Source organism: Gymnodraco acuticeps, unplaced genomic scaffold (assembly GCF_902827175.1).
Source record: "Gymnodraco acuticeps unplaced genomic scaffold, fGymAcu1.1, whole genome shotgun sequence".
Classification (NCBI taxonomy): domain Eukaryota; kingdom Metazoa; phylum Chordata; class Actinopteri; order Perciformes; family Bathydraconidae; genus Gymnodraco; species Gymnodraco acuticeps.
Genome location: NW_022989983.1, coordinates 2986131 through 3044738, shown reverse-complemented (window position 1 = coordinate 3044738; position 58608 = coordinate 2986131). Strand labels below are relative to the sequence as shown.

The following is a 58608-nucleotide window of genomic DNA, read 5'->3' as shown; positions in this document are numbered from 1 at the left end:
GCCATTTCGTGTAATGCCATTAGACTAATGGCACTGCGTATTTCCCTGCCTAAAAAAACAAAAACTAGTAATATAAATGAGAGCCTTCTAAATGGATGAGAGCCCCAGCACTGAGGCGCACGGTTTCAGACTGCTGGAGAGACGCTGCAGAGAAATGTGCTGTTATAGAGCGACCCCTGGCGAGGAGGAGGAGAACTGCAAGAGCCCTGAGAGTTTGTGTTCTACTATGGTTCTACCAGAGATGGAAGAAGTATACTCAGATCTTGTACTTAAGAAAAAGTAGAAGTCCTGCAATCAAAATGTTAGTAAGTATTAGCAGCAAAATTAAAGTACCAAAAGTAAAAGTACTCATTCTGCAAATTGGCCCATTCCAGAATAATCTATTTATATACTTGTATTAGGATTATTGATGATGTGTTTATTGTATGGTAAAGGTGTAGATAATTGTAATTACTTTGTATACTGCAGGGTAGCTTGCGAATGTTACTCCAGGTGTAACTAAAGTCTTATTTAAGTGTTGATTATATCTCATTAATCCAAATCTGCAAAGTAACTAAAGTTATAAAAGACATGTAGTGGAGTAAAGGTACACCATTTACCTCTGAATTGAAGTGGAGTAAAAGTACAATGTAGCAAACATTTGAAATACTCAAGTTAAGTCCCTCAAAATGGTACTTAAGTACAGTACTTGAGTAAATGTACTTAGTAACTTTACACCACTGTGTGCTACTTACCTTTGCATAACTATATGGGATAGAGCATTTAAGTAATAATGAAGCAGTCCAGAAATTCCAGCTATTGCACAGCTGGAATGTTCCAGCTGGGATTCCCGGTGGCTGGACAGGAAGTTAGAGGAGCTCCGACAGGAAGTGTGTTCTCAGGGAGGGCCACAGAGAGAGGGAGATGTTTCCTGTTGGCTCTCTCGACATGTTTAGACGCCTCGCTCATTCTGTCCGCCCGCCTCACCCTTGGTTCACTTCACACCCTGTAGTAGGATAAAAACGTATCAGTGTATTAGCAGCACATATCAAAGGTATTGAGCAATGTAACACACACTGCCCAACAACAACAACAACTGTTGAATCAAAATAAACTGTAAGAGGATATTAGTAACATGTCACTGTGACTATGATGTCATTAGACACCATATTAAGAATTAGGACAGGAGTAGAAGCTAATCTGAAGGCTATAAAAGACGACCAGAACACATAGAGTCAGGGTTTGTATTATTGACCTGTACATATATTGAATACTCTAGTTTGGTTTAACCTGATTCCACCTGTCCGGTTTCTATTTGATTTGAAAGTTGTGTTTGCCTCCACAAAATCCCAACCTGAGCCCATACCAAATGTTTTTAGCAGCATCCGCCATTTGCTCACGGTATCAAACTATGGGAACGCTATCAGAGGACAGTGGTAAGCCAACACAGTACATCATGTGCACAGGGTAGGATTGTGTCACAGGAAGCAGATGTCACCACATGAAGTGACGCTTCCTGCCCATCAAAGCAGTCAGTGCCAGTTTAATGGACTCACATTCAGCAGCCCACAACAGTGGTGATCTTGGAAATATTGGGCAAGAAAGGAAATTTCAAGAGGGAGAGATGGCAGAGGAGAGAGCAAGCGGTGGAGATTGTAGGTAGAGATGTGATGGAGCGATATGTGGATTGCAAGAGGAAAAAATCTCTTTGTCTCTCCTGAGCTCAGTGCACAATCAAAGTTTCCTATCAGCTCTGGAGTAGGGGAAATTGGCTGCCCTGGGAAGGAGAGGGCCACTCTCACAGCCAATGGGAAGTGCCCCTGTCACTCTAATCAGCGCTGATAGAGAAAGTAGGATACGTGCGCGTGTGTCCGTACACGCTCAGACGGGAGTGCTTTTTTTTTTTAAACAGACCAGCTTTGTTTCACTCTTGTGATCCAAGATGATACAAAGTCTAAAGTAGACCTTCAGCTGCCGCTCATCCTCTGCACCCAGGGACATGTATGAGCCACACGGGTGCTTTTTTTTCCTGGCAAAACTTGCCCTGAGAGGCATGACCATCAGTGCTTTGATGGAGCGCCATGTGGCAGAGATCAGTGGGTCTTAGTGGGAGCTGTGGACAGTTGCACACAAGGGCGGCAAGGGAAGAGGATTACTGTCTCATCGATACAAATCCATACAGAGAGGGAGGTTGACATCAATATGTGCACAGATATGGGCAGAGCACAGGGGCTTTGAGCAAAAAGTGTGCAATGTAAGGCAAGGCAAGTTTATTTATATAGCACTTTTCAACCAAAGGCAATTGAATGTGCTTTACAAAAATGAAACACATTAAGAAATAGGGAAGTTGTTAAAAAGCAAAGAGAATAAAATAAACATAAAACAAGCTAATAGAGAATAACACAAGTATAAAATACATGAATACAAGTTACAGTGCAGTGGGAAAAAGAAAAGTCTTGAGCCATAAAAGAGGTAAGAGTTGCAGCGAACCTGCAGGTTTCTGGGAGTTTGTTCCAGATGTTTGGAGCATAATAACCGAACTCCATGTAAATTCTGACTCTGGGGATAGAAAGCAGACCCTCCCAGAAGACCTCAGAGTTCTGGATGGATAGCAGGAGATCAGAAATGTATTTTGGGCCAAAACCATTCAATGCTTTATAAACCAGCAGCAGCATTTTTTAAATCAATTCTCTGACAGACAGGAAGCCAGTGTAAAGACCTCAGAACTGGAGTGATGTGATCCACTTAGTGTTAGTGAAGACTCGGGCAGCAGCGTTCTGATGTAAACATCTGCATTAGAGGAGTGAAGCTGTGGACCTTTTTTTGTGGCATCCATCTTTCCCGTCCCCACCTCCTCCATGCCAGACAAGAATGCGTCTCTCCGCACCCAGGGCCCAATCCCCCGTTTGAAGTCCCATCTCCATCTTACCGCCCTGTCCTTCCCTTCCTCCATCTTTCCGTCCGTCCGACCGTCTTATCTGTCAGCCCCGCTCCTCCCCGCCCGCTGCAGCTGCGACGAGGGGCCACAGACGCCTTCATTGTCCTCCTCTTCCTCGCCCTCACGCTTCTGCAGCCGGCCTGATCACACCTGCCACCTGCACAGGACGCAGGGCCCCGGGACCTTCGCCGCTATGGGGCTTTCATCCATCCCTCACCTCGCCCTTCAGAGCCTCTCATCCCCTCATCCCGGCCCCCTGTCACTGAGGAATGGCCGGTGCAGAGGGCAGAGCGGGACACAGGAGCTGCTGTTGTTGTGAGGAAGTGTGTTTCAAGCAGAGCCAGAGGGAATCAGCGCAGGTGAGGCGTGTTCCAGGGCACGTTCAGATTTCTGCCTTTTCGACGACATGGCTGGGATTGACTGAACTGAAATTGTGTGTGTGTGTGTGTGTGTGTGTGTGTGTGTGTGTGTGTGTGTGTGTGTGTGTGTGTGTGTGTGTGTGTGTGTGTGTGTGTGTGTGTGTGTGTGTGTGTGTGTAACTGGCTGACAGTGAGGGTGGTGGCTCTGTCTCAGTGATTTATGAGAGTGTGCTGTAAAGGGTCTTCTGAGCAGGATATTGTTCCCTGACTGGTGACTTCTGCCTCTCTCTTTGTGTGTCTGTGTGTGTGTGTGTGTGTGTGTGTATGTGTGTGTGTGTGTGTGTGTGTGTGTGTGTGTGTGTGTGTGTGTGTGTGTGTGTGTGTGTGTGTGTGTGTGTGTTTTCACAGCGAGAAAGATTAAGAGGGAGAGTACTGCAGGTGAGCCCTCAATGTAATCAATCACCACCACGTCACGGGGCCCGGGGGCTGCAGGATTACCCCCTTCAACTGATACCTAGTTTGACTCCACTTTTTTTCCTTTTTTTTTGCATATTCATTATTTTTTGCTGGCAGATAAAGAAAGAACACACTCTGCATCTTTTACTTCAGGAAAGGAAGATCATAATCTGAAGGGGGGGACCGTGACAGCTCAACCACATGGCAACCCAGGCAGTCCAACACCCTACATAAAACCCCCTGAAACACACCCTCACACACACGGTTTGCCACATCAGGATACAGTGCTGCACATGAATTCCGGTTTAAAACAGTATTCTGCTCGGCTCAGGCTAACAGATCAACCGCAGCTCCTATGCGACCGGTAATCACATCCTGGGCCCGAGGACAGGCCTGGAACTGAAAAGACTGAAAGGCCAATCATCCAAACACCACCCGATGATATAACAGTCAAATAGGAGAGCAAATGCTTCAAGAAACCAATGTGTGATGACAAAAGCCGTGTTCAGTGAGACCCTTCATGAAGCAGCCAATAGCCTAACAGTATCATTCTTACAGCAAATTCAAAAATGTGATTTTTTATGAAATGGAGGGGCTCAAATGCAGCCTATTTAAGGTAAAGTTATGACATCATTCTAAAAGGCCTTACTTCTTACTTAAAATCTGTGCCCGTATGAATAAAACTCTAAAGAGACACTTAGGAATCGAAAATATGCCCTTTGTTAAAAGTGAAGAAGACATTTAAGACATATTCGTATTTAAGGAGGGTAACATGGTTAATCACGTGTGTGCTCTGTGAATAAAGGGCCAATCAAAGAGGCAGAGGCCTACTCTGCCCTACAACGCCAAAACAGTAACAACTTCACTGCCTACGTTTGCGTTAAGACCATAATGCATTATGGTTTTACCAAAATAAATCAAATATCATGCCACAGAAGTACATGATTTAAAACAAAAAGGAAAAAAACGAGTGTAGACGTTGTAAGAACAAAGATAAAAACTAACTGCAGGGACTATATTTGGTCTCACATAAATAAGACAGTAACACCATCTAATCGTAATGGAGTAAAATGTAACACCTGATAAACCAGTGTTTTTCTAATCAGCTCATTAACTCTAATGGTCCAAACAGCCGAGGAAACAACAAGAATGTATGCTTCATGGTTTTTACGACTTCCAGATTAGGAGCATATGAATAGTTTTTTTGAATTTATACAGGAAATATTTCACATTACTTACTTAGTTTATAATACTGTTTCCCTCTGACGAGCAGTATTACCATTTTAAAACAACAAACCCAACTTATCGGCAAGTTACTTTATATATTGATTGATTCATCTTTTGGTCTATAAAATGTTTGAAAATATGGAAAAATAATCATCCCAGTGACTCAAAGTCCAAGGTGATGTCTTTAAATGTTTTATACAAAATGGAGAAAAAACTGAGTCTGCATATTTGAATTAGTCAACGACTTGTGGTCAAATCGTTAAAATATGTTGTCATTCAAAAATAGCAGAACTTATTAATTAAGACAATTAAAGAAAATGATTGATTTATAGTTTTGAACTATTTACAATTAAAATGTGTTTAACGATTTGATCAATAGAGGCTCTGGTACCAGAATCCTTGCTGCTGGGGTGTTACAACATCTAAGATGAATTCACAGTCCTCTATTTGAAAGAAAGTATTTTTAAGGCCAGAGTTTCAGTCTATAAACCCTCTGAAATCCACAAATCAAAAACAACCTCCAAAGGAATCCTTCAATCACATCACTGAAACTCACAGACCTGATAGCATCGAGGCCGAGCAGACGTGAGCTCAGCGTTTGTCCTCGGTCTCGGTGCTGATGTGGACGTGAATGAGACTCGGCGACTCTACGAACTCTCAGCGTTCCAAATCTGCACTCACAGAACAAACACACAAACAAAAATGCTATTGTGTGGCCTTTCAGCGGCACCGAGCATCAGCGCTAACAGACATTGTCTTTGCTTCCCCCCTGCTGTGTATTTTCAGAATGATTATTGTATGGCACATACAATATGTTAACATTATCATTGTGAGGGGAACCACAACTGTTATTATGGAGCAGGAAGTGACCTGCCGGGACCCCTGGTGACCTCATAGGGAAAGCGATGACCTCAGACTGACCTATGGGATGGAGGCAGGTCGGCTGCTCCGCTCACTGGTGAGGAGAGGGTGATAGGTGCGGTTTCTCTGAAATGAGAAATGCAACAATGTGCTGGAAATCCCCAGTTTTAAAAAAAAGGGGCAAAAGGAAAAACTCATGTGTAGCTTATTTTGGATGATATCTTCATGTCTGCAAAATATTCAATGGGAGAATCAAAGCTTTGAGAAAAAGCCTGCTGTTGGTTCTTGACACAAGTGCGCCCTCTTTTGATTTACCAAGGGACTGCATCCCTAGATGATCTATCCAACAGCTGTTAACTCCATTTTCCATCTTCATTCCCCAGTGTGTCGTCTTAAAAACATGCTAAATGCTGAGTTTCTCAAAACTTTATTTCAAATTTGACAGCTTTTCATGTCATCGGCCATTCCACAAACATCCGTGTCCCATCTCTCGTGTCTCTTCTCGCATAAACCTAATCTCATGTATTCACTAATGTCATGGTCGAAAGAAAAAAAAACATCACTTACAAAAAGAAAATAATAAAAAATGTAGAAAATGTGACTGAGGGACATCAACAACAAGCATGTGGGATGAGACAAATTTAGAGCTTCGGCTTTGTTCAAATATAAATGTCAGTCAGGGGGCGAGTAGAAAACAGTTGCAAGTGCAAAAGAGATACGATTGGAAAAAAAATTCACTTTCATACTTCAGAGCGAGAGATGGTTCAATCTTTGAATACGGCTTATGCGAGTAAAGACATGAGGACGAAAATACTTGGGCCCTTCTGCAATCAGTTTCCAAAAAAAAAAAGTCCCATAACCATACATACAGAAAAAAAAGACAAAGTCCAGATCCGAACATGAAAATGAAGTGTCTAGTCTGAAAACAGAAATACAGGCAAACAAAAAAAGCCACATTTTGTGACGCAGAGCTGACCTCAAGTTTATCACAAGGCACACATTTTTGGATAAACCCGTCACTGCCAAAAGATCAGATTTTAAATTGTCCATGTCTCAAGAATGGTACAAAAAATGTGTAAGCAAATGTGTCACATTTCATTTAATTCTCATTCATACAAATAGTCGGTCTTGTGTTGTCACATGGATGGTGTGTGTGTGTGTCTGTTTGTGTGTGTGTGTGGCAGGAGTAGTTTAGAGGGCGTCCAGCAGACTGTCGATGCGGCCGACCAGCTCTTGTCTCTTGCCGCTCAGCGTCTTCTCGCTCTCGATGTAAGCCTCCTTCTTCACCTTCCCGGCCACCAGACGCTCCGCCTCCTGGCTGGAGCGGCACACCAGCTCCTTCACCTGGCCGTCCAGCTTCTGCACCTCCCCGACCTGAGGGGGGGGGACAGAGTGGGGAACATTACCGTCTTTGTAATGACTTTCAGATTATTTCACTTATCTGTGCTTTCATTACACGTCACCCACCTTATCGGCCAAGTCAGATCCCTCGGCTTTGAGGCGGGCCTGCAGGGAGCTGATCTCATTGGTCAGGTTGCGGTGGTCCGCCTCCAGGGTTTTCCGCCCGCTATTTAGCGCCCCCGTGTCTCGAGATTGCTTATAGCGGTTCACCACCTCGTCCATGTGGCGGTACAGACCCAGACGCTTGTTGACCAGAGTCAGAACCTGCTCTGTGATGGAGGCCACCTTCATACGCACCTCAGCCGCAGGGTCCTGGACAAACAAGCAACACACATTTAAAACTATGATGCCAATAAGTGTAGACAGAATTATGCAGGATATCTGCCAAAAGGAGGAGGGTATCAGGGTTCAAATGAGGCCAGCAGAAACCAGGCTTCCTTTCTAAAAGAGACGTAAACGCTGCTGTACCTTTGTGATGGCGAAGTCCAGGCGGACATATATGATGACAGTGAAGAAGAGGATGTAGAAGGCTCCTACAACCAGGAGAGGCTCCTGCAGCATCAGGATCCTGTTGAAGTTATAATGAACCTGAAATCACAAGAGACAGTTTTTAAACTAGGTTAGAGTACAATTTCACAGAGTACATCAAAATGTATTTTGCTAGATAGTTATAGTAGTGAGATAATGTAAAATGAGGGTCAATGGTCGGTGTATTAACCTGTAAATCATGGGGCTGCCCTGAAAGGAGAGAGCTATAACCCAATATCTAATGCTTAAATCATTATTTTGATTAGCTAGTAGACAAAAGACAGCACTAAAGACTGTGATAATCATTAGAACCCACAAACAAGTCATACTGGTCCTTTGCCTTTTCTTAGAAGCTGTCCCAAGTCTTGTTTCACAAAGCAACCTGACTGGTTTATCTTCATCATTTTGCTGAGAGATTCACCAACCTCCTCAAATCTGGAAGGACTGATGTAGAAACATTTGTTCTTGTATTAACTCACCCAAGTTTATACTACTCATACACGTGAACTCGGCTGATAAGATATTTCTTGCCAGGAAGTGGCAGAGGAGGGAAGTGTCTCGAGTTGTGAAATCATTTAAATTTGAAGTATTTCACAATTACCTTAAAACATTTAGTGTGTCAGTTTTGTATTCCTTTGTTTACATTTGTAAAACTAAAAAGACCTACAGTTCTGCATGTCATCTTGTAAATAATGATATAGTAGCTAACTCAAAGTAATGTTCTGCAAATCTGCCGATAAATGATGAATATGCATACAATATAGAATGCACAATTCCCATCATTTCCTACGGTTCTTCTTACCATAACGTCCTGGATGTGATGCTCCACCAGGTTGCTCTTGCTGGCCACCAGCACTGGTCGGCCAAAGGTATCCAGATATGTATAATGCAGCTGGTTTGGCTTGCGATCAATTTTGTAGGGTGTATCCATTTGGATGTTTCTGTAAGGAAAATACCAGAAATCAGCATCACATGCTGCAGAGATTTGTACTAAACATGCTGTGGATTTGCTTTCAAACACTAACCTGGCCCCCTCTGGGAGGATGATTTTCACAGTGAGGAAGTCAATCACCTGGTCATCATACACATGGTCAACTAGTCTCATCTTCAGAGAATACTGGTCACCTGAAACAGAAAAGCATTCGAGACATAAGCAGCACACCCTGGGATATTCCCCTTTTCAGTGTTAAACTCCTCTTGCGGTTATCATAAGTCAACCGACCCAGGGTGTAGAGGTACTCGTAGCTGGGCAGATTGTAGCCAATCATGTAGTGGGTCTTCCAGCCGCCGAACAAGGGGAAGCGAGGCCGGACCTCCACCTCCACAGAGTCATCCAGAACCTGCAGATGGGAGGTAGAGATGTTTCCAATCTCGTCTCTGTAGTAGACGTCCTGGGCCGATGCAGGGAGGATAGTCTGTCGAGGAGAAAGTATACAGTCATCATCGTCATCGTGACAGTAAAAACATGGGAAGTGGATGCAGTTAACGTTTAATACAATACCTTAAAGGATTTGACAGATGAGATGCCGCTGTCTGATTGGCGCTGATAGTCGTAGCGAGAGAAGGGCCCCTTCAGGACGGCCCCTGTGTGCCTCAGGTTGATGGTCTCCTCCACAGCGATGTTACCCCAGTGAGAGACCTCAATGGTGCGGACGATGTTGCTGATGGTGAGGAAGGGCGAGTTGTTCTCGTAATGGATCTTCAATGTATCCTGAACACAGAAAACACAGAACATTTCAGCAAACTTTCTTGCAGTTTCACCGGAAGATTGTCGAATGTGGTCCGAGCTGTACCTCGCTGAACGGAGCCACGTCGCGGAAAGGTCCGTACTCGATGATCTCATCGTTCTTGCTCGGGTTACCCAGCTTGGAGTAGGACTCCACAGTTTTGGAGGCCAGGCGGATGCGTGTGGTCTGGCTGCGGATGGGGTAAGGGGAGTACATGTAGTGGTTCCCCTGGAAGACCACCAGCTGGCGCTCGGCCTGGGTGATCTGAGAGGGGAAGGGCTGCAGGACGTGGCTGAAGGTCATCTCCAACTTCGCTTTCAGCTGAGCCCCCGCTGCCAGACTGGAGGGCAGCTGCACTTTGTAGAAAGCCCCACTGTGTGGAAAAGGATGAGACAGAGAGGAGCATGGGTAAGATACATTTGCATAATAATTTAAATTCTGCTGCTGGTGGATTATTACTGCTGTCACAAAATAATTTCCATTTAGGATGAATACAATATCTATGTATCTTTCTATCCATCTTATATCAGCCTCTTAGGAACTAAAAAAGGCAATCTTGTTTTAAGGAATTTATTTTTTGGATATGGAGTTTTATTGCTTTACATTATACATAGAAAAATGCTGCCAAAATTACAAATTATTTGTCTTACAAATTGCAAAAGTCACTGGAATGAATGATTCTGTGTCTTTTTTTGTGTTTCTGAATGCTGGAGCGAGGAACTGTTGGAAAACAGCAGAGGTGTGGACTCGAGTCACATGACTTGGACTCGAGTCAGACTCGAGTCACAAATTTGATGACTTGAGACTCGACTTGACAACATCACAAAACACTTGCGACTCGACTTGAACACCAATGACTCGGGACTTGACTTGGACTTGAGCCTTCTGACTTGATACTTTAATTCAGAGGTCTCCAACACGCTGATCGCGAGCTGCCGTTAGAAGAGCAGACTCCCGTTGGGGAGAGCAGAATCTTCAGCCGCTCCTACTCTTGCTGAGAATCCTTGCAGGCAGGGGCGGGTCTTTATTTAGCTGGGCCACCATGCGGCCAATCATATGCGAGGACACACAAGGATCATACCATTATGTGAAAGAAGGGTGGGGGGCACAGCCTGTGTAGTGGTACAGGCCAGCTGCACAGAGCCGGATTTAAATGCAAGCGCGTCGGAAAAAGTCAAGAAATGAGCGAAAACCGAAAAAAGAAGCACCATCTGGCTGCTTTTCAATGATATTGGAGAAAGCAAAGCTGAGTGCAGGATTTGTAAAATGAAAATACCCTTCAGAGCAGGGTTTTTTTTTGGTAACCACTCAGGATTTATTGTCAGAGGTGGGAGAAGTTCAGACAATTAAAAAAAAGTTACAATCAGGGTTCCCGCGGGGTCTTAACAAGTCTATTAATATCATGATTATTAAATACGATTATTCATTGACTTTGAAAACATCCATTTATTGAACTTTAAAACAAATAATAATTTGAACAGTATCTTTTTAACTGTTGGTTACCCTGAACGTATAATTCAACTGAAAAACCAATACAAAAATGTATTAAATAAATGATACATTACTAAAAAATTAATTAGATCAAATATGTTGTAGTGCACTGTCACAACCTAGCAAAGCAAAATAATCTTTTTTCCGATTATGTTGTTTTCGTAATTGTGGCAGGCCAAAATCGTAATTGCGATTAAAATATGATTAATTGCACAGCCCTAACACACACACACACACACACACACACACACTTTTTGTCTAACACGCTAACACAGTTCTGTACTGTTACGCTGTTGTGTTCAGTCACTGTTCTTATGTTGAACATGAATACATTTACTTTGTAAGTGATTATGGGACGTATTTCTTCTTTCACATCAATTTTCCTTCATACTTTATTGCCGTGAAATATGTCTTAAATTCTATTCAAAGTGGTCTTAAAAATGTGTAAAAGTCTTACATTTGAGTTGGCAAAACCTGCAGGACAATAAAAAGTCCTGCATTCAAAATGTTACAAGTAAAAGTAGAAAAGTATTAGCATCAAAACATAGTTAAAGTACCACCTGCAGAGGGATCTAGATTCACCGCCTCGCTGCACATTGTCCCTTGCATAAAGATAGATTGTGGGTCCCTTATAACATGTTGTACACAGTAGAAATAAACATTCTGGTTACCTCAACATCAGGGATCTTATACATTAAACTCCTTCTGAATCAAACCGTCACGGTAGCCTTACCTTACTGATCCCTCTTAAATTAGGAAAAACACACGTTACTTTACCAGCAGAGAGAAAATGGATTATTAAATTATTAATGTGACTAATAAAGAGCAGTTTGATAATTAAGTATTATTCTGTTGATCGATGTCATTACATTTGATGAAAAGCACATAATGACTTGTTTAAGACTCGTTTGGTCAAAGTTTAGGACTTGCCCATCCTGACATGAGACTTGACTCGGACTTGAGCGCAAAGACTTGAGACTTGACTCGGACTTGCAAAACAATGACTTGGTCCCACCTCTGGAAAACAGTGTCTTATATTGTGTTACTGGCTGTTCTCAGAATCTATTTAGACCATGTAAGAATCCACTCTCTTACCTTTGGCCCTGAATTGTTGTCTGTTGGAGTTCAAGTGTGCCATCATCCTCCTCATCACCCTTTACCTGTAGGAAACATGGTGGTTTGAGCATACATTATTTAAAAAACACTTTCAAGCGAAACACATTTCTGAGCAATCAATATTGGAATTCGTTACTTTAAAATAAATGTACCATGTGAGTTTATTGTCTCAAACAGAGCATTGATACAGTTTAATACATAATGAAAGGGGGCCGGCCTGCGCAGTCACACACGGAAGCGATCTGCCCAGCTCATACGTGTCGCTCAGCCACTGACAGAGCGTGCAGCCTGCGGAAGTTAACATCCCTAGTCATTCAAAATCAATTAATCTAATATAAATTGAGCTCTTTGTTACATTATGGCGCACTGCAAATCATCTGATCCCCAAAGTCTGCACTAATCAATATAATATTACATGCTGAAATAGTACCTAACTGACTTCCTATAACGTGACTCCCCTCACTGAATCACACAAGCCTGATGTTAGCTAGTAGCTGTGATTGAATGCATGCACATTGTAAGATATGCTAGCTTGCTATTTACAGTATTGCTGCAGCCAAATGAGAAGAAAATGCATAATTTGAGAGCAGCAAGACTTTGCACAGGCAAGCATTTAGTAGCCTACTATGAGGTTGCTAACATGCTAAAGCTAGCTAGCTAGCCGGTTACAGGCAGAGGTGTTAGCGTTACTTAAGATGTTTTAGGCTCACCGAAGCTCCGATGTACGCCAGGTTCGGGACTAGTTCAGCCTCTATAGCTAATATGAAGTTATGAGCGGCGGAGGATCCCTGGTTGGACAGCACGATCTCCGCCGTGATCTTAGCCAGATGAGTGCTCAGGTCCACGGTTCTTTTCACGTCCTCGTAAACCAACCCGTCAGCAGAAACCTCCGAGCCCACAGCGGCCAGAAGCAGCAGCAGGCACGCTGCGAGAACCGGCGTCTTTCGAGCCATGTTTGGAGAAATTCAGAACTGAAATACCGGGAATAAGTGCAGACAGAGACGGAGGGATATGTAGAGCAGCAAAGAAAGGCCGCCGTGCCGCTCTACATCAGAAAGGATGACGCTACATTCGGTCCAACGTCATGACGTCACGGTGCGTGCTGCACGTTCACAAAGCGCCCTGCGTCGGACCATATTGTGAAATCTAACAGGTAAACAACGTTTTTAAGATAAAAACCTATGGATAAAACCGATAAAACCAAAACTTGCTTTTTAAGACGACAACATAAAAGGTTTACCTCTCATTGTTGTCATGTTCTACTGTCCGATCATTCCAACTGAAATATTAATGTTAGTTACTTTGCCTATTGATGACAGCGGTCCAGTTTAATATCAACAAATCCAAAACACCGAATTTCGTTGCGTTTGACCGAATGGGGTTTTGTTTTTGTATATGGTTTGTTTGTGACACATTGTGTTTGACTAGTTTTACCACACCACTTGGCCACACATGAAGCCGAAATAGCTCAGTTGGGAGAGCGTTAGACTGAAGATCTAAAGGTCCCTGGTTCGATCCCTGGTTTCGGCAGGCATCTGACTTTTAGTCTCTGTGTGGAGGATGGAATACGACACAAGTATGAATACATAAATACGGGAATAAATAAATGTGGAAATAAATAAACTCTGCGTGTTTCACACAATGTTGTTCTGCTTTGTAGCATTGGATACGACAACATTTATAACAAATGTTGCTCTTGAAGTTGTGCACGTGTCTTTAACAATATCTTTGAGTTGCTATAATATTTTATTTCACTTCTTCGGACCAGTCCCCCTTTTATTTGGGAGCTTTGTGTCAAGTTGTACTACACAATGCAAGGAGAAACCCATGACTCTTCTCTCTTCAATAACTATTTCAAAAGCTTTCAGCACCGGGAATTTCCAGCATATTCATGTTCTGTATAGACCTTTAAGCCCCCTGAGACAAAAGTACAATTTGTGATATCGGGCTGATAAAATAAACTTTGATGTATTTATATTGATGTATTTGGCGCAAGAAGTACACTTCTCTTCAGAGCCCCTCAACAGCCAGATATAAATGTTTATTAGCGTCAACAATGGTGTTGCTAAAGGTTTTGCTACTAGGCCTACCTAAAACCTAGCCTAAAACTCAGTAACAGGATGGGATTTCTAACAGGTTTGAGATTTTTGATTTTGAAGCTCTTCTCCACTAGCAGTGAGATAACGCACACATTTAGCATTTATCATTTTAACATTTAGCAGCACAATACACACTAGGATAAATCAACATGATAACTTCTTGTTGTTCAGAAATGATGGAGTTATAGCCTGACTATCCCAATCGAGATAACCGTTTTGTTGTTTGAATGGAGGGTTTGTTTTAATGGGGAAAAAACCTGAAGTTTGGTAAAGTTGGAAAGGTACCGAGGCGTAATTCCATTGTTTTGAAAGGACATATTAAAGAAACCTGACTCCAGATGCCCTGGTAGGCAGCCTTGTATTTTCTGAACATATGTAAGAAATTGGACTGTCACTTCCTTTCTTAAAACAAATGTTTTTACAATATCTCCTCTGACAAGTCCTCTCCTCCTCATCTCAAAGTGTACCATCGTTAAAATGTCATGAAAGGAATGTTTTGCATTTTAACGGATATTTACTAAATAAAATACCATTGAACAGATTACAAAGCTCAAAGGTAGAAGATTTTAATTTAAGATAATGTTATAATGTAAGGTAATAGTAAGATCTTAATGCAATATGTGTGTGGCTTGTGTGTGGGGCTCAAGGGGGTACATGGATGTCTTCCAACCTGAGGGTTCAACTCCGAGCATGCTCTATTGTTTTGTTATTTTACCTCACCGAGCTGCCGGGGAGGAACTCTTGCAAGTTCTTTAGAGAATAACAGCTCTTGCAAACTCTTGTAAAAACGTTTTTAATTGTGGTGTAAAAAACGGAAAAAGGTAGAAAGATATTTAGGCTTAATTCCAGTTTTTTCTCACGGACATATTCAGGTAGTCCCATTCTACCACTAATATACGAATGAGCCCAGTCTGTAACATTTTTGATGAAATACATCTGGGTGTATTTGGCACAAGGAGTAAATACCAATGTGGGGGTCAGTTTTTTCTAAATGACATATTCAGGAAACCCTGCTACACACGTCCTGCCTTGGGTTTGTCCAGAACAGATGTGAAAAATGGATGGTTACTTCTGGCGATGAGTTCAAACAAATGTTCTTTAACAATATCTTTGTGTCGCCTTGTAACCCTAATAAACGTAGATGCCAATCCTGTAAAATTTGACTGGAATAATACGTAGGCCTACTGGTGTTTTTGGCTGAAGGGGTAAATGGATGCCTAACAACCAGAGGTTGGTGGTTCGCCTAGATGGCGTGTGTGGGTTACAGAGTACAGAGTACATAAATGCCATTCAAACAATTATAATGACAAATAAAAATACAATGATTAAATAAAAAAATGATATCAATACATAAACAATGAATAATTAAATAATAATTAATATTGATAGAGTACAGATGTTGTTGTTTTTAGCTCATCTGATTCTATTTTACATGTATTTAGTTCACCTCTCCTGCATTACTTGCACATTGGTCACTTGCAACATTCTCTTGCATTATTTTACTTCTAGATTCTGTTTCTTTTTGCACTATTTTTATTGTTTTATGTCTTATATGATGGGATTGTAATTGCCATACCTTCACTGTAGCTACGGTGCTAACCAATTTGAGCACCAGGAAAAGCACTATATAAATAATAATATATTATAATTAATATTATTATGAGATAAAACCGTTGAATGTTTAAATCTTGAGTCAAGTGTTGTTGACTTGTCCTGTGCAACAAGGCGTGTCCATGGCGTGACGTCAGCCCTCCCGACAGAGCTTGTTTTGGAGGAAGTGAGCAGAGCTCAGCTAGCAGCTAGCACGGTTAGCTTGACAGGGGAAAGCAAAGCGTCAACGGAACGAAACCGACCATTGTACCAAATCGCTTCTGTTACACGAAGGGAGGGATATATCGGCAGTGGCAGTGTCGACTTTGATAAGCAGGCTTAGCTGCGAGGCTAGCTATCGGAGAATATTGAGCTGTCGATGCGCTAAAAAGTGTTGTTTTCTGACGGTTTACAGGATCTGTTAGCCTGTTAGTTAGCCTAGCTAGCGCTCCCAACTGAGGCAGAAGAAAAGTCCCACTTTTGATCTTTTCTACCGCAGGATCATCGCCCAGGTTGGTTTGAGTTGTCTGTCGTACTTGTTTTTTTTACTAACAATATACACAATAACGATATAGCTGTCGTCAACTTAGTTTCACATTTGGTCAAATCCTTGCTTAGCTCACTAAACGTTAGCTTAAATCAAGAAGTGTCACCGATGTGGTAATTGTTAGCTGACACGGTATGAAAATTAGTATTTAGTTGATTTGTCTTTATTTAATAACAATACTATTCACCTAGCCATGTTTCATAATGTTCTTCCATATGCTTAACTAGCTATCTGGAATTTGATCTCCAACATGTATGTTTGATGTTTTAATGGTTACAATTTAAAATATGAAGTCTGTTAATTAAGTAGAAATATATACTACCAGAAAAGTGTATATATTGACTGATCATACCTATGGATTACACCGGTGTGTTTTATCTTAAACTACAGCATTTGCTGTGCTAATCATGCTTGCCAAGTCATGGTTCCGTTAGTCCTGTGTTTTAAAACCATGTGACCAGTCCCTGACACAGTGTCATGGGGTGCAGATTATGAGCCGCCCGCTTTGATAGCTCTATGCTAGCTTTGCCTCATAATAGCACTGATGTGGATTCAAGCCGTTGCTTTTTGATACACATTAGTGGTTGAGTGTTGTGTAGAGAAACCCTATTACTGTTATTTTCTTCCATAATGCTTTCTCCAGGGTCTAACAGAAGGGAATTATGATTTAAAGCCCATCGGTAATACAGTTTGTACGAGGTGGTTTATTATTACAATGCAGCACACTCAGTCAAAATCAGAAAGGCTTGGTGATGTCTTGAGCAGACACATAAAAGAGATTTAGTGCAAACACAACCAGTACCTTTGAAGTCAATCGGGGAAGGAAGATTGCATCAACACCTGCTCATCTGGTTTGACAATAACAGGTCTCAGTTGGGAAGTCCTCATGAAGCAATTCGGTATTGACATGTGATGATAAGATCCATGGCTTCATTCAGTGTGTTTCGAGTAAATGTGGTTTTGATCTTTTTCTTCTTCTATTTTAGCTTTAAAAAGCTGCACATTTAATCTTCGGAAAAGGTTATACTTTTTTTTTTTTTTAATCCATTGAATGTTTTGTGAAAATATATAACACCAAATCTACACTTTACAGTATAACAATTACAGCTAGCGTTTGTGCTCAAAATAGTTTATTTCATCAACATCCTGAGCACGGTATTGTTCAAATAACTGTGGGTAAAAAAAACAAATATAGTGAATTGTGCGTTTCATGAATTGTTTTGAGAGCCTGTATTTAGAGCCTCTTGGTACATTGTGTTGCAGTTTATTGTTTTACACCAATTGCTGTATTTTTCTTTGTGAAGTAAAGGAAACTGGACTGTAGGAGTCACTGCAGTTGGTTTCATTCCTAGAACAGGCCCATTTCTTTGACATTTATTTCGAGATCACACACATGTTATCATCTTTCAGTCAAAGCTGTTGGCCCATAACTAAAGAGTCATCACTCAGGCATCGCTGTATCCGTCTTGTTTGAGCATTTCCAATGTTGCCCTGCTTTTACTAGAAGACTTTTATTCTCCCATCTTCTCTACTTTTTTTTTTTTTACAGCTGTGGCACAATGACGTCAAGGAAGAAAGTTCTACTCAAAGTCATCATCCTCGGAGACTCCGGGTGAGTGTCGTTGAGCCTTAGCATCGAAGCACTTCATTAGGGGATTTCATCTATTCCTATAATGATTTTGTGTACACCATGAGTCAATGCACCTCAGTGGCTTCATCACAGTCTCTGAATGTTGTCCTGTGATTTATTTTGTTCCTCCTAGAGTTGGGAAGACCTCGTTGATGAACCAGTATGTGAATAAGAAGTTCAGTAACCAGTACAAAGCCACAATAGGCGCTGATTTCCTGACGAAAGAAGTCATGGTGGATGACAGACTCGTCACAATGCAGGTACTTTGAAAACCTTCACAAAAAGGCCATGCTACCCTATCTTTCATTGAAACACAATGTACATGTCTTAAACAAGCACTACATTTGCAACAATGGTCTGCCAAGGGTTTTAATGTGTACCAGAGTAAAGGCAGTATTTCGTTCTACAACTGTCAAAAGCATTTAATGAATAGTTAAAAGAAACCACAAGGCTTCAACTTTTTGTGTATTTTCATTACCACAATAATTTTGGTTAAACCCAGAGAAATAAATCCAAAAAACCTATAATGTAAATGTTTCTTTTAAGTCATTTGAAAGGTATTTCATTTTGGAGTATTTATGACAATACTTCCTTGTTTAGACTCTTGGCAAGTTGAGTTACGGCCCGTCCACACGGCGGCGTGCGTTGAAGCTTCAACGCTTCTTCCCATTCACTTTGAATGGGGTGACGTCACTCTTTGCCGAACTGCATTGTGGTTCCGTCGCTTCGCTTTGCTCGCTTAAAAAGTTGAGAAAAGTTCAACTTTTTTTCAAACCGTGTGCTTGTGTGTCCGGGGGGGGGGTGTGATTGGTTGTTGGTCGAGTTTCAGACACGCCCACCGGCAAACTTCAACGCACGCCGCCGTGTGGACGCTGCGTTAGGTTTCAGAATTAAGTCAAATGTAACATTTATTCTTTCAGTATTTGAAATATACTGAAAATGAACCTACTACCTAAACAGAGTGAAAATGAACCTACTACCTAAACAGAGTGAAAATGAACCTACTACCTAAACAGAGTGAAAATGAACCTACTACCTAAACAGAATTATGGCAGAAACGCAATCAAAGTGCCTTCATTTACTCAGTTTCTTTACAGTGTACGTAATTAGGTAGATCTGGTTCACCTGAACATCGTTAGCACTGCAGCCAGAGTATTACCTTAATCTCCTTATTTGCAGTAATCTGATTATTTTCTGCATGTAAACACCGTCTTCTTTTTCTGTTCCTCAGATTTGGGACACAGCCGGTCAGGAGAGGTTCCAGTCTTTAGGCGTAGCGTTTTACCGCGGAGCCGACTGCTGCGTCCTGGTGTTCGACGTCACGGCACCGAACACCTTCAAGACCCTGGACAGCTGGAGGGATGAGTTCCTGATCCAGGCCAGCCCCCGAGACCCCGAGAACTTCCCCTTCGTGGTGCTGGGCAACAAGATCGACTTGGAGAACAGACAGGTGGGTCCAGATAATCTAATTTAAGATGTCCTTTTTTGTGTAAATCTACATTACATTACATTACATTACATTTAGCTGACGCTTTTATCCAAAGCGACTTACAATAAGTGCGTTCGACCAACAAAATACAAACTTGAAGAAAACAGAATCATATAAGTACATCAGGTTTCATAGAGCAAAAACATTTCAAGTGCTACTCAACTGGCTTTAGATAAGCCAGTCCTTTATTAGTATATAAGTGCTTTGTTAGTAATTCTATTGCTCGAAGTGGAGTCGAAAGAGATGAGTTTTCAGTCTGCGCCGGAAGATGTGTAAGCTATCTGCTGTCCTGATGTCAATGGGGAGCTCATTCCACCATTTTGGAGCCAGGATAGCAAACCCACGTGTTTTTGCTGATGGGAACTTGGGTCCCCCTCGCAGCGAGGGCGCAGCGAGGTGTTTGGCTGATGCAAAGCGGAGTGCACGTGCTGGGGTATACAGTTTAACCATGTCCTGGATGTAGGAAGGGCCAGATCCATTCGCAGCATGGTAAGCAAGTACCAGTGTCTTGAAGTGGATTCTAGCAGTTACCGGAAGCCAGTGGAGGGAGCGGAGGAGCGGAGTGGTGTGGAAACATTTAGGAAGGTTGAAGACCAGACGAGCCGCTGCATTCTGGATGAGCTGCAGAGCTCGGATGGCACATGCAGGTAGACCAGCCAGGAGGGAGTTGCAGTAGTCTAGGCGTGAGATGACGAGAGCCTGGGCCAGAACCTGCGTCGCTTTCTGAGTCAGCTGGGGACGTATCTTCCTGATGTTGTAAAGCGTGTATCTGCAGCAACGGGTTGTAGCAGCTATGTTTGCAGTGAAGGACAGGTTGTTATCTAGGGTCACACCCAGATTCCTTGCAGTCTGAGTCGAGAAAACAACTGAGGTGCCGATGTTGATTGTTAGGTCAAGAGTGGGACAATCTTTTCCCGGAAGGAAAAGCAGTTCAGTCTTGTCAAGGTTGAGCTTGAGGTGATGAGCAGACATCCACTGAGAGATGTCAGCTAGACAAGCAGAGATGCGTGCGACGACCTGGGTCTCTGAGCGGGGAAAGGACAGAATGAATTGGGTGTCGTCAGCGTAGCAGTGGTATGAAAAGCCATGCGGGCTAATGACAGATCCGAGCGAGTTTGTGTACAGGGAGAAGAGGAGGGGACCAAGAACAGAGCCCTGAGGGACCCCTGTAGTTAATTGACAAGGGTCGGACTCAGACCCTCTCCAAGTCACCCTGTAGGTACGGTCTTTGAGGTATGAGGTGAGGAGGGAAAGTGCAGAGCCTGAAACTCCAAGTTCTTGGAGAGTGTGAAGGAGGATCTGATGGTTCACCGTGTCGAATGCAGCAGACAGGTCCAACAGGATGATGACAGAGGAGAGGGATGCTGCTTTGGCAGTGTGCAGTTCCTCAGAGACAGCAAGGAGGGCAGTTTCTGTGGAGTGACCTGCCTTGAAACCAGACTGGTGCGGATCCAGAAGGTTGTTCTGATGGAGATAGCAGGAGAGTTGTTTAAAAACAGCCCGTTCAAGTGTTTTAGACAGGAACGGGAGGAGAGAGACAGGCCTGTAGTTTATAACATCAGACGGGTTGAGAGTGGGTTTCTTTAGGAGAGGGTTTACTCTTGCCTCCTTGAGACTGTTTGGAAAGTGACCAGAAGTTTAAGTGTTGATTAATTGGGAGAGAAATGGTAGAATATCAGGAGCGATAGTCTGAAGGAGGTTTGAAGGGATAGGGTCCAGAGGACAGGTGGTAGGACGGTAATGAGGGTAAGAACCTCACTTGGAGAGAGAGGGGAAAAGGAGGTTAGTGTGTGGGTGAAAGGAGGGTCTGGTGACCCAGCGGTGAGTAAAGGTGAGTCAGAAAAAGAAGAGCGAATATCATCAACCTTTTTTTCAAAGTGATTAACAAAGTCGCTTGACAGGAGGGGGAAGGGGCTTTGGGGGGTCCAAGAGGGTGGAGAAGATGGAAAATAGTTGTGAGTGGTTATTTCTGAGTTTTGGAATAGCCTGGATTAAGCGTGTCATTATTTTTTTATATTACATTTTCACTATTTTAACAAAAGTATTTACAGTAACAATATTCTCATGATATTTAATAATGCCACCAATTGAAATGTATGTATTCCATTTCAAATCAGGGTATTTTGTGTTCATTTGGCAAATGTATTACACTGATTTGTGGTTGGGGGTGTTGGAAAAGGCAGACAGAGCAAGAACAAGTTGTTTATGGGGGAGGGGGGCTCCAGGGAGACCTTTTTAAAATGGGTTCTGAACAGTTTTTGAAAATAGCCTACTATCTAGAAGGAAATAACAATGCAAACCTGTCTTTTACTTTGTTTATTGTGCATTTTGACTCTTTTTTTGGCAAATAAGATGAGTAGACTAATGTATTAAGTTGAGAGGCAAGCACATGTTCATCAAATTAAATAACAACAGATCCATGGTAAAAACAGTATTGCAATAAAGCAGCATTAGAGAGTAAATAAACATATAAGCAATAAAGTAGAGAATGGAAGCACTAGATTATTTACATGATATTACCAAATTACTAACATCATATCAATATTATGGTATTCTCTGGTATTTATCTCAAGACCCCGGTTTCTCTGTATGACATCACTTCCTTTGTGTTTCAGGTAACCACCAAGCGAGCACAGGCGTGGTGTCAAAGCAAGAACAACATCCCATATTTTGAAACAAGCGCCAAGGAGGCGATCAACGTGGAGCAAGCCTTCCAGACTATTGCACGCAACGCCCTTAAACAGGTAACGTAGGCCTGCACGAAACACTTATTGAATGCATAAGAAATCATATTTTTTAGCATGGATTTGCGTGAAAGATGCATCTACATCGTCTGATTTCAGGAGACCGAAGTGGAGTTGTACAACGAGTTCCCCGAGCCGATAAAGCTGGACCGGAACGAGCGAGCCAAGCCGTCAGCGGAGACCTGCAGCTGCTGAGGACTCTGAAGATCTCCAGGGGTTTGGGGGGGGGGGTGGGGGTGTCATCTCTGCCCTCACTGCCCTGTCTTGCCTTGTCTATATATCCCATGGGCCACTGTGTTTAACCCTAATGCCCAACAAACAAGCAGCATCCCACTCATTGAGTATACTACACACACAGACATGCTGCACTCACCTCCTTATGTATACAAAACACACATTTTCTATAAAATATCAGTCTCCTAGCCCAAAGAACACCCTAAGGAAACATCATGGAGTTTACTTGTATGATGCTTATTACTTCCCAGTTTTCCCCCCATGTACTTTTCCATGATGATGATGGTGGTGGTTCGGGGTAACCTCATTTTCGGTTCCATGTATATCGCTGCTTTCATGCGCAGTTTTGGTTCTAACTGCTTTTATTTGGTCAATCGAAGCATTATATCTACATATTTGTGTTGAGTCAAATTAGAAAACTAATGTTTAGTTGTTGGTTTTTTTTTCATCAGTTTCTTAAACAAGTGGTGGTTGTTTTCTACTTGCACGGCCCGCCACTGCTGCATGAATAGAGGAAAAACACTGCTTCCCCATTTTACTAATTTGGGTTGTGGCTTAATTTTGTTTAACTTTAAAAAAGAAAACACTTGTTACCATGGTTTCACTTTACCTCATGCAATCTATAAAAAAATCAGTTGGTAGTGAAGGATCAGAATGTGTGAAGGTGGGTCACACTCATATGCTGTCTGCTGGTTAATTGGCACAGAATTAGAAATCCAGCTCCGTGATTGGTCCGTCAGTCTGTACAGAATACAGATTTTTCTTTTTGCACTTTGCTGTAATCCCCAATTACTGAAGACATCTCATTTTTGGAGCCACACTAAACGCATTTGTAGCTCAGGTTGAGGACATTTGTGTGACTGGGCTCCTAACACGCTGTTTGTCCACTGGAGGAAGTGAAGGTGCATCTCATACCCGGTTGTTTTTGGTACATTTGACGTGGGAATTGAAGACAGTATGTCATTCTACCTGAGCAGAGGTCTTTCTCATCACATAACTGATGCTATTAGTTTCTTTTTACTGTCAACTATTGCAAGACTTTGTATATTTGCAAACCTCTCAATCATTGCGTGGTGTTGTAATTCTCCATATCCGACTCTGCTAGTCACTCGTTGGCCAACGATTTAAGTGCTTGACATTTCTTTTAACCGATCAGATCTTGAACTGTCTGTTCATATTATGTTAAAACTTTGAAATGCATTATAGATTACAAGATAGCATACATACTGTAGCTTTGAAAGAAGAAAACAAATGTGGGGTGGAGGGAGTATTGGCATTCATCATTATTATATTATTAATATGATAAATGCATAGAATCTACATTGTTGCGAAATGTCTTTGCGTTTCAAGTAATAAAAAATCTTGAATAAAACATGCTGGTTATTTCTGACATTTATTAACATACTGAAATGAAATGGTACAAACATGTGAAGCGTTATCTTAAAAATACTACTGGTTTATAAGCAAAGGCATACTATAGAGAAGAGGAATACATATGGCTTAAATGTACAAGTTCACATCTTTATTTGGTTCTTGGTTTCTTATTGGCCCCCTGAAGCCACTGTTGGAGGCCTCCTGCAGATTTGCTCTGAGCCTCTGCTTTGATTTCTTTCTCTTCTGGACTCTCGCCCGTGTCGGGGTCCTTCCTCTTTGAAGGTGCGCTGCTCTTCAGCCAGCTCATCATCATCTTACTGCTGGCTGTGGGTTTGGGCTCCTGGGGGGGGGGGGGGGGGGGGGTCAAGAGTCAGATTGTTCAGTTTAAATCTAAAACTTACACTTTATTGCTACATTTTCCAAACAAAGTTAAATTACCTTTTTGCTGTTGAGATCCACTGGCTGAAGGCACTCTGGGGAGTTGTTGCGAGAGTTATTCACTAAGGAGGAGACGGGATGAAAAGTCAAACTGTTTTTAGACTGGAGCAGCTTCAAGGCATCCAGAGACTTCACATCCCCAAAATCCAGCCATCTTCTCACTTCTTCCTCACCGTCCAGGACAGCTGGCATCCTTAAAACACAATCAATCAGGAAATACGGTTTATTTCAGACACATAGAAAAAAAAAAAACTGTTCCCCATGAACGATCCTTACCTGTCATGGATGCTTTCCAGGTTTTTGGAGGCGTTCACAGTGATTACACTGTACGTGTAGAGGGGTTCTCCACCACCGGGAGGCGTCCAGCAGTCAAACAGTCCAGCCATGGTCAACAGCTTCCATCCAGTCCACTCACCTGGTTCTCCTCCCTGGCCAACATAGAGAGGCATGGCCACAAGAATTAGCAGATTGTATTAATAGAAAATGACCAGCATTCAAACTAAAGCATGACTTTGTAGGTAATGTTACTTTGAAAGCTAAAGAAACACCTGGCGGACACATGCACATTTTTGCTTTGGCTGCTCTCCCACACAGGATATTTTCAGCCGTGGTAATTTCCGCCACAGCTGCATTCTTCTATTCTGGATGAAAGCGAAATGTTCATAGTGCTTATATTGCTGCAGAAAACCCAATATGAACCTGAGTCAAGTCGGGGGAGGCCAACTCTGGAGGGCACGCTGTCTCGGAGTTCTCCTTATTGCGGGTTGAGGTCATGGGGTCGTCCTCGGTTTTTTCTTCACTGGTTCCCTTAGTCTGAGGGAAGTATATAAAGAAAGGCTGCTTGTCTTTTTCCTGCCTCCTCCACTCATAGAAGCCATCAGCCAGGATGACGCAGCGCTGCCCTTTTATCAGAGGGTCCTTTGGGGACACGATAAAATGATTACATGTGTCATGAAACACAGGAAATTCAACAGCTTAGTATTGTCTCAAACCGTTTGTACCTTGTATGTTTTCTTTTCCAGTATATTCTCACTGCGACAGTTGTTGGTGCTGTATTTCATTTTGCTCGGGTCATTCTCCTTGAACCAGGCGGGCACCAGACCCCAACGCATGGAGGCCAACACACACTCATCGACAGGAGCAGTCTGAACACATACAAGGAGTGAACACAATAACATGAGCACCTTCAATGAGGATGCAAATGGACATTTTTCTTTTTCTGTTTCTTGTACCTGATGAGTGATGTAAATATATAAACTACTTGCTAATAGTGTGCCATGCCCATGTCTATATGCAGGAGTACATACCTTTTTGAGGCTTACAATGGAAACATATTATTGGGAATGTGACGGGGAAGCGCTTCTCTATCCTTTCTGTATAAAAAGTCATGTTAAAGTATTGTTTTAAGTATTGTTTTAAATTTTGCTATCTTAATCTGGCATGAATCATCTCCTCTCTTTTTTTAGAGATTAATGTATTTGTATACATGGTCTTTGTTTAGTAAAGACATACAAATAATATTATATGAAGATCTTGTTGATTATTATATCTCTTATTTTTGGTGTTGTTAATATTGCATTAAATCGTTATATGTTTTTTCAGAAGTTTTTCAGGAATGTCTCTGGAAATGTACATCTATGTGGCGTCCTTTACCTCTACTTAGCGGGCAGGATAAAGACATTACTACCTTATCAAAGTGCCTGTGGGACAGCAGGACGGGGCTCATGGACTGTGGGCTCTTGTTGTAAGACGGTCGGTATTTATCCGCGTCTCCCTCCCTCCAGCGGGGCTGTCTCCTCTGTCCTCCCCGGGATCTGTAGCTGCAGGCTCGGCTCACCTCGTCAGGAGCAAGGGTGCACGCAGTCCTTCCACACATTTTACTGCGAGAAAACAACTATGCATGCACCTGACAGACAGACATTTTCAAGGTAAGTTCTTCAATGTTAGCATGTTAGCTTGAGTTATTTTGTCCAAACAAATGCATTTAATTTCAAATAGCTGGAAAGGCATTTAACAACGTTGCTCGGCTTACCTGCTATTGAGTGTGTTTGATATGTATGTATCGTTAAGTTGCTGTTATTAGCTATGTGTGTTGTGTGTTTGTGCATGTGTGTAAGTAGGCTATGTGTACACATCTGAAAGTAGAGCGGGGATTTGCCTGGGCAGGGGCTGAAGCACACGTGACAACGTGACGTAGGCTACAGCAGTCCCTCCTCCTGTCACAAGATGGCGACATAAATAGACATAAAAAGAAAAGACCATACTGACATTTTCCCAGTGGTGTAAAGTAAGTATATTTCTACACGAACAAGAAAACCTCTTCGCCTTATTTGAACAACGGAAAATTTTTCTTAAAGCTTTATTTTGCTATCGTTTTGTTTAGAAATCACCGAAGATACTTTGCATATTTTATTGGCAGTTTCTTTATGTAAATCTACACACATTTTATTATATTAGCAAAGTTTAAGCTAACCAGTAGTTTATAAATGTATTTCAAATAAACCCCATCTTTACTGAGTGCAGGATTGGTGAATATTATTTACTTAAGTACAATATTAATGTAGGCTACTTATGTAACTGACTATTTTTAAATTGCTACTACTTTTACTTCAGTAAATAATCGGAGTACTTCCTCCACGTGGGCATAAGCATGACGATATTTAATATCTTAGTGAAGGTAAACAACTATTTTGCAAAAAATAAGACGCCTAAAGCAGTGTGAAATATATAAAACAAAACTCGCAACAAAAAAAATCGTTAATTTAAGAACAATGACGTTGAAAATCCCCCCCCCCCCCCCCCCCCCCCTTTATTCAGCAGTTGGTGCAGGAAGCAGGATGAAATCGTCGTGCTGTTGCCATGGGAACCACAGTCAGCTCGAGTCTGGTCAGGCGCACCGTGAGTTCCTCCGGTGAAACAGTACCGGCTTCAACGGAGATTATACACCCGTGAACCTCAGCAGGTAAGAGGAAAACAAACAATAAACCAACAGGTCAGAGCTTCGGTTTTAAATGCTGACTGTATCATTCCAGTTTAAGAGACAGTGTCGAGAAACTTTCCCAGTAGGTCTATAAAGAGTGTGGGCAGGTTGTGACGTTGATGCTAGTTTTAGTTTAAAAATATGGGTGGCTTTGTAGTAGCATTTATTTTCTGGGCAAGTAGGAAATCAGACTGAGTATCACAGCCAGCCTGGGGTATTCTCCTGCACAGTAAGCTGACCTACTTTATAGTCCAGTGCACTTGAAGAGAGACGGATCCACTCGACCAGTAGCTGGAGATGCATGACACCTGCAGTTGTTTACATCGTTTTAATCCCTGTATTTGACACCTTTTTTGTGTTACAGTTGTACACTTTACACGTTATAAATGCTAGATGTTGTCCCCTGCAGCAGTGCATATCCTAAACCATGAAGCAGAGCAAAAGCAGAGGTTCCTCAGAAGAATAAGACCAATGTTGGTATGAAGACCACCAAATCCAAACAACCTTTCCATCTGGCTACTGATAGACGCTACACAACATGCCCAGACAGTGGTGAGTTAAAGCAACAAAGAAAACACATGTGTGATTAACCCAAAGAACAGACATGATATATACTACTGGAAATCACGGACTAAATATCTTCAAATGTTAGTCAAAGGGTGGTCTTATCACCTTAATTCATAACCCAGGATTGAAACCATCTACTACTGCAAATTTGATTGACAATTCTAAAAAGTGTCTCTTTATTTCTGTTAGTTAACAACTCAAACAATAGGTGCGATTATGTGTTTGTTACTGTTGCTGCAGACCTGTTTCCAAACTGAAACGTGAAACGTGACTTCTGTATGAGTTAACACCTCCAAAGGACAGCATACACAGGCTGCTTATGAATGCTGAATAAGACATGAGGTCACACTCAGGACAGGTGGCTAAATGTTTGAACTCAGAGGCTGCTTATTAAAGTTTCATGACTTTGCTCTTTTTAACTCCAAGCTAAAGATGGCCAGCCTTTAGTTACATTGTCTTTGGCCATGACCACACTGTGTTTCCTGATTAAATCTATTATCTGTCCTGTTATATTTGGTTTATGCATTTAGGCTTATGCCATTTGTTTTCTGAGATAGATATATCACATTTTGAGTTTGTGACTACTCCTCTCTAGTCTCTCTTCCTTAATGTACTGGACTGCTACTTGTTGTCATGTTACTGTATGTCAGTGGTTCTCAAACTTTTTCTGTCAGGCGAAAAAAAAAAGTCGGGCCCCCCCCAAGACAAATAGTCAGGCTCAGTGGCAGCGCCAGAGATTTCTTTTGGCGGTGCTGTGGGGTAGCTTGACGTTTCATAGAGGGTGCTCAAACATTTAGGGTTTCCCATTAATGTACCGGTCGCTACAGTGGAATTTTCTACTGCAACACTCCCCACACGCACATAGACAGTGTACTGTTACAATGAAGGCTCGATAATCAGCTCACGGCATATAGGTGTAAGCAGGGGTCAATTGCTATTTTTATAGGTGGTGTGTGGACCTCACATAGGGGGGTCCGGGGGCAAGCTCCCCCGGGAAGATTTATTTCTAAATATTGAAGTTAAATGCATCAATCTGGTGCACTTTGAGAGCAAAATGAAGAGATCTATGGATACATCTCTCAGCACCCATTTGAAACAGAACTGTAAACAGATTTACTTTTTCTTTATGGATATTTTACAAATCACCCTTTTAAACTTTATTCTTGTTTTACTGTCATATAGTATTTCATAGCTGTTTTTCATTTATTCTCTTATTTTTGTATAACTATAATGATCATAGATGTGTGCCTCGGAAATAATTGTTTACATTAATGGTGACCAAAACATTTGAGACCCACTGAGATAACACTGAGAGAGTCCTTTAGCTCACTGAGTCTCTCAGTCTGACAGGAGAGGACTCTCCTCCACTTTGTTGTTGATAAAACTCCTTATATCCGTTAGCGTAGCTCGCTAGCACCAGAAGCTAACAACAACGATCTCCGGTACCGGTGCGCTCTCTCTCTCTCGCTCGCGCACACAAAATGGCTCGTTCCACACACACACACACACACACACACACACACACACACACACACACACACACACACACACACACACACACACACACACACACACACACACACACAGAGCCGAGCTCGAATGAAACACAGAGACCCAGACGTAATGGTACTGTACTGCATCATATTATTTTAGAATCAATAATTTTTCAAATTATGATTTCTTTTTTTTTTTTTTATCTTTTTTTTTCTTTTTTTTATAACCATTTTTCCTCCTGGTCTCTCGCGCCCCCCCTGGCATGCCTCTGCGCCCCCCAGGGGGGGCGCGCCCCCCACGTTGAGAACCACTGCTGTATGTAATGAAGAAGACTATGCCATGTGTGTTATGAAGAGCTTACAACATTTTGTTCTGGCTCAGATTGCAAACTGGTTTACATGAGCCATTTCACCAAAATACTTTATACTTTACTGTCACAATCCTGATGTTACTGCAGGGGAAACAGAAGGTCTGTCGAAGGATCAGAAAGTCACAGCTTTTATCCAGAAATACACCCAAGATGAAGGCAAAGGCCTGCAAGCAAGTAGGTTTCCACTACATGTCGATATGATAAGCGTTATAACAATTTAACAGTATAATTACACATTTTGTTTTGATATATTTGAATTTTTTCTAGCGGCAGGTACACCTCCCGAGGGCAAAGTCCCCCGCAGTTTTGTCAGCTTACCTGTTCTCAATCCAGAGAGACTGAAGACAGCCAGAGCTCAGGTGAACAAAGCTGTCAGGGTGAGTTCACATGACTGAATAATATACACCCCGACCCTGTATACAAAACATTTATCTGGTCACATACCTGTCAAAATGTTCTGCAAATATTTAGGTGTCTGCTCTCATTCCTCTCAGATGCATAAGGTGTTCTCTGTCCAGGGCCCCTACCCTGTCATTAGGACAGCGCTGAGGGCCAGAGGCTGGGTGGAGCAGCGTTTGCACTGCCCAAAGCCCAAAGTTCACCATCGTCACAGCGAGGAGGGCAGCCCTAAAGATTCTGCTGACAGCGATGAAGATGACGGTCAGCTATAATAAAGGGAGTCCATTTTTTACTGGGTGCAGATATCTGTGTATATCCCATCATTTATTAACATTTCTCCTTCTTCTCAGACAATGTCAACAAAGAGCCAGACCCTGATGGAATATATGATATCATGGTAAATATAATATTTAAGGTTGGAGGCTGGAGTGATGTGAAACAGGCAGGAAAATAGTTTTTTGCTTACCATGTTAAACGTTTCAGAAAATCAGGTTGTTAGCTAAATTCAACAGATTCAGCTCTCCTCTTTCCCCACTTCTCATGCAGTCTCGCCTGGTACGGAATGAAATGGTTTATTTCTATTGGACGATGCGTAGAGACGCCATCAACCCCAACAGCTTGCAAAAAGAACAGATTATCAATCATTTTGTAAAAGCAGGCAGCTTCACCACCAAGGTACATATTGTCTTTTTTTACATCAAAAATGACTGCAGTGGTCTCCTCCTCTCACACCCAACATTAATGTTTAATAATGTATTTTCTCTGTCAGTCGGGGTTGTGTGTGAACCTGAGGAAGCTGCACTGGTTTGACGCCGCTGACCCGGACACATTCTTTCCACGCTGTTACAGACTGGCAGCACAGGATGAAAAGCATTCGTTCATTGGTGAGATCTGACCGACTATTTCGCCTTAATGACAAGATGTCATTCACAATAGTGGAAAGGAAACATCCAACATAGAAATCTTTGTTTTATTCAACTAAAAACTAAAAAATATTCACCCAAATGCAAAATGTATACAAATGCAAATTTAGAATACATAATTTTTCCTCAAAATAAATGTTTTGAATCATTCTTTGAGCCAGAAATCTCCACTTCAGTAGCAGAATGAAATGTATATGTATAGTCTGATTGACATCACTTTTTTTTTTTAGAGGTACAAAGAGATATCCAAAGTTCCCTGTAAAACCTTAGACTCTAATATGTCAACAAAATGAAACAAGAACTTTGAATCCAATAATCAGATTTCTGTTTCAGAACTGTACTATCTGAAAACAATCACATATTTAATAAGATAATGTCTAATTAGCATATTTCATGTTTGCACTAGGGAATGAAATGGGTACATTTCATGTTGATATCTCTTAATTGAAATGTTACCCTACTCACGTGTAGTATAATGGATTTCCAGCATCCTTGTACTAAAAGCTTAATTTCCTCGTTGTCTGCAGAGGACTACAGGAGGACAGCCTGCACCAGTTTTTTGAAGTACATTGTGGAGAGGGAGGAAGGCGTTCAGACAGAAGGAACGAGCCACAACACTCGGGCTGCGAGGAAGCGAAGCAAACAGCGATCCAGACCAATGGACCTTTCCAAAATGATTACCAGCGCTCTCAAAGTATGCCAGGAGTTTCTGGAGAGTCTGGAGCATTGTGACATAGACAGAAACCTAGAGACCCCACTTACAGAGGAGCAGTGGGAAGAGTTTATCCACAGTTACCAACTTGTTGTTCAGTGAGTGTTGTGTGTGTGTGTAAAAAAAGAAAGCCAGCCGGGATCAAAAAAACCTATGACCGTGTGCTACGCTATTTTTTCTGGCTTCGGTTAAAGCGCGATGTTGCAAGTTATGTTAAAGCATGCCACATATACCAGCTCACTGGTAAACCTAGTCAGGTGGTTAAGCCTGCTCCCCTCAGTCCCATTCCAGCCCTTGGCCAACCTTTTGAGCATTTGATCATAGATTGTGTGGGGCCGTTGCCTCCATCGAAGTCCGGTTGTGCGTACATGCTAACTATAATGTGCCAGACTACAAGGTATCCTGCAGCGTTTCCCTTGCGCTCCATTTCAGTGAAGCCAGTAGTTAGGGCTCTAACCCAGTTCATCTCCACATTTGGGATCCCACGTGTGATTCAAAGCGACTTTCAGTATTTTATACAGTCCCTCCCTCTCTTTGTCTCTTTTAGTGGAGGGGAAAAGATCGAGAACAGTGATATTTTTGTGCACTGCTGCAAAGCCATGCTAGAGAGGCTGGTGGAGGTCAGTCCACAGCTGGACATCGACGGCATACACAACATCTGGATCATCAAACCGGGAGCCATGTCCAGGGGCAGAGGTGAGAAGTAAGACACAATCGAACAGTTTACACAACATGTGACCGAGTCCTGGCTGATCTGCCAAACCTCTCTTCCAGGCATCAAATGTGCCAAGCATCTGGATCAGATCCTCCAGCTGGTGGATGGAGATTCAACCCTAATCAAGGAAAGTAAGTGGGTGGTGCAGAAGTACCTGGAGCGCCCCCTGCTGGTCCATGGCACCAAGTTTGACCTGCGCCAATGGTTCCTGGTCACCGACTGGAACCCTTTGACTGTGTGGTTCTACAAAAAGTGCTACGTGCGCTTCTCTACGCAGCCTTACTCGCTCAATACAATGGACAAGTAAGTCAGTGAAGTAAGAGAAAGAAAGGCATCACAGGTTTTGCTTGTCATAGCTGAATTTGCTTTTATCATCTGGGTTTATTTAAGTTTCTGTGCTAAGTAAATACTAGAAAAATAACTTTGACACTTTACCTTCTTACCATCTTACTTTCTTACAGTTCTTCTGTCCTGGTAGAATTATACAAATAACACTTGTAGAGTATATAGCATGCCCTTTAAAAACATGTCTCATTATACTTCTCTCATTCCCATATCACCCATTTCCTCCTATTTCTCTTTACTCCATTACATGTTACTTGTTACTTGTTACTTACTCCATCTTTTCAGCTCTGTCCACCTGTGCAATAACTCCATCCAAAAGCACCTGATACCCTCCCAGCAGCGCCACCACGGTATTCCAGCAGACAACATGTGGTCTGATGATCAGTTCAAGACCTTCCTGTGCAGCCAGGGGAGGGGAGCTCAGTGGCAGACGATGGTGGTCCCCGGGATGAAGAAGGCTGTGATCCACGCTTTACAGACAACACAGGATCTGATGGAGTCACGCAAAAACACCTTTGAGCTGTACGGTGCTGACTTCATGCTAGGTAGGATTATATCACTGTACATTATATACATTGTATACAGTATTGATTCATTACATGTCCAATACATATAATATGTAATGTGAAGCGCTTTGAGCACTTGGAAAAGCATGCATTCACTTATATTTAAAACAATTATTTTCAGGAACATAGGGAAATGATAGGAAACGTCTAAATAAGTATGTAACATATTTGTATTATACTACAATATAGAAATAACAAATATGGAAAAATAGGAAATATGTTAACCTAATTGTTTTTATTTAAACTACAATGTATAACAGCAGTCTAAATAAATAAAAATATTGAATATATGGTTTGAGTGTGTTGAAGACTAGTATAAATAACAATATATGTTGAAATGTAAAGTATAAATAAATGCAGTGTTAATGTAAGAGTAAACCAGGGTTTATCACAGTTGAATTTACGTTTGATAATATATTGGTAATATAATAAAAATTGAACGATTCCAATATAGATTCCATTCTAATATTTTTGTGCACATTTACTAAAATAAATAAAGGGTATGTGTAGGTGACCCCTTGGATGTGTTGTTCTGTGTTTTTAGGCCATGACCTGCGCCCCTGGTTGATAGAACTCAATGCCAGTCCCACGATGGCTCACTCCACCCCGGTGACGGCCCGCCTCTGTTCTGCTGTGCAGGAAGACACAATACGAGTCGTCCTGGACCGGAGAGCGGACCGCACTGCAAACACCGGGGACTTCCAGCTCATATACAAGCAGGTAAGGAAGAGTTATAATAGTGTACAGTTACACAATTTGATGGTAATATCTGTTACCATAGATATCACTTTTGGTCTCCAGGCAGCAGTAGACGTGCCACAGTATGTAGGAGTCAACCTGCTTGTTGAGGGCAACAAGATCAGGTCTCCCTGCACACTTCCTCCACTGAACCGTCCAGGATTAAAACGCCGCAGCAGAGAGAAGGAGCCTGTGGTAGAAAAAGTCAAGCCTCTACCTAAGATGTTGTTGAAGAATCAGTTCAAAAACATCAGCAGTGGGATTTCTACTCCACCTCGTACTACTCTTCCTCCTGATCCGCCTGTGCCTGTCACTAATAAAGGCTTCCCAGTTCAGCTGCCAATAACCGTGAGGACCATCCAACTGCCCGTTAATATCCAGTCTCGCTCTGTCCTTTTGTGGAAGAGGAAACGAGTGGTTCAAAAAGTCTGTTCACAGAAATTCCAACCCTGTACATTAAAGAACGGCCGGGTTCTTTCTTTGTCTTTAGAGATTATTCCAAAACAGCCCAGACAAACAGCCACCAGCTCCTCGAGTGCATGAAAAAACTTGACCAAATAATTCACACACTCCTACAGCTTCAACTTTTCTTTTGCAGGGTTGTATGGCCTACCTCATAATAAAGATGACATTCAATAACTAAGTCTTCTTTTCACTTTATTTATTTATTTGTTCCAATAATGTGATCTACGACAACCGTTCCCCTGTTATTTCAGTTAGATACCTTCAGGGTATGAGTATGTGTTAATAGTTATACATTTTAATTCAGATAAGATCAAATATTATATTATTAATCCCAGTTTGGGAAATGATTTTGTCACAGCAGCGTGTAGACAATTAACCCTTGTGTTGTGTTCAAAAGCTGTTAACGGTCATGGTGTTCCGGGTACATTTTGACCCATGATTTATCTCAGTCCAAAACATACACAAAAAATGACTATCATCCAATATTGTTTAACTACATCATAACTAACTTATAATGCATCCATAACCGTACAATCCTGTTGTAATTTAATGTTATGGCCCAAAACACATTACACCACGTATATTGCACACGTGCATGTGTGTGTTCTGGTTCAAGTGTTCGTGTTCATATTCTTTGAGAAAGGTCGAGTTCCAGTGGTGCATGTTGCGAAAAAATTATTGTTACAGTTGAAGAACGAGAACAAAGATGAATCTTGATTGGGCAAAATTTGACCTCGAGTCACCCAAAACCATTCTGCTGGGTCTCCCCAGACCCGAACACCAAATTATACACTTTTTTTTTTAGAGACCTTCAGACTTGGCTAAAATTGTCAAAATCTGTTTTGTAGTATTTATATAGCTGTTGTGGAGGATATCATGAAACCTTGTTCCGATAAAAAAAACTAGAACGTAGTTATTATATCATTTTAACTTGAAACGGGTCACGGGAGACCCGAACACAACATAAGGGTTTTATTAAATACAAAATAACCACAGACGGCAGATATTTGTATGAACTAAAACAACTAAACAACAGCACATGTAAATATCAACAGGAAAGATGTACATTGAGTATCTCTATTGAATATACAATATCAATGTTCAGATTATGTGTTAATAATAATTCTTTTTAATACAGTTTTAGATTAAAAAATCTAACTCAAAATCTTCTTGCTAATCAGTTGTCAAAAACAAAGTAAAGTAGCAATACTGAACTGAAGTCACCTGCAATACCACATAATGACCGGTTGGTGGTACACATTTTAGTTGAACAGGTGACACACATTTATCTTACAGCGAAGACGAAGAAGACCCACGACAACAGAACAGACTCCCTTATCGTCTGTGACCGTACTGAGAAATGGCGGCGTCCGTGTGCCGAGTAGGGAGCACCGTGGGTCAAGCCCTCGCCAAATCACGAAATGTAAGTTCACTTTTAAAGGCTTTGAATTATCTAAACGTTATACCGATGCTCTACTTGTTTGGACGCCAAGCTAATGGTAACCGAAGACGGTAAACCGCCTGATTACTTAACAGGCTAGCATGCTAACCGGCTAGCTTAGCTGTCCGATGTTCAGCGAACGGGAAGCGGTTAGCATTAGTTAGCTAGCAGTGAACGCAAGGTCACCTGTCAAACTTAAAAGCACGTCTTGTAATAAACACCCCATGTATACCATCCGATTTATATTCGTGTTATCCAGATAAGCTGGTCGTCATTTCGGTCTGTCGCAAGGTCATCAGCTGTGTCGTTTCTCGCTTGTCCTCTTTAAGTTTCCAAAGCTAAGCTTCATGGCTAGCAGCATTAGCATTGTGACTTTGGACAGGCAGATGAAGATAGTGACAATCCTGCACTAATGTCAACTGTCAAAAATGTTTGATTGTTGTAAGTCATTGTATGCCAAATCTGAACAATAACCTTAAGAAATTGTCAACGGGACACAGATGTTATATTAGTGGAACTGGGTTGTGCAACTACTTCAAAAGTAATGTGATTCCGGGTGTTGTATTCATCCTAAATCATGCACTCCTTATCATTCTATAAATACTGCATTTAGCAACTACCTTCATCCTAGATGTTCTCAGAAAACATCCCAATTATTGTATATTCAGTCCGGAAGGCAAATGATTATATAATGACATCCCATTGCCGTAGAGTGTAAAATGATAGATGCGTTAAATTAGATGCTTTAACATGTGTTCACCTGAATTGAACTTATTATAAAGACATTATGGTTTTGTCTATTTTCAGTCATTGGCAGATAGCATAAGAGGGCAGGGGTGTCAATGTCAGCTGCTAGCTTTAAGGTTAGACGTTGTCCTATGCCAAGCCTTTCTGCTATTGCGTTCTGTTTACATGGATGAATAGTCTTTAAGTTTTCAGTACGATCAGACCTAGGCATGTTGACAAATTACTTAATTGAGCTTGCTTTTGCCACTTTGTGTGTAGAAACAGGAAACACAGGCCTACAATTCAGATTCTTGATGTGAAGTCCTTTTTTAAAGGGTGTTCATTGTACATGTATTACATAGTAATTTAATAGGTTGTGTGAAGGTGAACACTACAATACAAGATAACAGTTCTAAAACGCTCCATTTTGTCATTTTAACGTGGCCTCCTTTGCTTGGTAAGAATAATAAAAAGAAGATGAATCATGCAGTCATGTGAAAAATATTTTATGATGATGGAAATATTCAAAAATGTGTTTGAGCCGAACACTATTTTTGAATTGTATAGGATTATAAAATGTCTTACCCCTGCAGCCCATCCTGCTGTCTCTGAGGCGCGGACAGTCTTCAGTCAGCTATGCCCAGAGCCTGCTGGGAGCCCCTGAAACTCACCTCACTACCCTGGACAACGGTTTGAGGGTCGCCTCCGAGGAGACCGGACATGCAACCTGCACCGTAAGAACACAGATGTAGTGGATTTATTTACAGCCATTAAGGAGGTTGGGCTGTTTGATTAAAAATGTCTTTGTGTTGTTGTAGATTAATATTTCCCTGTTCTTCTTCCCTATCGTAGGTTGGACTGTGGATCAGTGCTGGTAGTCGCTATGAGACTGAGAGGAACAACGGAGCAGGCTTCTTCCTGGAGCACATGGCTTTCAAGGTACACATTTCTAGGCTTCATGACCTTAAAGGTGGGGTAGGTAATTTTGGAGATCCCAGCTCGAGTGCACTAGAATTTGAAAATACACAGCCGGAAAAAATCTGCCACTTCCTTAAAGAGCCCCTCCTCCAACACACACGAACGCGCACATGACCAATGAGGGCATGAGATAAGTTTGTGCACTGATGGAAGGCTGACAGGCAGGTAGGCCATCCAGTTATTTTAGCCGGGCCGGCTAAAATGATTGGATGTGCTTTTTACAGCGCCACGGCTTCCACAGATGACATTTTTTAATGGATTTTTTGTCAAAGCACTTCAGATATTCATTGCTATCGGGATGTTAAGAGCATTCCATGGAATATAACACAAAGTGTATCTCGAGCCGGTTTCTCAAACTTACCTACCCCACCTTTAAGGGTTCATCATATTTATACTTTGGCAAAGCTGATTTTTATTTTGACATCTGCATAATTAACATCCATGTATCCAAATAGAAGGCTTTTACAAATACTTCATACATAATACAGAGTTGTAATAACTGCATGCACACAAGGACGCTCTTAACAAACTAATGGACCCAATGCCAAAGAAGAATTGTTCCCAGGGATAGATAAACGATTATGATAAAGGCAATGTAAAAACGTTTCACAAATGGAAAGTGAAAGCTGTGTTTCCATCAGCTGGGATGGGTAGAGGTAAATCAAGTGTCTACCTGAGGACGGAGTTTAATGTCATGTAGAAAAACATGGAAAAAAAGAGAGCTGATGTAGGGCTGGGCGATATGGTCTCTAAATTATATCACGATATTTACTGACTATATCCGATATTCTGAAATCTCCTCTGAAACACATACATTTTTTTAATTTAACCCCTTGATGTTTACAGTCATGCCAGTATGATGATTCTAGTAGTCCCTGCAACATATGTCTGCATTAAACCATTGTTATTTATACTGTCTTAATTAGTGGTTTCTATTAAAACGATTTTAACCAACACACAAAAAATATATACTTAGAAAAAAGGGAATGTAAAAATAACGAGACAAATGTGTGATAAATCATAAAGTTGAGTTGAACTAAATAGTATTTATTCAATACATATTAAAATAAATGTAGGCCTACATACTGTTGCCTATTTCTATGGGCAAAAACAGAGCTCAATGAAAAAGCGCAGAAACACTTATACATATCAAAACATATTGAAAGTGCAATAATAAAATAATAAATTAAAGTGCACTCTTTGTGCATTTTAACATTTTTTACATTTTAATGTAACATAAATAAAAGGACTTTTTAGACATGTTAAATCAAAGTGCATATTTTCTTTTACATCAACAAACCAGTGCATGATGTCAAACTGGTTTGGTCAAAAACCATATACAAAAAAATAGCTGCATTTTGTGCAAGATTGTGTCATGTCTGCAGTCAGTACTAACTGCTTATCTACAGGTTTTGTGCAACAAAAAAAATCGGGAGCATTTCAAAACCACCGCGGGGGGGTGGGGGGTGCTAGTGGATCGCCGGAGTCGGCCTGTAGCACCGTCCTTGATGGAGCATAGGTGTGGGCTGGTCCTGTATTAATTATATATATATATGAAATCGGGAGTCTCCTGCGAAAATCGGGAGGGTTGACAAGTATGGTTGTAACATCGCTGATATTAAAAAAATAAAACAGGCAGACAGATAGCCTACTCACCAATTGCGAGGTGCAGCCGGTGCCCAAAACATTGCAGTCTTTTCCACTTATTGAGGCTCACAGCTTTGACGATGTTACTCCCGTTATCTGTGGTGATACACACCTGACGAGCCTCTGGTAAGTTCCATGACAGGAGAGCCTCTTGTAAACCTTGCGCTATTATCTCGCATGTGTGATCCTCTGGGAAAAAGGACGTTTGGAGGCGGGGCCTGCGTGTGTGACTGTGTCTATGAGGGAGAAAGGAAAGCTCACTTTGGCCGCGGCGGGAAACTGATTTGACAACATAATACTCGATGTTCACGATGTGGTCATTTACGACATCGCATGTAGTGCAATCCACGATGTATCGTGTAAACTTGATATATCGCCCAGCCCTAAGCTGATGTTGGACAGGGTCCACCTCAGATGAAACCATGGGTGTTTCTCAATGTCGAGGACGCTTGCTTGGTAGCACATGTCTTCCGAGTCAGGTCCTTCAGAAGCGAGGCACGAATCCTTCCTAGCCTCGGAAAACGAAGAATGGTGTGCAGGTGTGCGTCATATGCGAGGCCCCGCCTTAAATGGAGCGCGATTTCTGCCAAAGATTTGGAAATTGGTCCGTGCGCAAAGCATTGTGGGGATTTTAAGACCGCGGAGGATACACGTGTGCAGCCTCGAAATTTCTCGCTACGAAGTACGCCGGCCTCGGTAGAATTCCAAGTATGCTGGACATTGGAACAGTCCTTCGGCGGCACTCGATGATGCTTGAAATAGTGGCTCTGAAGCAGCCTTCCTCGACATTGAGAAACACCCCATATATGCTTCTTCATCTCTAAGCAACATGATGACAGAGAGGCGTCCATAGATGTGCCGCAGTGTGTCCAACAGCTCTGGGGAAAGTCAGGCTTGATTTGTTGCTTTCATTTAGCTTTCCTAATGACATAATTCACATACAAGTGCAGAGTTTCCCCTACCATTGTCTTGGAGGGGCGCTGTGCCCTGCCAACGGAGCCCCGCGCCCCCCCTGAAATTCAAGGTGTTTTAAAAAAAATTAAATTATCATTTTATTTATATAAGTTTTGAGTTTAGTGTTTTTGACCCTAAGAAACACTGATGCATTAATCAATAACAATAATCCACAGCTCCTCTCTCTGCTCCAGAGGATTTAAAACAAATATATCCCAATGCCCCCCCCCCCCCCCCCACGGTCAGGCAGCACCCCCCCAAAGCAATAATCTTAGGGGAAACACTGAAGAATGGTCCTGAAGCTGAGGCAGGAACACTAGCTCTGTTTCCACGCTGAATATTAACTTCTGAATGAAAAAAACAAGCATAGTTTAACCATGTTCTTGTTACATTGCCTACTCAACAGTTTTATAAAAGGCTATATTTAAATAAATCAGTGCCGCGTTGCCAGAGAAAACATGTCAGAAAGCTATTTGGAGAACCAATTATATTCTTTTCCACCGATCACGTCATTTAAATGAGCATCCATGATACTAACAACATGAAATTAGGTCTCTAACAAATCCTAACAAAATGAAGACAAAAAGATAACAAAATCACCAATCTTGATTATCTTTATGTCAGTTCATGGTCAACTAAAATGTCTTATGGTGTCATCACTAGGTATTCCACCCTTTACCCAAACAAAGCCAAAACACAGTCCCCTTTAATAACCATTTGTCTCGGTCCCCAGGGAACCAAGAATCACCCTCAGACAGCCCTGGAGCAGCAGGTGGAGTCTATGGGAGCCCACCTGAGCGCCTACACCTCCCGCGAGCACACAGCATACTACATGAAGACCCTCGCCAAAGACCTGCCTAAAGGTGGGAGGAACTTCAGATCATGATGGGATTTGGGTTTATGCACTAAAGAAAAGCTGAAACTAAAACCTCCGAAAGTAAATTCATTGTATCCAGCAGTGTCCCCTTTTAGCTTTGCCCACTTGAGGTTGATAGTGCCTTGAGTGGCCATTATAAAGGGGTAGATTATGATCCTCTCTGGTGACCTGGGTCAGGGGTCTCACCTCTGCCTCTGGACATCTCGGGAGGAACAAGAAATTAAGTTCAGAGAAGATGCTTGAACATTGGTTTAGTAATGGAGACCCGTCTCTGCGTAGAAGACTATTGTAGATATTGTTGTCAAGAATTGAATTCTCTGATCTAGAATCCCAAATATAATTGAATGTATATAGGTTTTATTACGTCTTCTTTGTTTTACACTGTTTTATTTTGTGTGTTTTAATGTGTCCTGTTTTTATTGGAGAGCACTGTGTAACAATGTTTGAAAAGTGCTCTATAAAAAAAGTGTATTCCCTTTAGTTTGATCAATTCCTGGTCTTATGGGTCTAAGTTAGTAAGACCTTCACAAGTAAGTGCATACATACTAAGATAATTATTCCTCTGTGTTTCCAGCCGTGGAGCTGCTGGCCGAAGTGGTGCAGAGCTGCTCTCTGAACGAGGCAGACATCGAGCAGCAGAGAGGCGTGGTGCTGCGCGAGCTGGAGGAGGTGGAGGGGAACCTGCAGGAGGTTTGTCTGGACCTGCTGCACGCCACCGCCTTCCAGGGCTCTCCTCTGGGACACAGCGTGCTGGGACCATCCAGCAATGCCAGGCAAGAGGATTCTCAAACACACAGTTAAAGGGGCCATATTGTGCTCATTTGCAGGTTCATATTAGTATTTTGTACCTCTACTGTGACATGTTTACATGCTTAATGTAATATCTTCATTTTTCACCCTCTGTCTGAAACCAGAGCCCGGTCTCCTCTGATTGGTTAGCTGGCCCCTCTGTTGTGATTAGTCAACTGCTTAGCGCTAACCAATAGAAGCACAAGTGTTACATAGTGATCTCACTCAGACAGGGGGGGGGAGTGTGTGGGAGAGAAACTCGTTCTGGACGGAACTTTGCAGCCTTTGCAGACCATTGGCATTTACACACACAAACACCTATTACACACTACAGACCCCTAAAGCATAATAAGTCCACTTTAAATATCAGTCTCAATCTCAGAATATCTTTCATCAGACGCACTGCTGTAAAAACTGCCGTGATGTGATGATGCGAATTATGGTTAGTTAGTCATTCTTAATTTCCTTACAGTACATATATCCCATGTTATATTAAAGTACGCACCATTGTGTAACAATTATTTAACTCTCCCAGGACTCTGACCCGTCAGGACTTGGTGGACTACATCAGCAGCCACTACAAAGCCCCCCGCATGGTGCTGTCCGCTGCTGGAGGTACGTCCTCTTCATCCTAACGCACACACTGTGAGGGGGCACCCTGCTAGCTGTGATTTTCTACTTGAAATTCTATGTTAATGTAGCATGCTTCCTCTTCAGGTGTGAACCACGAGGAGCTGGTCGGTTTGGCCAAATCTCACTTCAGCGGTGTCTCGTTCGAATACGAGGACGATGCCATCCCCGTGCTGGCCCCCTGCAGATTCTCAGGCAGTGAGGTGTGTTGAGAACATGCTCTGCTATTCAACATAACCATTATTCACCAAGTCGGAGAAATCACTGAACATGACCATCTCCTCAGATCCGCATGCGTGACGATGCTCTGCCTCTGTGTCACGTTGCCATCGCTGTTGAAGGCGCCAATGCTTCCAGTCCGGACATCGTGACTCTCATGGTGGCCAACTCCATCATCGGCAGCTTTGACCTCACCTACGGCGGTGGAAAGGTTGGTGACATGGGTTTTTGTTAAGCTGGAATTGTGGTTAATGCAGTTAAGAAAAGACACAGATGAATTGTATCCAGCAGTGTCCCCTTTTAGCTTTGCCCACTTGAGGTTGATAGTGCCTTGAGTGGCCATTATAAAGGGGTAGATTATGATCCTCCCTGATGACCTGGGTCAGGGGTCTCACCTCTGCCTCTGGGCATCTCGGGAGGAACAAGACCTGATATAAAGCAGCTGCTAGGACATTGGTTTAATCATGGAGAGCCAATCCCTGCATATGCATATCTCTCTATATATCTATCTCTATATATATATCTCTCTCTATATATATATACCTTTATATGTTGGGTTATGGTTGAATCCTATAATGTGTGTTTCTAGTATTAGCTTTTTGAAGCCAGAAATATATTGTGCTAAAAAAGGTTTTAAGTGTGAAGTGAACAACTAAAGGTTCCTGAATCAAACCAATGCAACATTGATAAATTGTTTACATTTTCAAACTGGTCCAATTTGCATTTAAATGTCAAACCGTCAAGAAATTGTATTTTAAAATCAACTCCCCTCCCTCTCCCTGTAGCACCTGAGCAGCCGTCTGGCCCGCCTGGCCGTGGAGGAGGACCTGTGCCACAGCTTCCAGGCCTTCCACTCGTCATACAGCAACACCGGCCTGCTGGGCATCTACTTTGTTGCCGACAAGCTCAAGATTGAAGATATGATGCACTGGTCCCAGAACGCCTGGTCAGTAGAGACAGACAGAGACACTCGCAGAACATCAAAACTGTAATCTTATTTTACTTTTAATTATAGGACAATGTACATATTTCAACTCATTTCTTCCACTTGCTGCCCCCTACAGGATGAACCTGTGCACCACAGTGACGGAGAGTGATGTGGCCAGAGGCAAGATCGCCCTGAAGGCCAGCCTGGTGGGACAGCTCAATGGTGGGTGACATGTTGGTCAGGCATTGTGTCTAGATGGAGTAAGCATGCTAACAGAATTCTGCATTTAGATTTGTGGGTGTTATAACTAGGGCCGGGACTCGATTAAAAAAATTAATCTAATTAATTAGAGGCTTTGTAATTAATTAATCGCATTTTTAATCACATATAAATATTTGACCTAAGAACAGTGAGAAGCAATTTTTTTCACATGGATTTTAGTATACCATTAGGCGCATTCACACCGCAGTACTTTTCCCACAAAGGTTCATGAGAACTTGGTTCATGAGAACTCTTTGAACCTGGGGGTGGATTAGGCAAATGAAGCCGTTGACGTCACTTCTTCTTCTTCTGCTTTGGGTTTACTGGCAGGCCGCAAATCACCCAAAGTCCCCGACCGGAAGTCCCCGGAGTTGGGGACTGGCTTCAGTAGAAGCTGCTGGGAGTCCCAGCAGCCTTCCGAGTAAATCGCCAGAACGCCGACACCTCCTCATCTCCACCGCTCCCATGTTTTATTTTGTGTTGCCATAAGTTAGTCTCTCTGCGTTTCTGCGCTGGGCTAATGCTAATAATGCTAATACGAGGATAATAAAATGGCGGCTTCACAAAACTTTTTGGGAGTTTTACGGGGCGTGGTTTGCAATCCGCCCAGCCAATCAGAAATATAGCTCTTTTCTCACAAGAGAGCCGCACGAAAGTCCCTGCTCTCTAGCAGCTCTCTGCTCTCTAGCAGGGACTTTCGTGGGGGTAAAAAGGTTCTCATGAACTAATTTTAGTACCGGCTCTTTTTGGTGTGAACGCGATAAAAGAGGCTAACGTCCACGCTAGCTTCCACGCTAGCTGCTATATGTTTTGCATTGAGGTGATACTTGAGGCTTGATGTGCTGCGGTGATATGCGAATTCCTTTTTGCATAATTTGCACACAACCGTGCTCTTATCGACGCTTCCATCCGTCCGTTTTTTAAAACAACATTTCCCACTGTTGTTCACTGTGGTTTGTTGTTGTCTGAAGTCATGAACGTTAGTTGGTGCTCCAGTATAATCGGTACGCCTGAAACTCATCCAGTGAGAAACGTTCCGCGGTGCAAAAATAAGTGCGATTAAAATGCGTTAATTTTTGTGTAATTAATTAATCTTAATTAATGCGTTAAAGTCCCGGCCCTAGTTATAATGTATGATGCATTAACACGGATAGCTCATAAAGCAAATCTAAAAAAAAGTATATTAAGAAAATGTTTTTAAACAAAGCAGTACGTGCTGTACTCAAGGTCAATGCGAATTCTGTATTGTTCATTGGTTTGCCATATTTAAATTACAGTGGTGAAGTCTGGGTCAACACACATTCACTTTTTCATAATACAAATCCTCAAGTACAGCATTTATTTTGAGTCATAATGGGCAGGCGAAATAAGACTTCGCCTTGCTCTTTTCCATCATGGGCTTTACAACCTGCTCAACGTGTATTTGTTATTTTAATTTTTTACTATGAGATGAATGAATGAATAATCACACCCTTTTGTCTTTTAGGAACAACACCAATTTGTGACGACATCGGCAGACACGTCCTGAACTACGGACGCCGTGTTCCTCTGGCAGAGTGGGACGCTCGCATCGACGTGAGTCCCAAATTGGAAGGAAATAAAGACGATTGCATGAAGCAGCGCCTTTTCCAAAGTGGCTTCTAGTCCATCTATAGGATAAGAGATCTGACTTCCTCCACTGTTCTTCTTTCAGGCCGTGACCCCCCGGATGGTGCGTGACGTCTGCAGCAAATACATCTACGATAAGTGTCCCGCTGTGGTAGCTGTCGGTGAGTTCTCTGTGGTTTTAGTCATTTTGTATCAAAGTCAGAGCCCAGGCTGTGTTATCGTTCTCTAACCTCTCCCTCCTGCCTCTCTCCATCAGGTCCCTGCGAGCAGCTTCCCGACTACAACAGAGTGCGCAGTGCCATGTACTGGCTGAGGTTTTAAAAAGCATTGTTGTGTTGCTCAGAGTGTCCCACGTTTGCTCCTCATCTTCGTCTTCAACCCGCTTCGCTCCGCCATCACTGCGAGAGAGACTTCACTTGAGGGTTGTCCACTCGTTGGCTCAACAGCACATCATCCTCTCTCTTATCCCGCCCACTGATCACTCTTAGTTAGGAGGGCAGCATGCGAGTATTGAAATCACACATCCGTTACCTCTTGATTGTCCAGTTCCTCATTACCTGGTACTGACTTGCAGAGCGGAGAGAGAGAGCAGACTTGAATAGGAAATACTTCACTGGACACGACCTGAACACAGCAAGTCTGGAGCAAGAGTATATTTATAATTTCTGTAACATTTGTTTCTGTCCTCTATTGTACATAACAGAAGCTGTCATTCTGACAAAATAAAAATACTGTAAAAGATTTACCTGTGGTTTGTCTCATGTGTACAGAAATATACAGGTTTGCATTACATTTAACTTGCATCTATTCTATACACACGTTTACAAAGCACGCTGTTGTGTGTAAGTCAACAGCAATATGTTCTGGTTATTGCTCAAAGAAATATGTCACTCTTAAAAATACATTTGTGTACCAATTATGCCACTTGGAGAGGAGAGGAGGAGGGGAGAACAGACAATCGACTGTGGAGAATGTACATGTTAAATATTGATAATTTGAATTGAATATAGACGGGGTTGATAAATAGGCAGTAGATCAATCTATAGGTACTATGCATGAAACTGAAGGGTTAGTGGTTCTGCTCCCGGACTGGATAGGCTTTGCTCCCTGGTGCCAGAAAACCTTGCAGCCTCTTCACTCTGACAGGTCTCCCTAACAAAAATGCATGTGTGTATTCAGAACTAATGTCTGAATTAGTGTTAGGTAATGAGTGTTAGTGTATTACTGTTGTCAGATGTTGACAAAGTCATGAATACTAAACTCAACTGATTAACCAGGTATATAATCAACAGACAGAATATGGGAACAATGAAAGGATGACAAAAACCTAAAGATTTTAGGTCAATTTAACCATCTAACAAAAAATACTGTTCTGAAACGGCACGTCTTCAGATGAGGAAACATGAACCACATTAACAAGCATCCCTGCGTCTTAGATTGACCTCCAGGGGCGGTTCTAGTGGGGGGGGGGGGGGGGCAGTGCCCCCCTAACACTGACCTGTGGCCCCCCTAACAATGAAAAGGTTTTTTGTTTTTTTTAATGTATATTTTCTGGTACTCGGTTTGCCAAAAAACCGCAGGATTGGTCGCGGACCCGTTTCGAGTGGGTCGCAGATGTGCGAGTGAAGAATTTTTTTTTTTTGGAAAAAACTCAAACTTTTATTTTGAAGGACCGATTTTCTAACGCTGTGCATGCAGTCGGCGTTGGACTGGAAGTACCGGAGACCATCAACGGTTTGGAAAACTTCTGTCAAGATTGTTGCCGGAAGTCCCTGTCCCCACGGAGAATAACTTTGCGGTAGAACTACTCTTTATACAACCATGGGTACAACTTCAGATAAAAATGAACACATAATGAAATATGACCCCCGGTTTGATGATTGACAGGTCACAGAACAATGGGGGCTATCTACCCTTACCCACAATTTAAAGTAATTCACACAGACTATCTCCTCTGTACTCTTCTCTCTGTGAGGAGCAGCAAGTGTAGCTGTCAGAACAAAGTGAAACACAAACAATAGCACACAATATTATTATGTCGGGTTGTAATAGATTTATTTATTTTATTCTCAGAGTGTACCAGAATGCGTATACTGTCCGTTGATCTAAGAATCCCCCTAGACCCCCCTTCTGGGGTTGGGTTTTCAGCATGTGTGCCTTTTTATGTTATACAGTTCAGCTTTGATTTCATCATCTCATTAAACCTTTTTTAAAAGAATACTTTTGTTCTGTGAAGGGATATAAGGGATATATGCACTGTACTTCACTTTAATTAATATTGTATGCTGAAAAGCTTATATATTACAGCACGATTTTTTGTTGAATAGATTTGAGTGGTTCAAAATTTCGGGTCGTGATTTATTGACAAAGGAAAAAGTGGGTCCCGAGGCCTGACCAGTTGAGAACCACTGATATAGAGTATACATTGCTATATATGTTTGATCTTGAAGCATAGAGATGACATAATCTTATTGTGAGTGTACATACTGCGTCACCCAGTATCTGTGACAACAATGCAATACAACATGTATATATATGATTATGTGTGCTGCTGGCTGACATTTGTGTGACCCATGTTTGTTTATTTGAGGGTAACTGAGACGGTTTGTAATCCTGAAGGCCCCTGAGGGCCCAGCTATCGTAATCAGGCTGCACTTGTAATATTTCCATCATTAGTCGAATGAGGATTAGTCCCTTGATGTCCGGACAAGAGGTGACCCAGGAAACCTTTGTCTTGTCGGAGTCCCTCCTTGGCCTGACAGCCTCTTCCTGCTCCTTCTCCAGAGAGCTCCACTGCTCCCATCTTACCCCCCCTTCCTCTTCTGTGGGCTTGAAATAGACCTTTGTGTACTCATACATGATGTTCCTTTAAGTAGCAACAATGCGCAGTGTTCAGCATTTTTGATTGAACATTTCCGTATTATTTAAGGTGCCACACAAGGACACACATGTATATATAACGGGGCTGTCGTAACACAAAATCAGTACAAAGAACTGATACTGATTTTTGCATCTTTAATCCAGCCTATAATTTTAAAATTGGATCCAAAGGAGCAGATTTGCATTTCCTTTCATTATTAACTATTATGAAACACATAAATCAAATGTTAGGAAATGCAATTGCCTTCCTTACCTAATTGATGACACCACATTTACCACTTAATGCTCCCTGTAGAATTGAATCATTGAATTTGGGGGCCTGCTCTTTCATGCAGAACTATTTTTTGTGGACTAAGTTTGTGACGTAGAAAAATCTTCACCACTTAATAACTGATTTAAGGTGCAGGAGATGTTTCTGTAGTCTCACTAATTCATCAGAACATGTTTGATTGAACAGGTTACAGGTGGGTAAAGGTCCAGCTGCTGCAGGATATCAGGTGTAATTGGAATAATATGTGATGTTTGGCTTTGTAAACAATAGATCTTCGTAACTATCATTCACTTTCCATATCAGAAAAAACACAACCTGACAGAGATACTTATGAAATACATCTGAATGTTCATTACAATTACTGAGCATTTTCTATCAAGACAGAATCTTGAAACAAGAAAGGATTAGAAATGTCACAAACACAATAGGAACTACAAAGATTTTTAAATTTGTAATGGGATAAAAAATTAGTTATATCAGTGACAATGACTCATATCACCACGATAAGAAAGGGATAGGTGTTTTTGCAGCGTTGGTACTTAACTTTGAACCGAGACGGTGGGTTTCACTTGTGCTTTGACTGCAGACTGGGGCAACTATCCAATTCATTCAAGGCAAGCTATTGTGATTACCATCATGTTATTTTTAGAAAAAGAAAGATTGCAATGAGTGCAGAGGAAATGAGATGAAATGAGGGGAGGGTGACGGGGTGTTGAGATGTAAGAGATACAAATGAAGGAAAGGGGCAGTGTCACGGAGAAGACAGACGTAGATAAAGACCAAGTCGTGGACGAGCGGGCAGAAGTCCAGTTGAACATCTGACTCCGTGGCACATCCTCCTGTCGCTGAAGAAGAAGAAGAAGAAGAAGAAGAAGAAGCAGCTGGAGGGGAGAAGATAGGATATCTGAGGAGCAGACAACAGATCATTACAGAAGCCTTACTTTAGACCAGAGGAAGGAGAAGTGCCTTTTTTGACAAGATACCAACTTTTCACGCAGGTGACACTGAGTAAGTATGGGATTATGACACTTGATGCTTTCTAATGTTTATCCATATTTCAGAACATTGGCTGATTTAGTAGAAAGATATAAAAAATATTGATAACTTAAAGCAAAAGTAGTTCTGAGAAACTTTAAATGTATACAGAAAATGTTGCTTTTAATACCTTTTTGAAGATTTCAAATATGCTATGTATTGCTAAATGGGTATATCAGTAATCTTTTTTTTTTCCCGCATGGACAATTTTATTTATTTAATCGTTTATTTGGCGGATCCACAGTGATGAACACGTAAAACATTAAAATGTGTCAAGCGTAATAGTGCCAGATTTAGCTTTGAGCTCATTTCCATCCCTCACATAAAACATTTAAGAAGTTTACATTTTACAAACATAGCAAAAACAAAATACATGATATGCAAAAGGCGCAAAAGAGCAAGAGCAGCATATACAAGTATTTACCTCATGGTAATACAATATAGCAGCAACGACATACAAAGTGCAAGAGAGGATACAAGAGCTATTGAGAGTGGGACAATCCCGTGTCTCAGTTGGGAGGCTATTCCAGAATGAGCTGCCTTTAATGGAGAGGACATTTTGTCCAAAAGTGGTCCGTCTGCGGTGGACCTCACAGTCTCCTCTGGTTTCTGACCTAGTGCAGCGTCCACTGTGTTTTCTGTGGACAGTTTAATCTTGCATGAGTACTGCTTGATATTACAATTACAAATGATTAGGAATGTCATCCTATGGTTGCATTACTCTCTGTATTCCCATGTAAAAACCTCCTGTCCCAACTAAGATAAGATATGATATACTTTATTGATCCCAAATTGGGAAATAGTTTTGTTACAGCAGCATGTTAAAACAAAGGCATTGCACATCATTTGAAAAATAAAAAGAGTAAATAATAAACAAACAAACATCTTAAAATAGAAAATAAAACCGAACTAAAAAATATATACAAGCTGACGGTGAAAGATCTGTAGACAAATAAACACTCTGAAGGGCCAAATGACGGCTAACATCATTTAAAAGCAGGATATTATTTACATTAAGTGCACAAAGAATGGCATATTAATCAAATGTTAAATGAACAGTGAAGAAAAGTCCAGTTATAAGTCCACCAGCCTGCCTTTTCTAATGGAGAGAGTTAAATATGATATATAATCTACAAAGAATGGCTGTTTCCAGATGTTTCTTGTTGAAATGATTGCACAGTTCCTGCTGCATGCCATCAGCCGCAGAACACATGCAGGGTGCAGTTATGTAATTGTGAGCCAATAGCTGATCGGTTCTTCTTCCCTCCCTGCAGACCATGAGGAGTGTGAGTGTGTGTTTCTGCCTGGCTCTGCTGCTGCCGTGGTGTGTCCAGAGCCAGAGGAGCGGCACTTCCTCTCTCGCTAAACTCGATGAAGACACACAGAGGGATGTGCTGGCTGTCGACATCCTCAACCGCAGTGGGTTGTTGAACTCATTGCTCCGATCAGAGCGCCACACGGTGCTCCGTCGAGAACGAGCCCCTCGCCCGGCCTCCCAGGTGCCGAAGAGAGCCCAGCAGGGGTCCCGCTTCGCCCTCTCCCTCGACGTACCCACCAGCATCCTCAGCGTCCTCATAGGCCTGGCCAAGAACCAGGACATGAGGACCAAGGCGGCAGCTAATGCAGAACTGATGGCACGGATAGGCAAGAGGAAATAAGAAGCGCCCGGGGCCCCTGGGAGCCTTCAGAGGCTCCAAGGACAAACCTCAGAGGAGTTAGCCTCTTACATCGTGGCACCGACACCTGCTTAGAAACAGTGTTAGTTCAGGGGAAATCAGTCATTATGCTTATGGTCAGTATCTGTCCTTTAGAGCTTAGATCTGCTTTACTTTTATACTTGTATTATCTGATGATATGACCTCGTTCGCCACCTGAATTAAAAGAGAAGAAAGTAGAAATAACTGCAAGCAGAGAAGGATGAAGCTGCTCTCAGAAACTGTGATGAGGTTTCTTGTGTTCATGTGTAATCTTGAATTCAAAGAAAAGTTTGTTCAATTAAATCCAATGAGATAAAAAATATTATTTTTTTGCCCAAGTCTAATTCATTTCACTCTGCATTGATGTCAGGCACACGCATGATTACAAGCATCCGCAAACGCATAAAGCACAAATGAATGGCTCTGGGCTAAATGAGCTTGCGTCACCCGCAGCAGCGTCTGATGTGTGATAACGGGACAAAGGCACGGGCAGGATATTGACCTCTGAGAGAAGAACAGACCCTTTCTAAAGACCTTTGTTCACTACTCAATCAATTCTATTTTAAGTCTGATGCATTATCTGCTCTACATTACACTAATATCTGTGGCATGACTCATCTGTGCTCCTGCAATGAGCATGAAATATGAAGCAACAGAGGGAAATAAGCTGCTCGTCATGACCTTGAATTATTTCTTGTTTAACTTCAGGTTGTCGTAGCTTTCGTTTTATAACAGCTAAAGCGACCTCATTGCACATATTACAATATATGTTATGATATAGCACTGTAAGTAAGGCCACTACTGGGTAGCACAGAAACTCTCCAACCCTTTCAAATAAACACGTTATCCAGCAATTATCCCGACATTAGCAGTGTATTGTTGCTGCAGCTGCTGTCATATCGTCAAGGGAAACTTGTGTCCCTGTTGCCATTAAATCATTTTAACATTCATCTAGTTAAGAAAGGCTAAATGGTTTTTCCTTAAGCTTTTTCTTAATTCTTAAGCGTTATCACTGGCAATTAAGGAAAGTGCAATTTCTAAGAGACATTCTGTTTATTAAAAATACAGTCGCAAAATGCTGTATTCTCAATCAAATTAAAATAAAAACTCCACTCATCTTAAAGGGATAGTGGAAATGGAACCTCAAATAGTTTCGTTTTAACTTATATACAAGCATAATTACGTACCAAAACAATCACACCTGATTAAAAAAATATAATAATTGCCTTACGCATGTTAGAAGCACTTTATTGCAGCTTCCCCGAAGTTTTTTAGAAACGAAATGTTTCTCAGCCTAACCGGAAGTGACGAAAACTCAGGAAGACGATACGATAACAAACCATGGCGTCTATGCAGAATGAACGTGGAAGGGCAAATATACCAGACAAAGAAGAAGGATTGTACGAGGTATCCAGTGATGATAGCGAGTCAGAAACATCCTCTCGGCTTTCCTACGAAAATGTCGTTTTAGGAACTGAATCTGAATCCGGTTCAGTAAGCGACGATGGTGACAATATTGAGCCAGACGATGGACCATTACGTCCTTATTTGTTCGAGCCCGAGCCCGAGGTGATGGTTCACTGCATGGGCAATGGCGAGGATGACCAGGAGCCAGATGATGCACCCCTACGCACAAATAATATTGACTGGTAGGTCCCTAAGCATAGCTCACGCATCTTAAGATCACCTGTAGCCTTTACAAATATTAATCATTGTTAACCAGTTAAGCCCGAAGGTCCCCCCAGTGGACCCCTCCCACAGTTTTTTTTCTCTCACATGTCTCAGGGCTTCTTAACATTTATGAAACTATTAATGTTTCATACCCTTTTAAAAGGTAAGAAACTCCGCTAACTGACAATAAGAACAATTGTTAGCTAGAAAAAACACAAGAGTAATACCAAGCCTTTGAATTAGCATTGAGCGAAACAATGCTAACTAATGCTAACGCTTTTTTACACACAACACACGGTGGAAATGCCCTTATTACTATCTTAACTGCACAAACAAGATATACGATTTAAAGCTGAGACTCCACAGATGTAATGTCATCACTGTAAGACCTCGAATTCCTGGAGCTATCAGCCAGAAAAGAGAAAGTAAACAACATCCGGTTCCAAAAATATTACAATAATTACGTCTTACCTTTTTTGATTTGTGATCAAAAGTTGTGTTCAACGGAATAAAAACGCATCTCAAGGTTAATCCAATGTCGTTGTGTCACGTAGAATTTTTCTGTCGCACTACAGCCATACAAAACACATCTATTCACCATAATAAAGGTCGGCTATTCACATGCAAATGCTATTGAATGTCCGCCATTGTTTGTGCCCGTCTTCCTGAGCTCTCGTCATCACCCGAAGATTCCCGACGATTCCCGAAGTATTTCGTTTCATTGAGAGGGCGCAGTAAAATTGAAAATAAATGAAACTAGGCGGATGAAATTAAAAAAAATTGTTTAATATGCTTCTTTTTAATAAAAATACATAAGTTAAACCCAAAATTCGCGAATTTCCACTATCCCTTTAATAAAGGCAGTTATCAAAACAACTCAAGGCTACATATGGAGGCTTTTATGTAATGACTGCATTACTCCGAGGAACCACAATGCTCATTTCACTTTGGGTTTAAGAAGTTGTTTCACAAATAACCCTTGGCAAGTGTATTTCTATACAAGAAATACATATTGTACTTTACAATTTTGAGACATCACTTTCCGTTTGATTCTACTTCCCACTATATTGCTCCTTTACAGTTACCTGACAAAAACATTATCTTTAATGTGTGTTGTCAATGTGAATCAATGTGTTGTTCTAGCTGTGAGGGATTAATTTTGTCTTTACTTAAGATATTTGACCTTTCGGCCTGTTGACGTTTTACGACGAAGCCGAAGTCTGTTATCTGTCTTAAGGAATGGGAACTGTTAGCTATTGCTGACATTATGAGTTTTATGACCGGTCAACTCTCGGTCACAAGAGCCATAAAGTCAAATAAGTAATTCAGTACCTCCAGGTGGTGACGTACACCTTCCCCCCAATATGTGAGTTGACTCTGAGTGAAACTAATTAAAGGTCTGCCAAGATGAGAAGGGATTCAGAATTGACATGGCAACCCACCGGTGCAGTCAGAACTTTCTGATGCTGTGACTTGTGATATGAATTCTCCGGCCGATGCTTGTAATAAACGCCAGTGTTTGACATCAGAACTCCTGCTCGTCCCGTGTCTCTCTGAGTCCTGACTCTCCATTGCTACAGAAGTTTCCCTTACAAATTGGCGTTGTCGGCAGGATACCAATACATCTTCAGAGACTTGTAAGTGTAATTTCAAATCCACATTTGGACATTGCCTTACCAGAATCTGTGATTGACGGTATCCTAAAATTACCTGTGAAACTGAGCGGTTGTGTTTCATTTTTGGTTAATGAACATTTGGCTGATTGCCTCTGTGCATGCTGCTTGGGACGAAATTACCATACAAGCATGCACAGCTTATGTTCAGAGTAACCTTAAAGACATACATCAGTAAAGTGGAGCTTCTGTATGAAAGCAATGTAAAGATTTGTATTGGACAAATCGCCGAATTCTGGGGGTTTCAGCGGCCAAAACAGCAGTTAAAAATAAGCAGCCAGAGATATTCCCCCCATTGCCTCTGTGAGCACGGCTCCAGCAGCAGCCACGGGTGTGTGTGTAAACATCCCCCGTGTCTGGGTGGCTGCAGCCGTGCAGCTGAGAGGAAGAAAGTCAGGTTTTTGATAAAAACTCAAGTTAGATACCGTTATTAATCAGCTGTACGTTTTAGTTTGTTTGAACTTATTCATTATAATTATTGTACAAAATGGTATAAGAATGCAAACTTAAATTGATTATAGTCTATTATCAATTCAGGTTAAGAAACTAGTGTTGCTTGCATCCTATTTTTAAAAAAGGCATTTATTTTTATAATCTACTAAAATGCAACAAAAAAATTGTTTGATTTTTATTAATTTTGTCTTTTTTATTGCACTGTTGCAGCAGATTCCTGTAGCTTCAGATCTCAGTTGTCTTATTAGTAAGCCTCATTTATACTTTTGTAGCAACACTATTTTTATATAATGGCAAAGAAAGGGTTCAGAGTCTTTTCTTTTTTTCCTGTGTCATATGTGGCAGCACTGTTCAATGTTTCTTGAAAACATTACCCACTGTAGTGACGTGTGAATAAACTCCAACTCTGTATCAACAACACTGTTGTGTAACTTCAGTTAAATACTTGTATGTGTGTAGATTAGAAAGAGGTAAGATAAAGGATCTGCATTATTTAATGGAGTATTAATCGTACGAAGGTCAGTTTTATACAAGTAGAAGTGTGTATTTACCTGGTAGTAGGCTACGCCTCTCTATTTGGACTGGTAGATCTCGACAGACTGGCAACTTTAAAAGTAGCTCTCGGTTCAAAAAAGGTTGGGCACCCCTGCTCTAGGGGGTCCGGCATACTCCCCCGGAAGAACATTTTGAATATTCCATATTTGAAAGCATCAATCTGATGCATTTTGAGATGCATTTTTTTGCCAACCTGGGGAGAGCTGGAGAAACTTAACTTCAGCCATGAGTCAAAAATATTATGGTCTCCTTACTAAGTATTATCAGGGATGCAAACTCATCAGGTATGTAAAAGGTGACAAGGACCCGAGCCCCCCGACCCCACGGAATATCGGCTTTAAAATGAGGAATAACAGAGGATTTTAGCAGTCAGAACAACTAAAGCAGCAGGTAATAATAACAGAAACGCTAAAGAGTCACATCTAATAAAATACATAAAAGCATTTATTTTAATTGTGTAGCAGTCAGTTTATAATTTTGGCAGCACTGTTGAGCATTTTGAAAATCTATTGTCATGCCTCTGCAAGGCTTAGTCTTTCTATCTTTATGGCATCTGGTGTAAAGTAACTAAATTCATAAACTCAAGTACTATACTTGGGTACAATTTTGAGATACTTGTACTTTATTTAAGTATTTCAATGTTTTGCTACTTTGTTCTTCTTCTCCACTACAGTTCAGAGGTACATGGTGTACTTTGACTCCACTACATGTATTAATACCTTTAGTTACTTTACAGATGTGGATGAATGATATGAAATCTAATCAAGTGTTAAATCAGACTTTAGTTCGACCTGGAGTAAATCCACAAGCTACCCTGTAGTATACAAAGTCATTCGAACTAGCTGCACCTTTACCAGCTTTGAGAACACTTTCATGATCAATCATTATAAAACATATCATATATATTATTCTGAAATGGACCAATCAAACAACCCTACTTTTACTGTCGCTACTTTCACTATATTTTGATGAGAATACTTTTCTACTTTCACTTGAGGAACATTTTGAATGCAGGACTTTTACTGTGACAGAGTATTCCTACACTCTGGTACTTCTACTTGTACTCAAGTACAAGACCTGAGTACTTCTACTTTTACTCAAGTACAAGATCTGAGTATTTCTGCTTTTAATCAAGTACAAGATCTGAGTACTTCTACTTTTACTCAAGTACAAGATCTGAGTATTTCTGCTTTTAATCAAGTACAAGATCTGAGTACTTCTGCTTTTAATCAAGTACAAGATCTGAGTACTTCTATTTTTACTCAAGTACAAGATCTGAGTATTTCTGCTTTTAATCAAGTACAAGATCTGAGTACTTCTACTTTTACTCAAGTACAAGATCTGAGTATTTCTGCTTTTAATCAAGTACAAGATCTGAGTACTTCTACTTTTACTCAAGTACAAGATCTGAGTACTTCTACTTTTACTCAAGTACAAGATCTAAGTATTTCTGCTTTTAATCAAGTACAAGATCTGAGTACTTCTACTTTTACTCAAGTACAAGATCTGAGTATTTCTGCTTTTAATGAAGTACAAGATCTGAGTACTTCTACTTTTAATCAAGTACAAGATCTGAGTACTTCTACTTTTACTCAAGTACAAGATCTGAGTATTTCTGCTTTTAATCAAGTACAAGATCTGAGTACTTCTACTTTTACTCAAGTACAAGATCTATACTTATACCACCTCCGTTTATAGCCTATGAAAAAAAAACTATTAGAAAACGAAGGCTAAAGCTAACGTTAGCAGATAGTGACAATGTATGCTAGCTAGCTAGCTCAACGATAATATTGCGACAGAAAAACTTTTCAGTGCACATCACGCTCTGCGCTCCGACAGGGAGCTCTGCTCTGAACACCTGAACGGCCCGTTCTAACAGCTGTTCACCAGCGGTCCAGTCTGTACCAGTGACTCCGGACCACACAGTTAATATTAACGAACGCACCCGTAATGTGGCTGCTGAAGCTAGACCATCATCGCGGAGCAGCAGAGCCGACAGGCAGGAAGACTAGAGCACACAGCTCGCGCTGCATTATAATATATAAAAAAAGAACACCATGCGTGTCATGATGGCACATAACAGCTCGCGGCCGCAGATTACTCCGGGTCCCAGACCCCCCCATACCCCAAAAATATTTTTATTGCAGATCTACATGAATCACAGAAACGACCTATTTTGGATTCAAAACGGCAAATTTCGCCGAAAGGTGAGTGATTTTCATGCCTGAAAAACAGTCATTTTCAACATTTCATTCATTTAAGTCTAAGAGACTTGAACATATAAACTTAATGAACTCAATTTATGTAGAAATACAATTGCAACTTCATCCACACTTAACCTATACATACATGACACTTTCATGCAAAGCTATAACAAACTGATGGACAGACGTCACTAAAATGTAAAACAATGGTGTACATTACATATTGAACATGCACTCACATTTTTGGCTTGTGGACCCTGCAAAGACTCCTCCTCTTTTCTGAAGCGTTTCAGAGTGCCACTGTAGAAATAATTTTCACTGCTGCTTTTCGAAGTGACTGAAATAGTATCTGTGCCTGAAGCGGAGGATGAGGATGGCACTGGAAAATAATGTCATCACACAAGAGATATTAAATATGAATATTGAAATGGTCTTCCTTTGTCATGTCTATATGTAATCTACTGGTGAAGTGTTCTCAAAAATACAACAAACCCACTGAAAAGCTCCATTGCAAGTATGAGTCCCAAAGTCGTTGTCCACAAGAGCGCACTCTACTTGGGATGCTTAGACTGAATGGTGGTTTTTAGTCTAGCAAAAGCTTAAGAACAA

At 41.5% G+C, this 58608-nt stretch overlaps 6 protein-coding genes and 1 non-coding gene across 12 annotated transcripts; 5 read left to right on the top strand and 2 right to left on the bottom strand.

Moving 5' to 3' along the window:
- Window positions 1-6231: 6231 nt before the first annotated feature.
- On the bottom strand, window positions 6232-13153 carry rpn1 (ribophorin I). Its single transcript, XM_034212365.1, has 10 exons — window positions 12794-13153; window positions 12063-12127; window positions 9543-9849; window positions 9251-9460; window positions 8972-9164; window positions 8775-8874; window positions 8552-8690; window positions 7690-7809; window positions 7288-7533; window positions 6232-7194 (listed from the first exon to the last, which is right to left on the bottom strand). The coding sequence occupies exons 1-10, from the start codon at window positions 13034-13036 to the stop codon at window positions 7012-7014; spliced, it is 1806 nt and encodes a 601-aa protein (XP_034068256.1). The 5' UTR covers window positions 13037-13153; the 3' UTR covers window positions 6232-7011.
- A 387-nt stretch (window positions 13154-13540) lies between these two features.
- On the top strand, window positions 13541-13613 carry trnaf-gaa. The gene has a single exon. It is a non-coding gene; the product is annotated as a tRNA-Phe (tRNA).
- A 2317-nt stretch (window positions 13614-15930) lies between these two features.
- rab7a (RAB7a, member RAS oncogene family) lies at window positions 15931-23788 on the top strand. The gene is made up of 6 exons (XM_034212239.1): window positions 15931-16284; window positions 17869-17931; window positions 18083-18209; window positions 19181-19399; window positions 22054-22182; window positions 22282-23788. The coding sequence occupies exons 2-6, from the start codon at window positions 17879-17881 to the stop codon at window positions 22375-22377; spliced, it is 624 nt and encodes a 207-aa protein (XP_034068130.1). The 5' UTR covers window positions 15931-16284; window positions 17869-17878; the 3' UTR covers window positions 22378-23788.
- A 4-nt stretch (window positions 23789-23792) lies between these two features.
- Window positions 23793-26415, bottom strand: hmces (5-hydroxymethylcytosine binding, ES cell specific). The gene is made up of 7 exons (XM_034212238.1): window positions 26261-26415; window positions 25916-26134; window positions 25230-25373; window positions 24928-25146; window positions 24505-24656; window positions 24229-24421; window positions 23793-24130 (listed from the first exon to the last, which is right to left on the bottom strand). The coding sequence occupies exons 2-7, from the start codon at window positions 26102-26104 to the stop codon at window positions 23939-23941; spliced, it is 1089 nt and encodes a 362-aa protein (XP_034068129.1). The 5' UTR covers window positions 26105-26134; window positions 26261-26415; the 3' UTR covers window positions 23793-23938.
- Window positions 26020-34680, top strand: LOC117543730 (tubulin monoglycylase TTLL3-like). 6 transcript variants are annotated; one of them, XM_034212235.1, is made up of 16 exons: window positions 26020-26156; window positions 26349-26515; window positions 27046-27190; window positions 27621-27760; window positions 29724-29813; window positions 29907-30016; window positions 30134-30299; window positions 30389-30435; window positions 30585-30713; window positions 30808-30922; window positions 31489-31771; window positions 32221-32369; window positions 32448-32691; window positions 33019-33278; window positions 33844-34019; window positions 34101-34680. In XM_034212235.1, exons 4-16 carry the CDS (start codon window positions 27688-27690, stop codon window positions 34578-34580), a joined length of 2322 nt encoding a protein of 773 aa, XP_034068126.1. In that variant the 5' UTR covers window positions 26020-26156; window positions 26349-26515; window positions 27046-27190; window positions 27621-27687; the 3' UTR covers window positions 34581-34680. The 6 variants fall into 6 exon arrangements, with proteins under 6 accessions (XP_034068126.1, XP_034068128.1, XP_034068125.1 ...); XM_034212237.1 differs by having other exon boundaries at window positions 29727-29813; window positions 34101-34580; XM_034212234.1 differs by having other exon boundaries at window positions 27618-27760; window positions 34101-34580.
- Window positions 34681-35773: 1093 nt separating this feature from the next.
- On the top strand, window positions 35774-46305 carry LOC117543819 (cytochrome b-c1 complex subunit 1, mitochondrial). Its single transcript, XM_034212402.1, has 13 exons — window positions 35774-35925; window positions 37263-37403; window positions 37522-37608; window positions 40982-41111; window positions 41700-41898; window positions 42450-42529; window positions 42632-42747; window positions 42831-42974; window positions 43549-43709; window positions 43828-43913; window positions 45439-45527; window positions 45646-45721; window positions 45817-46305. The coding sequence occupies exons 1-13, from the start codon at window positions 35863-35865 to the stop codon at window positions 45879-45881; spliced, it is 1437 nt and encodes a 478-aa protein (XP_034068293.1). The 5' UTR covers window positions 35774-35862; the 3' UTR covers window positions 45882-46305.
- A 3280-nt stretch (window positions 46306-49585) lies between these two features.
- On the top strand, window positions 49586-51745 carry LOC117543690 (urocortin-3-like). Its single transcript, XM_034212146.1, has 2 exons — window positions 49586-49719; window positions 51021-51745. The coding sequence occupies exon 2, from the start codon at window positions 51024-51026 to the stop codon at window positions 51402-51404; it is 381 nt and encodes a 126-aa protein (XP_034068037.1). The 5' UTR covers window positions 49586-49719; window positions 51021-51023; the 3' UTR covers window positions 51405-51745.
- Window positions 51746-58608: the final 6863 nt, after the last annotated feature.

Excerpts from the sequence above, each read along its gene's own strand:
- LOC117543730 (XM_034212235.1), top strand. The coding sequence starts at position 27,688 with ATGAAGACCACCAAATCCAAACAACCTTTCCATCTGGCTACTGATAGA. Across the intron at positions 30,017-30,133 it reads AGGTGAACAAAGCTGTCAGG|ATGCATAAGGTGTTCTCTGT; the intron begins GTGAGTTCACAT and ends CATTCCTCTCAG. Across the intron at positions 31,772-32,220 it reads AGTTACCAACTTGTTGTTCA|TGGAGGGGAAAAGATCGAGA; the intron begins GTGAGTGTTGTG and ends TGTCTCTTTTAG.
- LOC117543690 (XM_034212146.1), top strand. The coding sequence starts at position 51,024 with ATGAGGAGTGTGAGTGTGTGTTTCTGCCTGGCTCTGCTGCTGCCGTGG.
- rpn1 (XM_034212365.1), bottom strand. The coding sequence starts at position 13,036 with ATGGCTCGAAAGACGCCGGTTCTCGCAGCGTGCCTGCTGCTGCTTCTG. Across the intron at positions 8,691-8,774 it reads ATCCTCCCAGAGGGGGCCAG|AAACATCCAAATGGATACAC; the intron begins GTTAGTGTTTGA and ends TTTTCCTTACAG. Across the intron at positions 7,810-8,551 it reads ATCACATCCAGGACGTTATG|GTTCATTATAACTTCAACAG; the intron begins GTAAGAAGAACC and ends TTGTGATTTCAG.
- hmces (XM_034212238.1), bottom strand. The coding sequence starts at position 26,104 with ATGTGTGGAAGGACTGCGTGCACCCTTGCTCCTGACGAGGTGAGCCGA. Across the intron at positions 25,147-25,229 it reads TGGAAAAGAAAACATACAAG|GACCCTCTGATAAAAGGGCA; the intron begins GTACAAACGGTT and ends GTGTCCCCAAAG. Across the intron at positions 24,657-24,927 it reads CCTCCCCCGACTTGACTCAG|GGAGGAGAACCAGGTGAGTG; the intron begins GTTCATATTGGG and ends TATGTTGGCCAG.
- rab7a (XM_034212239.1), top strand. The coding sequence starts at position 17,879 with ATGACGTCAAGGAAGAAAGTTCTACTCAAAGTCATCATCCTCGGAGAC. Across the intron at positions 18,210-19,180 it reads ACAGACTCGTCACAATGCAG|ATTTGGGACACAGCCGGTCA; the intron begins GTACTTTGAAAA and ends TCTGTTCCTCAG. Across the intron at positions 19,400-22,053 it reads TCGACTTGGAGAACAGACAG|GTAACCACCAAGCGAGCACA; the intron begins GTGGGTCCAGAT and ends TTTGTGTTTCAG.
- LOC117543819 (XM_034212402.1), top strand. The coding sequence starts at position 35,863 with ATGGCGGCGTCCGTGTGCCGAGTAGGGAGCACCGTGGGTCAAGCCCTC. Across the intron at positions 42,530-42,631 it reads GGTGCTGTCCGCTGCTGGAG|GTGTGAACCACGAGGAGCTG; the intron begins GTACGTCCTCTT and ends CTTCCTCTTCAG. Across the intron at positions 43,914-45,438 it reads CCTGGTGGGACAGCTCAATG|GAACAACACCAATTTGTGAC; the intron begins GTGGGTGACATG and ends TTTGTCTTTTAG.